Here is a 72,089-nt window from a genome sequence, read left to right on the forward strand (position 1 = left end):
AAACTAGCTAGGTTAGCTCACAATTCTCTTTGGTTCAGGATCAACACTGTACATACTTTGGTATGTGGCAGAAGACCTTCAAGGGTACACAGAATATTGATATACAGAATATTAGAAAGACAAAGTCAGGGGTTGAAATTTAATAAAATGAACAATTTTACTTCTTTATCAAAGGCCTTCCAAAGCGAACCTGACATTTATGGCAACGAAAATACAATAACTGCAAAGCTAGTTTGGTGCTACTGCCTTGATCATGCTAGGGCACTGTTCCTTTTGTATCATTAGGCTAATGACTGTCTTAGAATTACTATGAAAATAGCTTTGGCCTTGCAGCTCTCCCCTGAAAAGAATCCCTAGAAGTCTGTGGACCATACTACTGCCTCAGGATAGACTTGAACTAGGATTTATCCTAAATAGAATTAAGCTGCACTCATAATTTCATAATTGTTTTGGACTTTTTTCAAATTGACTGAATATTTATGAATTGCATAATGTAAAAATCAATTCACATATGAAAAAGTATCTGACAAACACTCAAATATGTTATACTATCCCAATCCTCACAAAACACTTGTAAATCAGCTATAATTTGCTCCATTTTTATATTTGAGAAAAAGACACTGAGTCTCAGAAAGATTTTTTCCTATAGCAAATAATCGTCAGAGTCTAGAATTAAATAGAAGTCTGGCTAAATAATGCATGTTCTATCTAATATGGCACATTGCCCAAGTTTCTCAAAATGCATTGGAGATGCTTACACATAAAAATATCAATATACTTCAAAGGAATTCATGAAAAATGGAATTCAAAGATAAGTATTTTGGTGCAAAAAATTAAAATTCATAGTTTTTAAAAATGATTTATTTTATTTATTTGAAAGACGGTTACAAAGAGAAGTAGAGACACACATAGAGAGAGGTCTTCTATCCACTGGTTCACTCCCCAAATGGCTGGAGCTGAGCTGATCCAAAGCCAGGAGCCAAGAGCTTCCTTTGGGTCTCCCATGTAGGTACAGAGGCCCAAGGACTTGGGCCATCCTCCGCTGCTTTCCCAGGCACATTAGGGGGATCTGGATTAGAAGAAGGACAGCTGGTACACAAACCGGTGCCCACAGGGATGCCAGAGTGCAGACCGGAAATTTAGCCCACTGCGCTACAGTTCCAGGCTCATTTTGTTTTTTAATGTGCTTTTTCCATGATCTTTTTGAAGAACCCCTGTATATGCACACTTCAGAATATTTTTTGCACCAAAATAAACTTATTTTGAATTCTATTTTCATGAACTTTTGAAGCAACCTCATATCTATATCTATATATACCCTAATATACTTAGTGCCACAACAGCTTGATTTTTTTGAGAAGACAGGGCATATTTATATTTGTAAATCCTAATGTCCAAAGCACAAATACTTTTAGGAATTTTTCATTAAATTTTATTTCATTAAATATATCCCACATGCTTCTGACACAACTTTTCCCATAGATTCAGGTTTGTCACTAGTTGGTTGAATTAACAAAAAGTCACTTTAATATCTTTAACAGTCAGTTTCTTCCTGATGGGAACTTCTTTCTTATTTTTCTTAATAGCAGATTTAATGTTCTATGTATTTATGAACATATGTTTATATTTAAGAAGCAGACAGACAGAGGAGAGAGAGTCCAAGACAGGAAGAGTCAGACAGACAAGGAGAGCTCTCAAACACTAGTTCACTCCCCAAATGCCTGTAAGGATAGAGCTGAGACAGGTCAAAATCAAGAACCAGCAACCCAAGCCAGGCCTCCCATATGGGTGGCAGGGACTCAGCTACCTGAGTCATCATCTGCTGCCTCCCAAGGGGTGCACTAGCAGGAAGCTGGAAGCAAACTGAGGGAAAACTGGAACCAAGGTGGTCCAGTATGAGATGCAGGTGTCCAGCCAGTGTCTTAACCACTAGGCCAAATGCCTGCCTCCCCTTAATTGCGACTTTAAATCAATCGCTCAATCACCAGCTCATTGAAATCCCCATAAACACTATGGGATTCATAAGGCAGACACTATTGTCCCGTTATATCGAGAAGGGAACTGACCCTCAAAGAATTTAATAGACCTCTCTGCCCCATCATCAGCCTTCTCCTCTCTGCTTCCTCTCTCTTCTACATCGAGCAGCTCAATCCATGAGCTCAGGTCTCATTATCCCACCCTATTTCCCTGCTACTGTGTGGATCCTTCACACACTCACAACACAAACTACGATCACTGATATCCAGATCACGGAGAAGTTCTGTAAAGAGGAGCAATTACCTTGCAAACTTGTTCTCTGTCTGTCCCATTCTATCCTGGTCCCCAGCCCTGTTCTCACGGTGGCTACAACCACTCTGCTCCATCCTTGGTCTCCTCTGTTCTCTCTGCTACTCAGCTCTTCCCCCTACAGGCTGCTCTTTCTCTGCTCGTGCCTAGAGCATGGGTGCTTGCCACGTTCCCTCTTAAGTCTTCTGCTCTCCCCCCCCCCCCCTTCTTGCTTTGTGGAGCAGCTGAGTGCTGATGGCTTCTGAAGTCTCCTCCCAGCTTGCGTCTTCTCCACTAGGTCTCCTGCTGGCTGCCTATCACACTCCGATGTCACACAGACACCTCCAGCTGAAGAAGTTTCAAACACAACTCATTACATTCTTCCCGAAGCCGCTGTTCCCAGAGTGTTGTTTCTCTTGGCCCATGGCACGATCACTTGCCTTGTTGCCCTTGCCAGAAAACTGGGAGTCAGTCTAGACTTCTCCTTCTCGCCATTCCCCTCCATAGCCAATCAATCACTAGGTCCTGTCTTTCCTGTTCTCTATCTCTAGAGCTGCCCCAACCTTCCAAATGGCTCTTCTGCTGCCTTAGTTCAGACCTGATTTTTTTTCTTCTCGAACGACCTCCTTGCTGCTTCTTTTACAGGGATGCCAGAGGCACCTCCATAGCACGGATCTGGTGGCCCTTAAAACCCTCCCATTCTACCTGTGCTGAAAACTGTTGCTTTCCCAAGCACCCACCACCTCCAGGGAAGTTCTGGCTCTTTAGGTCCCAAGAGCTGGTGTGATTTGGCCTTGCTTATGTCATCTGCAACCAGCCACAGCTACCTGCTCCCAACTCCCAGGACGTCCAGTGTACTTTGACACTTTACTAACCTCTCACTGCTCTGTTTGCAGACAGTTCCCTCCTCCCCACCCCATCCTCCTTTGCTTCTTGCTTAGCATTCTCTTCCTTGTCCTTTGGAGTTCTACACTATAATCTCTGCCCAAAGCACTTTTAAAGAGGTGTAAGCTGCGTCCATTCTCATGCTCTCATGGGCCCAGCACAAACATCCTTGTGCAGTACCAATCCTACATTCATTTGTGTCTCCTGCATCCTGGTAGGCTGTAAGCTCCTGACCCCATGTCTTCCCCTTAAATCTAAGACACAGTTAGCTCCCAGTAGGACATCAGTAAGTGCTTGATAGTGAATGTCCCAGTGACCTGCTCTGCCTCCTATCTTCTAAGTTGCTTCTTCAGTTCTTCTGAGTGGAGATCTTCCACTTCCTGTCTCCCACCTCATCCGTCATCTGCAAAAAATAAGATTCCACAGTGATCTCAGAGCTCCCTTATTGTATCTAAAAATCCAATGGCTTTTACAAAAACGGTTTTGTGGCTTATAAACGGTTTCATAAATCCACCTACTGCAGTATTCTTATGAAGGAGCCACAAAACTTTAGGAGCTGCTGCATAGGACTGCCCTCTGTGACCAGGCATCTAAAACACAAAGATCATAGTTCTCAATTTGATATTGGTAAGGCTGGTGTCCTTCTTACTTGCCTTCATTTGGCTGTCACAGTGAGGGAGGGCAAGTGTTTCCCATGGTTTCTATATTGACACTTCCACCTCTATATGGTATATTCTTAGAACTTAAAAATCAAAGTCTTAAAACCCAGTTTTGCCGGAAACTAGGTTCACAGTTGTGAAAAATGAACTCACTGAATCACTGTACTTTTTTTTTTTCCTTCCGTTTTCCTATGCCCAGTCCAGGTTGCTAATTAGGTAACTTATTATCATAATTACCTAGTCAACCTTAATGGTTTCACACACTCCCCTCGGCCTCTCTGGTCCTGTAGGGTAGCTTTTCAATTCTTCAGTCTGGGAGTTTCTGAGCCGGAGAGGCTCAGTCCGCGCCCAGGGGATGCACTACCCAGCAAAGGCTATGCTGGGCGGCGTTCGGGTGAAACTGGACCAGCAATACACAGTTTGCACACTCTGCCTCCGTTCCCAACCTCCCTCCTTCGGGATTTAACATCGGCTCCCCCGGCCATCCCGCCCCCAAGGCAACCGCAGAGTTCACATCTATTGTGCTCCCACGTCTCCCTGACAGTGCGAGGGTCCCGCGTGCCTGTCTCTGGGTGGGGTCAGGGGGCAGCTGCAGATTTGCCGGGGTCTTAGTGGGCCTCGCTGTCCTTGTCCCCGGGTGGCGGGAGGTAAGGACAGCGGCGTGCAGCCCGCGATGCCGGGTCGCTGGGCAGGGCGCGCGTGTCTGTGTGAGAAGAGACTGTGGTGTGTGTGTGTGTGTGTGTGAGAGAGAGAGAGAGAGAGAGAGAGAGAGAGAGAGAGAGAGCGCTCGCTGGCGCGCAGCAGGAGGGAGGGAAGGAGGAACGGAGGGGGAGGCAGCGGGCAGAGAGCGGAGGGAGGGGCGGGCGGGCAGCGGCGGGGTGGGAGGCGTAGAGGCTCTAGGCTTTAGCAGTGACACTCGGGCGAAAACACACTCCCCTCTCCGAGCCGCGAGAGAGTGGAGCGGACTGAGCCGCGTGCCTGCCGCCGCCACCCGGTGCGCCCCGCTCTGCCGGCGCAGCTCTTCCAGCCCCGAGCCGGTGCAGCGAGCCGCTGCCCGCGGAGCCAGCGCCACCGCGGCAGAGCGCTGCAGCATCCTCCCGCCATCTAGCCCCGCACGCTCCGCGCCTTTTAAAAGGACCTCCCGCCGCCTCCCAGCCCTGCCCCGGGACCCCCCAGCCCCGCGCTGCGCTCCGCTCCAGTTCGCTGCAACTTCGGCGGCCGCGCGCCACCCGCTCTCCGTCCGCCTTTGAAGTTTGCAGTGCAGACCGCAAAGTTGGGACACTTGAGCCGACTGAATTTTTCTGTTATCTGTCTCCGCCCCTGCCTCCAGCCCTCTCGGTGCCTGGATACTGGTGCTCAGCATCTTGGCCAGAGAGGGGGACGTGGACTCTTTGGCATCCCACTCCACGGGCAGGGATTTCTCCGCTTTCCCCCTAGGAAAAACTGAGTTTTCGAGGTAAGTGGAAGCAGGAAAGCAATCCCGAGGCTCTCAGATGCCATAGCTCGCCACCCCGAGACCCGGTGCACCGAGCGTTCACGCCGGAGCGCTTGTCCGGGGTGGGAGACTGGGGCGCGCGTCCTCCAACTGGACAGGGCCCGGCCAGGTTCTCGAGCGCGCCCGATTTGGAGGAGCTGAAGCCGAGAGGGGCGTGGAGCGGGTCTCCCTTGGTGATTTAGGCTGCTGTGGAGCGGGATTGGGAGGTGGAAAGACATCGCACCGGTGTGGGAGACGGAAGCCCCGGAACCTGGGGCGCTGCGGGGTCGGGGAGCTGCAGAGTCTATATCCTTGCCTTGGCCGGAACACACTTACTTTCCCCGCCTGCCGAGAGGGCGGTTGCCTCTTTCCCCGGGTTCATGCCCTCTGGCCACCCTAGAGAAAGTCCGCAGGACTGGGGTCTTGCGGAGTGCAAACTCTGGCTTGGGGCTAGAAGCTGGGGGTCGCAGCGGAGCGCAGAGGTCGCTGGAAGAGCGGGCTGGCGCGGGCATCTCGGTCTTCTCTCTCGGCGGTCCGTGACCCCCCTCCCCCCGGTAGTTCAGCTCCTCAATGGTCCCCTGCTGGGTAAGGCAGGCGCCGCTAGGGAAACTTCCCTGGGCTGAGCAGAGTGGCCCGGGACTGGCTCCTGCCTTTGCCTGGTGAGCAGAGCAGCCGGAGGGGACGCCCCGTACCCCTCCCCCCGACACACACTGACCCAGGACGGGGGGACCCCCCCCCCCCGCTCTTCGAGCAGCAGGGGTTGGCTCAGTTCCTCGTCCCTTTTACTCCCGAGTTGAGGGTCACAGTGGGCTCGGGGTTCTGGATTCAGAGCAAGGGGTCTCAGATCCCAGCAGTTCTCCTGGGGGCTCTTCGCAAACTGCTGACTTTGGGGTGCGGTTTCGTTTCATTGTGCGCCCCTGGTTCCCACTCCCTCCCGTAGGCCTGCGCTTGGGCGCCGCGGGGCTCGCCGGGGCCGTGGGAGTTTGCCGGGCCCCGGTACGCGGGCGCGGAGCTGTGCTCGCGGCTGGCCGGGTGGCGGTCCCCCACCTGGCCCCCTTCGGGGCGCTGTCCATCGCCTGTTCTGGGTGCGGGTGACTCCCTCTGACACCGAGACCTTGAGCGGGAAATGAACCTGAGCAAGCGTCTCTGTGTGCTTTGTTTGTACGGAGTTCTTTCCCAGTAACTTAGTTGGGTTGGCAAATTTGTTTACGTCTCGTCTTTCAATCCCGCTAAGTCACAAGAAAGAAGCAATTTTTTCATGTAGTTACTGACCTCGCCAAACACTGCCCGCTCTCTCCGCGTCCACCCCTCCTCCTGCAGCCTCGCTTCCTGAACCCTCTTTCTTTTCCGACAAGGGAATCTCCGCTCCTCCTCCTCCTCCCGCCCGGTCCCTGAGCGCCTGTGAGAACCCTGGGAGTCATCAATGGAAATAAATAGGACCCCGCTCCGTTCTCCGCCCCCTTGAAACAAGTAAAATCCTCCCTGGGCTCGCCGAAGTAGAGATAAACCCCCCCTCCCGAGGGAGCGGCTGCTGAGGATTTGATGGGGTTGAATTGTTTTATTATCCTGAAAGAAGTGATGGATGGAGGCGACAGGGAATATGCGTGCGAGCAGAGTGTACTGAGGGCGGTCGGTATTTATTATTGTTCATCAGTGTTTATTAAGAGTGATAATAAGGCCGTAACCCTATCTGAGGGCTGTGTTTATACTCGCTTGGATTTTTATGTCAGTCTCTTATTTCATTGGTTTCAGAAAGTGAAAACACCGAAACCGTATTAATTCCTCACACTCGTTCTGCATATGGGATTAATCAAACGTCAGAAAGATACTGTCATTTCAACAAAGTTCTAATCCATGAACTTTTTAGAAGGTTGCAGTCTTAGGAAATGTCATTTGCCTCAGTCTGTCTTCTTAAAGTTAAAAAAAAAAAACTTGACAACAAAATTATGATCCCAATTCCCATTTTCAATCTAAACCTATATTCAGGATTATATTAAAATGCTCTGTCATTTATTCTTCAAGAGCAATTCTTATGAGTTCACATTCAGAGAGAAGGTAGCTACAGAGAATGAGGGGCTAGGTTAGCGAACTCAGTACTACTTCAAATTTCTCTCAAAATCCCTTTGCTTCTTTCTTTAAAGAAGGGAATTCCAAGTTCCTTCTCTGCACAATTCTTAACTTAATCTTTACCACACACTTGCAACCTAACAGCTTGCAGTCTTGTCTCTATTATTGTTTTCATTTTTGTGTCAGGACGTTTTATTCATTAAACCTTTATGTCAAAGACTACAGCTCAGCATGGCAGCGACACTCTGTTTTAATTAGTAACTATCATTTAAAAAAAAGGAACTAGTATTCTGTAATAGGCCTAAATTGCTGTGAATTATGTGTGGTTTAAATTACGCATTTATTTCAGCAGAAATGAAACCATGACTATAAAACATCTTTTAATCACTTGCAGATACAGCTTTTATCTCCTAAGATGTAACACAATATATAATTGAAAAATATCCTTCGGAGACCGAGGGAAGCCTCTGCCCTCAGTTTATTTGTCCTGGGTCTATTGACTATTCATGTGGTAAAGTACGAATGCTAAAGAGTAAGGGCTGATGTCATAACCCTGCAAAGCCATGCTGCCTCAGAGTAGCCGCAGTAGGTCCGTCTTCCAATACCAGAGACTTTTTCCATTCACTTCATGAACCTGGCAATTCAGATTTCAGTTCCCTCGCTTGGATTTACCAGTCAGATTCTGTGTGTGGTAAGGGTGAAAAAAATGCATTTTAAAACTCCAACAAATTGCATGGGAGGGAGTGGGAGGGAGTGAGGGAAGGAGGGAGGTTAGGATGGGAAGTATCATTATGCTCTTAAAATTGTGTATATGAGATACATGACATTTTTCCTTTATATAAATAAAAATAAATAAGAGCAATTAGAAAAAACACTCCAACAGGCTATCTGAAGTGAAGAGGAGAAAGGTGAAAATAAAGTGTATCTGTGATCTTTCTTTGTTTATTTCTACAGCAGGTCAATTTATCCTGTCTAGAGGTGAGAATTTTTATTTTATAACTGCATTTGTTGTTGTTGTTAGAAAAAAAACTCATTTTTTCATGTTCACATGATGCAGTGAGCAGAATTGGAAAGCAATGGTGGTTTCTGAATTAACAGAGAGCATAGGAACAGTGTGTGAACTCCACCTTGTTCATGCTACTTAGAATTATGTTAATCTCTTGTCCTTGGTTTGTCAGCAATAATGTGGTGATTCTTGTGGCCCAGTAGTGCTTGCTCTCACTGTTGGTGCTCCCTGTGTTCTTGTCAGTTCTTGCTTTGGGGAGCCATGCATCCCTGGTAGCAACTGGTTAATGATTGAACCTTGCTAGACCAGTTGCTAATCACTATGAAGACAGTGTATCCCAGAGTGATCTGTGTTGGGCCAAAGGCAAGCATAACCCACCAAAGTCATTCATGTAATCTATTTGACCTTGAAATAAAATCTAGAAACTCCAAATGTTTATTTTGGAATGAATATTCTGAAGAATATAATTTATTCTTCCCCTGTTGGTTCACAGTCATTTGATAGAAGCCACAGTGTTGTTGAGTATTAAAAGCAAACCACACCGAATTTTTGCTTTATGAACTGATTTCAAAACCAAATCCTCCAGTATTTAAATACTGCACTTAAAAATACTTTGTATTTTATGCCACGAAACTCTTTTAAAACTACATCACAAATGCAAATTGAAATGACACCCAGGATGCATGCAGTCATGTGCCTTGTTAATTTCCACCTAGGAAAAAGCTATGTAAATATCTTGCTGTTGCTCTTAAAAAATAACTACATAAGATGACATGGAAAAACAAGAAGCCTAATACTTTATCGTATCATACATTGATATGTTGACTGTGTATTCAGACCTGTTTCTGACAGAAACCTCACGAGTTCAGTGTGAGTATGTGTTTGCTTGGATGCATGTCCAGATTCAAGGATCCTTGCCACTCTGCTGTTCCATAGCCCACCAGTGCCCAAGCCAGTGAAAGCATGTGTATTTGTGGCTGTTTGCTTCCTAAACACAGAACTCAAAAATGTGATATCCATACTGTCCCTCTTCCTTTTGATATTTTACTAAACATTGCAAAGCAACAAATCCATTAATTTTAGTCTTTTGAAATATATTGAAAATGTGATATAAATAAATACTGTAATATGAATCCCCCCAATTTTGAAAGAATAAATAATTGTTTGTTTTATATTCAAAAAAATAAGGGTAATGAACTTCATGATTGTGGAATAAAAACAAATAAGCAGTGTTTTTGTAAGCTTTTCCCTTTGGGATGAAGAGACAGATTTGACCACAGACCAGCTGGATGTAGGGTCCTATTACAATGTCTGTTTTCTTCAAGAAACTCACTGAAATAGAATTGATGTAAATTTTACTTTAAAGTACACAGTTAATAAGAAATTTTCAAGATTACATGTTCCTTGAATAATTTCTGGATCCTTTAGAGAGTGATTTATTCTAGTAAATTGGTGAATAGTTCTTGGTTATCATTTATTAATTTGATCCATGGCAAATTTGAACTTGACACATATTTGATGTTTCATATATTTCTCTGAAGTATTTTAGTTTCACTTGTGAAAACTCTGAAATGGATCTTTTCTTTAAAACCAAAAAATATGGCTGATTGCAGAGTATAGATGTATAGTTAACAAATGTATCTTTTAATTCTTCTTTCAAAATAATTTTCTGCCTCTTTATAGTAAAGAAAAACATTTTTAGAAATAATTTTTAGAAAGAATTCAATAAAAACATGATTACAATGACTATAAATCAGCTCATTTAAGAGTAAATCTTTTAGACACTGCTTCTTCAGTATGCAGACTTTTAAATAAAATAATCGAATCACAAAAATTTAAGTTAACCATGTGCATGCATGTCTTTTTTAAAATTGGAATGATTTCAGCTAATATCACAAATAGTAGCGTCTGGCTGAAGTAAGTGGGAGACTGTACAACTTTCTGTCCGCATTTCTTGTAAGAGGAAATTGAGGTAAACACTCTCCTGTTCCAGCTGTGTGCTCAGAGAACATATATCCACAATCTAAAGACATCGCCAAGAATATGGCCTATATTCAAATGTGTGTTTTATCAACCACTAAAAATCCACAACTATATCTTGTTTTCTGAGGAAATGTCTTCATGTACAAAGATATAGTAAATTATAAGACTGAAATAAGCAGTAAAATCTGAACTCAGAAATACTTGTAATACTTTTTTTTTAAGTATAGAAACTATGAACACATCATTAAATGCAAAGACAGACAATGACATACCCAAACAGCAAATAAAATAAGGAGCCATCATGGTGGTACTTCCTGAAAAATCTTTTGCTTGAAAGGAAAAAGCTAATGTGAAAGGGTCTGGTTTGCTTAGGATTGATTTCTCCAATTCAGATGCTCCAACTCTCAGCTGCCTCCTGCAGTGTTGATGGTTACAATTTACAGCACGTTTTATGGTGAAAAGTAAACCACAGCCATCCACACACACCTCAGAGTTGGTGTGATGACTCTCTGAAGTTCAAGTCACAGGTACACCAAGCACACAGGCAAGGGGAAGTGGACACGATGCATTATTCCAGGAATAAAATGTGTTTCTTACTGAATTGTCAGGCACACAAGCATATGAACATAAATGTATTTAATCCATTTGATTATTTTGTTGAAAACTACATTTAAAAACACTGATAAATTTGTTTTAACCCATAAGGATATACTAGCATGTGTGTGTGTGCATACTCACTTACATTGATGGCCCTCAAGACATAGTTTAATTCCATATTGAATTATAGCATTCACCAAAATTCACTGACATTTTCAAAAACTTCAAATTTGGGTTATTTGGAAGTCACTGGATTCTGAAGATACACTTGTTACCATGGTAGTGAGAAGGACCAGAAACAGTAGTGCTAGTTAAAACACCTGGCAAGAGACAGCCATCTCCTTGTCTCCCTGAGTCTCCAAGATGTCAGTTCTATGGGTGACCTTTTGAAATTTGGGAAAATGGACTGTAAAAGCATGTTCCTTTTTTATGGAAACATAAATCTGCCCCTTAAATGGAACATAAAATGTAACACTCTTAACACTGCAGTAGCAGGATTCACCACACTAGTAGATGAACTGAGAAGTGAGTTACGTGATAGATAGCCTGAGAGGGCCTGAGGAAGCCACCTGGATGATAACAAGGCTCTCAGAGTACTAAGGTATAACTTGAAAACTAGGTGTGCTTTTAAATGTTCAAAGCAATCCTATCAGTGTCCCCTATAAATATGAAAATATCCCTGCTTTGAGAAATAGACTAAATAGCTAACCGCTAACAACTTAGAAAGATATGTTCATAGCTACATAAAACAATGTAGGAGTGAGACTAGCTTAAGGCAGGATTTTAGAGAAGGGTGTTGTCTGTCTGTCTATCTATCTATCTACCTACCTACCTACCTACCTACCTAGATATATCTTTAGCTCCCTTGGCCTCTCCTTTTTTGGAAGCCTACCCCTCTTTAGTATATGCCTGTTCTTAAACCTCTTCCTCTGATAATTCTCAGTTTCATATATTCTACTATAAGCTATTCTCAGGACCATTTTCATGGACTGCTCTTAAAGGGTCTCCTACTTGGCTGAATGATCTGCTGTCATCATCTTGAGATTCCTAACTTATGAACAAGGCATCTTGCCCTTGACCCCACAAATTTTTGTTTCATACTGGACCCCATGGATATTGTAACTTGTCCTTATTATGTCTTTGTGTGAATTCAAGGCATACAGTTTTGACATCCAGAAATTAGAAAGGAAATTTGAGATCATCTGTATAAGGTTAGGCCCAGTGAATATTTGCATTTACAAACAACCTGACTTTGAAGCAAAATGAAAAATGTGGGATACTCCTTTAACAACAATTAAGATGGATCTTTCTTATTGCCTCTACAATCATACTGACCAAGTGTCTGATTTCTGTTGGTCTCTACCTGTAGAGCAGAGGTCTCTGAAAGGGAATATCCTCTGTGCTACATTGCAGAACATAATATATTGCATTATGGTACAAGAAGGAAATGTCAGAAAACCTAACTATGTTTACTTTTCTTTGTTTTTGTTTTTTTTTTAAGATTTATTTATTTATTTGAAAGTCAGAGTTACACAGAGAGAAGGAGAGGCAGAGAGGTCTTCCATCCACCAGTTCACTCCCCAATTGGTCGAAACGTCCGGAGCTAGGAGCCAGGTGCTTCCTACAGGTCTCCCATGTGAGTGCAGGGGCCCAAGGACTTGGGCCATCTTCTACTGCTTTCCTAGGCCACAGCAGAGAGCTGGATAGGAAGTGGAATAGCTGGGTCTCCAACTGGAGCCTATATGAGATGCCAGCACTGGAGGGTGGGGCTTTAACCCACTACGCCACAGCCCCAGTCCCATTACATTTACTTTTAGGTGTAAAAAAGATATTAGGTTTTATGACTATTAGTTAATATACAAATTAGTAAGGGCACTCTTACTAAGATTATCCAATGGACAGGGAACAACAGAAGGTGATAGGTGACAGCTTTGACAGCTTCTGTGAAGTAAAATCAATTAATAAATATAATACAAGATAAAAATAATGACACCTTTATTAGCCCTACCCACAAAATGCTCCTAATAATAAACTGGAAAAAATTTGAAATGTACAGCTTTATCCATTGTAATTAACTATAATACTCATCTCAGTATAAAGGCCTTTAAGTATTTTTATGCTGTACACACACATGCATAAATATTTTATTGGCAGTTATAACAGCTATAGGGACCACAGTGTACACAACAAGTTACGAGTGAAAAATCTTGAAAGAAGGTGAACAGGACACTGAAAAACCCCCAAGAAAACTAGTCACCCTTATCCAAAGTATTCCTGGTGATACGTGTAAGCGTTTCACACTTCCTTTGATATAAATAGATATTGTACCCTATTATGTCCTGAAAATTTCAGAATTATGAGAGTTAAAAAATGCTAGCCATGGGACCGGTGCTGTGGCACAGCGGATTAACGCCCTGGCTTGAAGCACCGGCATCCCATGTGGGACCCGGCTGCTCCACTTCCAATCCAGCTCTCTGCTTTGGCCTGGGAAAGCAGTAGAGGATGACCCAAGTTCCTGCACCCCTGCACTCCATGTGGGAGACCCAGAGGAAGCTCCTGTCTTCGGATCTGCGTAGCTCTGGCCCTTGTGGGGAGTGAACCATCGGATGGAAGACCTCTCTCTCTCTCTCTGCCTCTCCTCTCTCTGTGTAACTCTGACTTTCAAATGAGTAAATTAAAAAAAATAAATGCTATCCAACTTTTTTCATATATGTTGTGTTATATTTTGTATTTTTTCTTTGAAATGCCATTGTTTTCAGTAAAATTGTCAGTTATTAACTACTGTTGAAGTTGTTTCTTTGCGTTGAATTTCACAATGGAAATCAAAGTGGAGATGACTCTATGTGGTAAAATGTTAACTTGTATGGTCTTTGTTTCCCAGGTATTTCCACATCCATCATTTTTGTTGCCCCACAGAAAGAGCCAGTGGAGCACACACATCATATCCCCCTACTCTTCAAAAAGTGAGACTCAATTACAGTGAAAAGATTTAACTTAAACTCCCAGAAACCTTTTAAATAAAGTGGCAACTCTGGTTTCAGAAGAAAGCTTGATGAAAACTTCTAAAAATATTATGTTGAGCATAACTGTCAAGTTAACTTATATGGTCACAATTTGCTTAGACTTATTTATAATTTGAAGATTCAGAAATATCATTTATTTAGCACACATCCACAAGACTTTCATTGTAGGCTGCTTATGCACTAAATGTTTGCCTGTTTGTTTGTTTGTTTGTTTGTTTTGGGTAGTAGTTAACTTATTAGGGAATGTTTTTAGGGGAAGCTGATTACCACTGTCACTGTGAAGTGCATTATTGAAGGTAACACAGACAAACCTATCAGAGTGAAAACACTCTGGTTCTGAATGGCACAAAGGAATAGCAGTGAAAAATAGAAATGAGGGCACATCAAAACATTTGCAGAAAAAAATTAAATGATGAGTTTATTTTGATGCAAAAAAAAAAAAGAGAGATTCATGCAGTTGATCATGCACATTTTCGATGAACTTTTTGAAGATCCTTTGTAAACTAGTACTTCGCATCTGTCCTTCCAAGTTAGTCTTTTGTAACAGGTGAAATGGAGCACCAATTTCTGAACACACGGAGGTTGTGCTGTAAATCTCCCTGGGCCTCCCTGCCCCTCTCTTCCTTCCCTCTACCATTTGCACAAATTCTGTTCCAATCATAAAAGGCAAACAAGGTCATCAGTTTGCCTTTGTAAGCCTACTTATAGCCATGAAATCTCCTCTTGAAAGCAAATCCCTTTTCCCCTCTTTAGTCCTTCTCTTAATTAGTCTAACTGGCCATCCACTCAAGTCTGGGTATTAAAACCCTCTATGATACATTGTTGAGTACTCAGATCTTTCTCTCTCCATCTCCCTCTCTCTCTCTCTCTCTCTTCCCCCCTCCCTCTTTCCCTCCCTCTCCCTCCCCCTCTTCTTCTCCCTCCTGACCTGATCCGATGCTCTTCCTGTGTGTGTGTGGGTGTGTGTGTATAACAGACAAATCTGTTAACATACCTTGGAGACTAGCTATCTGCAAAAGGAATTAATATAACGTTTTCTTTAGTAAGTAGAGCATAATACAACAATTGAAAATTAGAGCAATGCGTTATAAGTTTATTGAAGACACATAACCAGTGATGTTGAAACTTATTCCAATTCTGAAGGATAACTGCAACAGTGAAAAGCCAATGAGTTGAAAATTAGTCGTAGTTAGCAGTAATTCAGCTATGTGGTTGTTCCATTCATTATATGGCATTCTCGAGAGGTAAGAGTTGAGTTAGATCAGTTTTAAGTGTTTTAAAATACGCAATTTTTTAAATATATAATTTTAAGAAATTATGTAAAATCATACTTGCAATGAAAAAATGAGTTCTATTTAGGCTTATATGAAAGGATATTTCAAACGCTCTAAGTATTTTAAGTCCTTTAAAATATACAGCCATGAAATGTAGTTTATAATTAAAAAAAAAAATCTGTACTTAAAGTTTACTAACTCCTACCAAACAATGACAACCAGGAGACAGCTTCGAGACCTCTTTTTTCTTGGCAAGCTCTGCCTCGTGCAGTGATCACTGAACGTCTTTGACCCCCAGTGCTCCCTTCCCAGCTGCAGCCTGTTCCTAAGTGCTTCCCTTAAAAACAGAGAGAAACCACACCTAAGTATAGCCATTACTTCTTTGGGAGAAAGGATGACATAATGGCGGGTCTATATTCCCATATTGGGTCACTATTTGTGGCTTGTCATCTCTCTCACTGTTGTAGGTTTACGTGCTAGAAACTCTTCATTAAAAACGACTGTGGGATCTGCCAGCGTCATCTGCCTCTTGAAAGTGTCCTTTTCTTTAATCATCTCTTAAGCCAGAGATAATAATGCAGAACATCCCGGGAACTGATCCTGATCCGCAGCGCTCTAATCTCGACACGTGTGTCTTAAATCCTTTGCTAGATCTGGCTCCTTAAAAGCCTGAGCGTGCTCACCTTTGAGCTGGTCTGATCCATCTTTGTGCATGAAGCAGTTCTGATGTCCTCGGATATGTCGTATCAAGGATAACAAAGGGAATATTATGTCTTGACTGTTTCTGTGATTATTATTTTTTTAAATCCAACATCTTGGACTTTCCTAGTCAGTCTCTCCTTGCATAAGGCCCTAACCTTTATCTGATAGGTTTGGTAAATAAAGGCAGAGTAATCTGATGCTGAAACTCCCTCTTATATTCCTGCTTTAACAGTGAATCAAAACATGTCCTTTTTTGCTGTTGAATAAAACTTTGCAACTAGTTTGAGAAACTGGTCTACATTATTTGTAGATAAGTAGCAACTTAATTTTTTTTAAAAGATTCATTTATTTATTTGAAAGTCAGAGTTACACAGAGAGAGGAGAGGCAGACAGAGAGTGAGGTCTTCCATCCACTGGTTCACTTCCCTGATGGCCGCAATGGTTGGAGCTGGGTTGATCCAAAGCTAGGAGCCAGGAGTTTCTTCTAGGTCTCTCATGTGGGTGCAGAGACCCAAGAATTTGGGCCATCTTCCATTGCTTTCCAGGCCATAGCAGGGAGCTGGATCAGAAGTGGAGCAGCCAGGACTTGAACCAGTGCCATATGGATGCTGGCACTGCAGGAGGCTGCTTTACCCGCTACGCCACAGCGCTGGTCCTGCAACTTTTTAATTTTAAAAGAACAATCATATCCATTGTTTGGTTTGCTCTCATAACCATCCTGGGAATAATTGTCTCCATATTTGTAGACAAGCAAACAGACTGGAAGAGTTTAAGAGAATCATGCAAAGGAAAAAAAAAAAGACAATAATGATTGAGTCATGGTTTTTCAACGCAGAGCTTCTAAGCTGAGTGACCTTTTTTTCTATTTTGCTTTGACAGCCTTTTTACATTTATTTTTATTTATTTGACGGGCAGAGAGACAGAGAGAGAAAGACAAGTAGATTGACAGAGCTCTTATATAGATTCTCTCCCCAAATATCTGCAATGGCCAATGCTGGGTAAGACCTAAACTGGGAGCTGGACTTTCGATCTGAGTCTCCCATGTGGGTGGCAGAGGTTCATCATCTTCTGCCTGTCAGGGTGCACATAAATAGGAAGCTGGAATTGGGAGCTGAGTTGGAACTCAAACTCAGGCACTCGGATATGGGGTGGAGGCATCTTACCCTACATCTTAACTACCTGCCCCTGACAGCCTTGTAACTATCCCAAAACAGGAATGAATGAGTATAAAAACAGAAATAGGAATAAATTTAAAGTTACAAGATAGTAGGAGAAAACAGTAAAAGAGACTCAAAATTTAAGTACATGAGTTTGTAAGAAGATTCGATCCTGCAGTAAAAATGGGAAACCAAGATGTAAGAAGAGCTCACCTGTGACATGAGACAGGAGCTAGAAGGGAGAGTGAGACAGAGAAGAGGGAAGTGATTTGGTAATCCTACTTTTCTGCTGGGTTCTACAGATTGTCAGGAACCGGTGTCCTTGGAGAATATTATCTGGTCTTTCCAAAGATGTGTGTATGTTTGCTTTCGGTGGGGGCGGGGGGCGGGGAGGGAGAGGGCTTGAATTTATAAAAGGCCTATATATTTAAAGGCTTTTTTTTTTATGAAAACAAGGCAGTTATATATTTGTGTGCCTCCCCCTTTATTCTTTTTTCTGTAAATAAAAATAATTTAGGATTTAACCATTTTAACTATGTTAGGTCCCTGGTACATCTACTTACTTATCTATCTATTTATGGGTCATAGTGTCTTTATGATAGTTATTTTATTTACTCTTTGGTTATGTCATGTGCTTTGATACTGAAGGCACCCACAAATCCTCTGATACTAGACAGGCCATAGTTCTGACAGGTCAGACAAACTGCTGGGGCCAAGGGGCAGGGAAGGTTCACGCCATTAGCTATTTGGGCATATGAGCTTCAGAAAGTCCATGGAAGGGACAGCTGTTTATCATGGTGGTTAAGATGTTATTTGTGACACCCAGATTCCATATCAGAGTACCTGAGTCTGAGTCCCAGCTCTGATCTGATTCCAACTTCCTGCTAACAGGACTCTTGGGAGGCAGCAAGTGATCGTTCAAGAAGTTGAGCTCCTGCCACCCATCTGGGAGACCCACATGGAGTTATTAGCTCCTGGTTTCAGCCTGATAAAGCACTATCTGTTTCAGGCATTTGGGGAGTGAGCCTGAGGATGGGAGAGTTGTGCTTGTCTATCTGTTCATCTCTCTCTCTGTTTGTCCCAGCACCTTTAAAATAAATTAAATAAGTAAATGAGAATTTTTTAAAGTCCATGGAAAAAAATAGAATTAAAAGAAAAATATGGGGGCTGGCATTGTGGTGTGGCAGGTTTTAAGCCACCATTTGCAATGCCGCCATCCAATATCTTGAGTGCCAGTTGGAGTCTCAGCTGCTCCACTTCTAATACAGCTGCCTACTAATATGCCTGGGAAGGCAGCAGAAGATGGTTCACTTGCTTGGCCACTGACACTCTTGTGACAGATGAGGATGGAGTTCCTGGCTTCAGCATGGCCCAGCTTTGACCATCATGGCCATCTGGGGAGGGAAGCAGCAGATGCAAGATTTTCTCTCTCTCTCTCTCTCTCTCTCTCTCTCTCTCTCTCTCTCTTTCTCTGCTTTCCAAATAAATAAAAATAAATCTGGAAAAAAAACCCTAGAGTGTAGATTTTCCATAAGATTTTTGAAGTGCCATCATATGCAGAATTAGGCCTATGGAATAAAGGGTTACTTTTTTATTACATGGTACTTATTATTCTATGGCAGAAAAAAAATCTGTTTGTTCTTGATAGCATTTTCTTTCTTAATAGTGTATTTGCAAATGCTATAAAGTATACGAATAAGCTAAAAACATTGCTGTAACCCCAAGTCTTGCTACAATCTAACATATGGCCCACTAATCTATATTGTGCTTGAAAATAATTTATTCAAAGGGAATAGACTTTTTCTTTATGTAAAGGAGACAGAGAAAGAGAATGCTGTGAATTTACATGGATATGGTTATTTAAAAAAGGGGGTAGGAGGGTATGTAGAATATCTATTTAATCCATGCTTCTCCCTGAACAGATCTTTAAAATATTAAACCTTATTAATGAATGAAAATCACAGATTAAAAAGCCAGAAAAAAAATCAAAATCCTGAAGATTAAAATCCTGATGCTGCTGTTTCCAGATGATGGGTCTCACTATTTGAGAAGTTTCCACATAAATGTATATGAAGACCACAGGATTGGAAGGGACACAGCCACCTATAACTTGGCTAATAAAAGTGGTCTGCATCTCCTAGGAGCTTGTTAGAAGGACCTAGCCCATACCTTGCAAACCAGAATCTGTATCTTAATGGGGAAATTGGATACTCTGTACAATAAAGATTTGAGATGCCCTGATTTATAAAACATTCCTGTTTTAAGATCAGAATTTTCCCAACTGAAAAAATGAAGTGTTATTTTTAGAGGAAAAAGAACATCTTGAGTAAGGCCATGCTTCTTACTAGGACATTTTTGTATGCTTGAGGGCAGAGAGGAAGCATCCTCATCCACAGACCACCCACCATACATCATTTATCCATGTGGCCATGCCATGGGTGTCCATGATGACCACCTCCAAAGAGTAAAAATATTCTTCCAAATGGTTGAAGTTTCACATGGTAATCTATTGTGAGCACCCAGAAAATTGTCAAAAGTTACTACACCTTGTTTTCTATTTATCATATCTCTTGGTGAAAGCAATTCCATACATCAGCAAAAATATTCACCTTTAATATTATTTTAATTTTAATTTATTCATTATGCATTCACAAAATGACACAAGCATCAGCTTGAGGTTGCGTTCTGTGCTCAGCATTCTAACTGTTGGGAACATAAATTGAATTATCTTTCTATCTGTGGGGATCTCAGGAATCTGTAGACAGATAATTTAAGGTGTTCTGCAATAGAAGTATTAGGATGGAAGAGTGCACAGCTTAATTTTTCTGTTGTCATAGTTTCTTGGGTCTTAAAGAATGAATAGAAGTGACAAAGACATCAGAGCAGAGGGAGTGGCTTGCGCTGAGGTCTGGAGAAGCAGAGTGTGAGCAGGATGTAGTGCATGAGTTTGATGGAGTGAGAGGCTGTAGAGGGTAAAGGATCTGGGATGCCAGGGACTTCATGCTCTGATCCATGGGAAGTCACCTGCAGTTTTTATGTTTGTGGGTTTTTTTTTTAAACAAAATAGTAGAATAGATTTTTGTTGAGAAAAGTGGCAATGCCAGCGCAACAGAAAACAGATGAGGAGAGAAGTTAGAAACAGGTGTGAGAGCAGGAAGATGAGATACAAAACGTGAATTGGAGGCAATGGCAGCTTGGATAGAGAAGGGAGACCAAATCAGAAAGATGGTGTAGCCAAGGGATTGGCAGGGGTTGATGGCTAAAAGAACAATGGAGATCACATCACAGTCCCTGAGTTAGTAACCAGGAAGACTGTGTGTGCTGTGTGTGGCTGTGGTAAATCATAGCACAACCTTATTCTCATCTACCACTCAATCCTTCAGCAGCCTTGTCAGGAACTATAGTTAACATTTCAGCCAATGACAAGGAAACCAAGGCTCTGGGTTGGAGTTCCCTAAGCTGCCCTCAGTCACAGTGGTACAGAGGTATTCCTGGCAGAGGAAGGACTAGGGCCCAGGTTCCACCCAAATCAAGCCTTTCTTCTAAGTGGGGTCTGCAGGAGCCACCAGAGGGCCGTTTTTACACCATGGAGGGCTTGGTGCCAGAGCATCAGAAAGGAAATAGGGTGCCAGTGCTATGGAGTAATGGGTCAAACCTCTGCCCGCAGTACCAGCATCCCATATGGGCACTGGTTCCAGTCCGAGCTGCTCTACTTCCCATCCAGCTCCATGCTAATGCACCTGGCTCCTGGTTTTGGCCTGGCACAGCCATTAGGGGAGTGAATCAGTGGGTGAAGGATCTCTCTCTCTCTCTCTCTCTCTCTCTCTCTCTCTCTTTCTCTCTCTCTTTCCTTCTCTCTATTCTATAACTCTGTCTCTCAAATAAATAAATCTCCAAAAAAAAAAAAAAAAAAAAGAGAGAGAAAGAGAGAGACAAGAAGGTAAATGGATGTAGAATGAAGACTGAGACTTGAGGGTTTGGCAAAAAACCTGCTCCAATTTCCTTGCACAATTCAGGAGTTTTCAGGATTTTTCTGATGGAAAGGATTTCAGATTGCCTGGCTTTCTTCTGGTTAGCCCCTTTAAAGCAGTCTAACTCAGTAAACATTTATTTAGTGCCAACTTTGTGCAAGAAAACTAGAAACAGCTACATGGGGCATACAAAACTGGGTAAAAAGTAATTTCTGTTTCTAAACTTATTTCATTTAGCCTCATGAAGAGCTGTTCCACAGGGAGGAGAAAAAAGATATAAAAATAATAATCAGAGTGAGATAAGAAAGAACTGCAAGAAACAATGTCTCCGGTTTGACTGAAGGGCTATGATCCTGCCTTATCAGCATTTGGGGTCCCTAGGAGACTTGCAATGGGCACTAGTTGACTTATTGACATTGTACAGAGAGCTCAGATAACAAACCATCTAAGTAAACTCTGTACCGCAGCAATCCTATGAGGAGTCTCCCCGGGGTTCTCATAGCACACTATGTGTTGGTAACTCCTTCTGGAAAGTCAGGAAGCATCCTTCCTCTTTTGGGGCCCCTTTTTCTTCTAAAACTCCTCTGTTCCATGGGAGCGCTTTAGCAGATAAACTCTTTATGTTTCTGAGCTGCTGTCTCCTCTGTAATGCCCTTCTGGTCCAGCTAGAGTACCTCTAATCCAGCTTTCATCTGCTCATGGGCCTGCTGGCAAGCTGGCCCCCTGTGTTTAACAGTGGCCAGTCCGTCCTTCCTCACCCTGCAGGGCTGCTGTGGCCTCGGTGAGCCAGCACCTTCCTGCTGGCCCCATGGGTGCCGGGTATCCACTCAGTGGCTGATGTTGTATCACTCACAGGTGAGGCAGGTTGCCAGGCGTGAAGCTTGGGAGACCATTGTCTGGCCAGTGTCCCCGTGTGTCACATTCCCTTCTAGTTGCAACCTTGGGGGGCTCTGGAAGACTAACTTTTCATTGAAGATCCTGCTGACATGTTAGTTCCTCACAGAGGCCATCTTTGACCACTGGACCTGGATAGATCTCCTTTCTGTCAGCCTGTTACATTTTCTTCATGATACACCTGGTTTTCTGGAGTCATTGGTTACACTGAGTTGTTTACTTCATCACTGTCTCTCTCACCCACCTAGGGGATGCCCCACAAGCACAAGAGCGTCACACATCTTGGGCCCTGCTGCATTCTCAGGAGCACAGGCAGTGCCCAACACAGAGCAGACGCCTTACCTTGCCATAGTCACCACATCTATACATCTCCCATGCTTGCTCTTTACGAGAGTTCTGTTTGTCACTGCCTTGTTGGATCTCGCTTTTTATTGTATCACCAGCAGCTGGGTCATAAACAAGTCTTTGATCCCAAGTTTATGGAAGATCAGGCCCTATGCCTGGCATATGTCACTGGAGGAGTCACCAGTGCAGGTTTTCAGACTAGGTTTGGTAGAAGAACAGGAGAATCTTTGATCCTGAATAATGTAGGTACTTTGTTTTGTTAATGTGATGTGGAACTAGAAAGGTCTTTTCAATTTTTAAAAATCCTTGTTGGGGTAAAATGTACTACATGAAATAGATGAAAAATATATATATATATATGTTCAAGGACTGGCATAGTGGCACAGTAGGTTAAACCACCACCTACAATGCCAGCATCCTATTTTGGAGTGCAGATTAAAGTCCCAGATGCTCAACTTCCTATCCAGCTTCTGGTTAATGCACCCAGGAAAGCAGCAGAAGATGACCCAAATACTTAGGCTCCTGATACCCATAAGGGAGACCCAATGGAGTTCCTGGCTCCTGGCTTCAGCCTAGCCAGACTGTTGCAGGCAACTGGAGAGTGAGTCAATCGATGGAAGATCTTTCTCTCAGTCTCTCGCTTCCTCCATTGTTCTGCCTTTCAAATAAAATAAATAAATAAATACTTTTTTTAAAAATAAGTAAGCAATAAAAACAATTTAGGGTTGTTGCTTATGAGGATTGAATAAGATGGGAGTTTCTAAGACATTTTCCTGCTGAAGTGTTCTTTTATTTGTTTGTTTGTTTTATTTGAAAGCCAGGGGCACAGAGAAAGATGGAATCAGAGTGGTCCCATCCACTGGTTCACACCCAAAATGCCCACAACACCTGAATCTGGGCCAGGATAAAGTCAGGAGCCAGGAGCGCAATCCAGGTCTCTCATGTGGGTGGCAGGGCCCCAAGTGCTAAATTTCAGTGAAGAATGAGGTGTACAATTTGCAAACTGCTTTGGGGGACATTGCACAGGAAATGATTTTCATCTTTTTTTTAGCAGAACAACAGGATACAAGGCTTAGTCTTACAAAAGTAAGAAAAGCAACTAAGCATAATATTCCTCCTTTAGGAACTATCATTCCAGGAAGTATTAGCATCTCCCACGATAAGGGAAGTAATCTCTGCTATCAGAGATGTACCTAAGTAAGACATTATGATAAGAAGATGATATTTCATGTTTTGTTCCAGTTTTACTTGACAATATTTTATACATTGCTTTTGAAATTGATCATACCTGCTAATCACCATTCAGATGCATAGAGAATGTACTCTTTCTTTAGTAGAATGCATCTGACTCCCTGGGTCAAAAACTGTTTTTATCTGTGGCACTTGTAATTATTTTGGCCATTTCTCTTGTCCCCTTTTCTTTTCATTGACATTAATGATGGTAGAAATACAGGATTATTTACTTTAAAATCCAATCTTTTCTCAAATAATTCTTACTCTGTAGACTTGGCCACTTATAAAATTAGAATACCCCGGCTTTGACCCTGCAGGAACTATGCACCATGAGGATCAGAGAGGGCGGGTGACAGAATGGAAACTTTACTTGAATTCTTGGCATATTGCAATTCTACATTGCTTTTCTATATTAATTTAATTTCCTTTCAGAATGAAAGTTGGCAGTCATCGAGGGAAGTGTTAGTGGAGGTTGGAATCAGTGCAGTTGAAATGTATATGAAGGTCCCTAATCCATAGATTATTGACAAAATGAACTCTAAAACCTTTCGTAATCCGGCCACTATGTAATGACAGCCTGCATTTAGAGAGCTTTAGCACACAGGTCCTGTATGTAATGTCAGCTCCACTTTATTGTAGGTAGGAGCTCGAATGTTTCAGCTGCATTCCACTGTTACTGCAGAATGAGCGTTCACCTGGCACATGCCAGCGACCACTCATTATAGCAGAACATGAACCCTTCATTTCTACATGCTTTATTTCTCCCTTTACAAATAGGATCTACCAAACCACAATATGCTGCATTTTCCTCCAATTTTCCACCATGGTAGAAGATATTGTATGATTTCTAAGAACAATAAAGTAACTTGAGTCAACATTTCATTGTTCACAAATGACAACAAAATAAAATTGTTGCTGGGAATTTTTTGTTGCTGCATTTCTGCCTTCAGGGAAATTGAATATCCCAGCTGGCAAGTGGGGACATTCTAACACTTTTCTCTTAAGAATTTATTTTTTAACATTTATTTTTATTTTATTTTCATCCACCTGAAAGGAAGGGCAAGAGTAAGAGAAGAGAGGGACAGACAGACAGACACACATACACACACAGAGAGAGAGAGAGAGAGAGAGAGAGAGAGAGAGAGCCTCCATCTGCTAGTTCACTCCCCAGCTGACTGTAATTACCAGGGTTTGGCCAGGTCAAAGCCAGGAGCCCTTGCCAGAAGCCAGGAACTCCAACCAGGTCTCCCATGTAGGTGGCAGGAGCCTGGTCCTGTGAGCCATCATCCACTGCCTCCTAGGATGCATTAGCAAGAAACTGGATTGGAAGAAGTGAAGCCAGGATTCAAACCAACACTCCAATATGGGAATATGGATGTTCCAAGCAGTGGTTTAACCCTGTGTACCACAACACCTGCCCTATATTTTTTTAAAGATGCAATTTGTTTTTATTTTTTTGTAATTCTCATTCTAGTATTCTGGGATATTACTTTGAAGATGATGATGATGTCATTAATTTGGTTAATCTTTTATCTTTTTAAAAGATTTATTTATTTATTTGAAAGTCAGAGTTACACAGAGAGAGGAGAGGCAGAGAGAGAGAGACAGAGAGGTCCCCTGTTTGCTGGTTCACTCCCCAAATGGCCACAATGGCTGGAGCCATGCCGATCCGAAGCCAAGAGTCAGGAGCCTCCTCCAGGTCTCCCACGTGGGTGCAGGGGCCCAAGGACTTAGGCCATCCTCCACTGCTTTCCCAGGCCACAGCAGAGATCTCGAACTGGCGCCCATATGGGATGCTGGCACTTCAGGCCAGGGTGTTAACCCACTGGGCCACAGCACTGGCCCTTGCTCTCTATGTTAATGCTGAAATGCACAGAGGCTTCGGTGCCGGCTGGGTAGCAGCAAAGCGGACACAGAGGGCCTGTCCCGACCAAGGCTACATTTCTTTCCAGTTAGATCAAAAGTTTCATATTTATTATCAGATGTGACATGGATGATCCAAATGAAAACAAATGCCCTTGAGTTTAAAAATAGAAGTTAAAAAAGACTAAATATTTGCACTTGAAAAGGAAAAGAAAATAACAGAAATCTCTGCAGCAGACCATTCCTTGAAATTATCCTCAGTAAATTGTAATCATACACTTTCCACTCTATAATTAAACATTGGGTTTCATCTGTTCCAGATGCATTTGTTTTAAGTTAGTCTGAATGTCCATCCTTATTTTTGGTCATTATAAATTTATTTCAAGTTTGTGGCTTACACATGATTGGACTTATTTATGAGTTTTTAAGTGAATCTTAATGATACCATTTTTTAATAGTATAGTTTCCAAGGCATATTTACATGAATAAATAATATCTTAAATTTTATAACATGTAATGAATATAAGAGCTTGATTATGCTTTTTACCAATATGTTCATGTGTTTCTGCCAGAATTTGTAGGGCCTTGGTTGTTGGTGATAGAGAGGTGGGGAAGTTTGCATTGAGCATATTATCACAAGTAGGTAGAATGGCTGACTGCTGTTCTGAGGAATCTACAGTGTTGAGAAATGTTACAGTGCCCTCATTAGTGCCATGCTTTGCTTTCAGAGAGTCTTGGACAGTTACATAAAAACTCAAAAGAACTTTTTATTTACAAGATTAGAAAATTCCTTGCATTGGTGAGATGCCATAATGAAATAGCTGTCTATAAGTATTAAAGGTGTGGGTGACCATAGGGTGCCAAAGTTAAGTCACCACTTGGGATGCCTTTATCCCTTATCAGAGTACCTGGGTTTGACTCCTGTCTCTCTCCCCACTTCAGCTTACTGCTACAGCACACCTTGTGTGGCAGCCTATGATGGTCTGGTAGCTGAATCCCTGACACCCATGTGCAAGACCTAAATTGAGATCCAGGCTCCTGGCTTTCTCCTGGCGCAGCTCCAGCTCTTCTGGGCATTTGAGGAGCAACCAGTGAATGGGAGCTCCCTCTCTCGGTTTCTCTGCCTTTCAAATTAAAAAGTAAATTATATTAAAGGCAAACTTTCTAGTGGTTTGAAATATTTCCATACACTTAAGGCAAGATTCTCATTTAGGCTTTGTAGTTGAATACATTTAAAAACTTCTTATAAGTAGTAAAAAAAAACCCAGATTTATTTACTTATTACTCATGTTTCTGGAATTTCAAATAATACACTTTTATGTTCACCAGGTTGACCAATACTTTAACCAAGACTGGTGCATGGACTAGTTGGCCTTATGTAATTGCTCATAAATTTTTCAAAATGACAGTCATGGAGCTGCTGCAGACCCCTGGGGCAGGTGTCATGGGCTCTGAGGCCTGCTGTGCTTTGTGTGGTGTTGGAGGTCAGCCTGGATGTCTCCTTGATACAATGATAAATTATTCAAGCTTCCTTCCATTTTTTACTTTGCTTTTGACTTGACCATTTTACAATCACAAGTGTTTCCAGAAGGATATCCCAAGTCATTTGGCCCTTTATTTTAACTATATTGAAGCCTCCACAGAATAAAAAAAGAGTTCAAATTAATGCTGAAAATTATATCTCAGAACTACTTGTATGTTTCCAGTTACCTATCATTTGCTGTATCCTTATTCCATGTGGAACAATAAAAAATACTTCATATCTATCCACTGGCATTATTTAGAGATTGGTCTACAATTCAGCCTCTGCAGTCCATACCTCCCACTTTCTCTGGATCATGAGGAGACTAGATCGGAGAGGCTGAGGGCTGGAGTGGTGGAATTAGCAAAGAAAGCAAAGGAGACCAGTGGAAGAAGCAGCTTCCACCATCAAGTCCTAAAATAGGAAAAAGAAATCCCTTGTGTACATCTCTTGGGCTATTGTGTTTACCTGCTTACTAGAAAGTGGGCAGCAAATGTTCCAATCTAATATTTTTTAGAAAAAAATTCTTTATTAATTTATAAGAGATATTACATATAGTCTAGATGTGAGTTCCTTGTGGGCTTTAAATATGTCAAATATCTTTTCCCACTTTGCATCTTGCTTTTTTATTCTTTTTTATTTTTGTTTTTTTTTTCAACTTTTATTTAATAAATATAAATTACCAAAGTACAACTTTTGAATTGTAGTGGTTTTTCCCCCCATAACCTCCCTCCCACCCACAACCATCCCATCTCCTACTCCCTCTCCCATCCCATTCTTCATCAAGATTCATTTTCAATTATCTTTATGTACAGAAGTATATACTTAGTATATACTAAGCAAAGATTTCAATAGTTTGCACCCACACAGACACACTAAGTATAGAGTACTGTTTGAGTAGTAGTTTCACCATTAATTCTCATAGTACAACACATTAAGGACAGAGGTCCTACATGGGGAGCAGGTGCACAGTGACTCCCATTGTTGATTTAACAATTGACACTCTTATTTATGACGTCAGTAATCACCCGAGGCTCTTGTCATGGCCTGCCAAGGCTATGGAAGCCTCTTGAGTTAGTCAACTTCGATCTTCATTAGAAAAGGCCATATTCAAAGCGGAAGTTCTCTCCTCCCTTCAGAGAAAGGTACCTCCTTCTCTGATGGCCTGTAGTTTCCACTGGGATCTCACTCACAGAGATCTTTCATTTAGGTCATTTTTTTTTTTTTTTTTTTTTTTTGCCAAAGTGTCTTGGCTTTCCATGCCTGCAAAACTCTCACAGGCCTTTTATCTTCCACTCTAATATCTAAAAGATTCTTCTTTTAGGGCCACTACTCATTTACCTTTACTCCCACACCAACTCATTGAAGTGTAGTATTTCTACGTAGTTTGACACAGAATGCGTGTGTGTGTGTGCACATTCATATGATGCGAACTAATTACATTAAAGTTATTTACTTCCCCGTACCCAAGCCCTTCCCCACCTTTGTTAATCATGGAGCACAGGTTTCATCTTTAGACAATTATACTTCAAGAATAGGTTCCCTTTTAACCTGGGACACAGTGGTATTCCAGCAAAGAGTTAGGTCACATCACCAATAATGTATTTTCCAAAGATTGGGGAATATGAAATCATTGGGTCACTTTTTTCTCACTTCAGTCTTGGCAGGATATGAAAGTGTGTGCTGAATGTGAAGAAGGCCTTTGACAGCATGAATGATATCAGAATTTGAGCTCAGCATCTATATGCTTGATTTCATTAGAACCTTGCAATCGGAACAGTCAGTCAATCTTCTCAGTAATCGGTATGACACCATTGAGTTTTTCTGGGTTGTTACTAATTGTGCAGCCATATTGACTGACCAGTCTAGCAAAATAAAAATATTTGGAATCATCCTAGCAGCTTTCTACTTGTGTTTGAATTAGAGCTTCGGTTGGAGAAAAACAGCAAGGCTTCTTGCTATACAGACACATTTCCTACATTATCCACCAGATGGCCAGGAGAAAAGGAGCTGCTAAAAGTACAATTCGGCTGCATGCTATTTCATTTAAACTTCAGATTTAGATAAGCTCTCGAAACTTAGAAGTAACATGAAGAAATGAGAGGAAAAGTTATGCCATTAGAGGGCACTTTTGTAATCTTAGAAGTCTGTTCTTAGAGACTGAGTTACCCAAGACTTAAGAAGGAATTTCCAGTTGTTTATTTAGAGGGAGCAATTCTGAAATTGAGTGTCTAAGAGCAAATATTTTATTTATAAGGGGGAAAATCTGAAATATTAAAACCATCATTGAAGCAGTATCTAAATGCAGCTTCAAGTTTTTGATCAGTGAATGTAAGTTGTAAAAATATGCAGAGTGTATCTGTGAAGTAGTTTTTTTCATTGGTTACATTTAATGCTTCTTTTAAATACATTCCTCCAATACCTGGTCATTGTGGCCAATTGAGAAGTAAAATAGAGAACAGGATCTCTCTCTCTCTCTCTCTTTCTCTTGTCACCTTTCAAAATAAATAAAATAAATGTTAAATATTTTCTGCTAAAAATTCTGTCTACAACCAGATCAAGTTCAGCAAATGATTAATATTCTGTAATATCTGAATAAGCTTTTCCTCAACAATAATTGAATGTTGTTAGATAACTTTTTTTTAAAAAAGATTTATCTTATTTATTTGAAAGACAGAGTTACAGAGCGAGGTGGAGACACAGAGAGAGGTCTTCCATCCACTGGTACGCTCTCTAGATAGCTGCAATGGCCGGAGCTGAGCCAATCCGAAGTCAGGAGCCAGGAACTTTTTCTGGATTTCCCACATGGGTGCAGGGGCCCAAGGACATGGGCCATCTTCTACTACTTTCCCAGGCCATAACAGAGAACTGGATTGGAAGAGGAGGAGCCAGGTCTTGAACTGGCGTCCATATGGGATGCCAACACTTCAGGTCAGGGCTTTAACCTGCTGCACCACAGCACCGGCCCCTAGATAATGTTTTGGAAACCATAACCTGACAGAATTTAAATTTATGGGATTTAGAGTCAAATTAATTTTAAACACCTTTCTAAAAAATATCTGCTTTGCCTTAATTGAACAAGTAAAATAATATGTAAAGCTTAGTTTCAAGAACTGTAGGGGTTTTGAAATTTTCTCCTACCTGCAAGTGAGTGAAGAAGCCTACAACAAGGCAAAAGGCTCCTAGGTCAGAGACAAAGGCCTTTATTACTCAAAAAAAAAAAAAAAAAAAAAAAAAAGTGGTGGGCACAGAATCAGTGCTTTCTTCCACTGGCTCCTTGACTAATGATGGTGCAAAGAGGGCCAGATGGAGCCAGCCTGTGGAAGTAGGTTCTATAATAGGAGAGGAGCCTCAAATCTAGGGAACCCAAACCTTTTCTATTGGGTAGGAACCAGGACTGCTCTTTGCTGTATCCAGAGGCTTTATCTTCCAAGGCTATTTGCTGAACAAACAACCTTGAAAAGATGATGTAGAACAAACAGAGTCAGTGCTTTTACCCACAAAACAAGCAAAAACAGAGACCTAGGGAGAACTGCCTCCTAGCACCCCACTCTACATAACTCTTAAAATCTGAAATTGTTTACTGATGTTAAATTGCTAAGAAGCTAATATGGAAATATACATTAATCTGATTTATGATATTTATATACTGTTAAATTATATTTGTTAAATATTTAAAAGGCAGAGAGAGAGAGAATCCAGAGTTCCATCTGCTGCTCCACTCTTAAATGCCTACCATAGATGTGCCTGGGCCATGGCAAGAGCCAACTGTAATGCATGCAAGCCAGGTCTCCCAAGTAGGAGGAGACAGGAACCTAATTACTTGAGCCATCACCACTGCCCCAAAGGATCAGCATTGGCTGGAAGATGGTGTCAGGAGCAGGAAATAGTTATAGAACCCTGACACTTCAATGTGGGATGCAGGCATCTTAACCTTTAGGCTAAACACCTGCTCCCTCATTTGCCATGCTTTAAGTCACCCATATGAATAGCTCATATTTTTCTCAATAGTATTTATTTTGTGACTTACCTGTCTAAGCCTACTGGCTCACCTTTAAAATGAGAAAAATAGGAGCAGGCATTGTGGCACAGCAGGTTATGTTGCTGTTTCCTATACCTGCAACCCATATCAGAATGCTTAGGATCAAGTCCCACTTCTGCTTCTGATACAGTATCCAACTAATGCACCTGGGAGACAGCAGATGGTTCAAGTACTTAGGTTCCTGCTACCCAAGTGGGAGACCCAGATGGAGTTCCAGGCTTATGGCTTCAGACTAGCTTGGCATCTGCTGTTGTGAACATTTAGGGAACGAACCATCTGAGAAAAGTTTCTCTCTCTCTCTCTCTCTCTCTTTCTCTGTCTCTCCCCTCCCCCCATCTCTCTCCCTCTGTTTCTATCAGACTCTTTCTGTCACACACAGTGCATTTCTAATAAATACATGAAAACACTGCCTACCTCACAGGTTGCTGCTAGCATTAGATGAGATAACATATAAAAAGCACCCAGAAGAAGGCCTGGCATGCAGCAAGTCTACAAAAGATTTATTAATATTGACATTCTCTCAAAATTCAGCTCTTGCAATTATCTGATTTCATAATGAGAGAGCTCTTCAACGGGCAGTTGAGGACACTGGGAAAATTCCTGGTAATAGTGACTAGCTGCTTCTCTGACTCTGGGGCTGACCTAAATATCCCAAGAACCCTGGGGCGCCAGGAGCTCATCCTGCGGAGCTGTGCAGTGGCACTGTGAAGTTGACAGCTGTATGGGCACACTTGGAGCCTAACGAGGGAAGGCTGCACTTGACTGACACCAGGGCAAACACGCCTGACTTCCTCACACGCAGGTGCTCCCACAGCATGTTTGCTCCAAGTTCCTACTAGGTATGAAAAGAACTTTTTTTTTTTTTTAATTGTGTGTCCTCTTTTGCTCTCAGGAGACAATGTTTGGGGAATGGTACTACAAGGGAAGTAAATGGACTATGTTTTCTTGTGGGGTAATAGCAGTATTTCTGATCAGGCAGAAGAGGAAGAAAGAGGATGGCAAGTGGAGACCTCATCTACTTCAGTCCCCCACGTCCCTGTGTGTTTAGGATAATTGAGTTTTGATTTTGTGGACACAGCCTTATCTCCTCTTTGTAAAACTCATATGAGCTTCTACTTAACTCCCCAACTCTCTTTGGCTTCCTCCTTGATAGTTGTCTGCATTTTGGAGGGGGAGATTGTTTTGTGAAACGTAAGGAGGCCTGGTCTTATTCCTAAATGGCCAGCTTGTTTGGAAGAGGAGGTTAATATTCAGTGACAGAATCATTGCTCATTTTTAGAGTGTAGAGACCATCTGTCCAAATCCTTCAGAAACCAAGGTCTACAAACAGCAAGGGAATTGCCTAAGATCTTCTAGTTAGAAGCTGAAACTAAATCTCAAGTTTCTGAGTACTGGGTCAAGTTCAATTACAATAACTAAGACATAAAGATGGAGACTAGGAGCCTCTTGTAAGAAATTATTATGGCTTTCTTAAGAGATATAACTTGGGCTCTGCAGTGAGTCCCACCTGGATTTGTGTCCTTTCTCTAAGTATATGATGGAAGTTTGTTTTCATCTAAGAGCACTGCCTACTTTATAGGATTATTGTGAGGACAAATGTGGCAACGCAGTTCGTGAACTTAGTGCAGAGCTTTGCACTGTAACTCTGAACACTTCAGACACTTTGTATGGAAAACTGCAGAACACGGGGCAAAGATATTTGGAAAAAGGAAATTAAATGAACTTTTTGAGCAAACTCACTGAAAAAAATAACTATTTCTAACACTCTCATTAAAATTGAGAAAAAAATCCAGGCAGGCATTTGGTATATGGTTAGGACATTGTTGGTTCGAGTCCCAGCTCCACTCCCGATTCCAACTTCCTGTTGATGTGTGCCCTGAGAAGCAGTAGGTGATGGCTCAAGTCATTGAGTCCCTGTCACTCATGTGGGAGACCCATATTGAGTTCCATGCTCCTCATCCAGTGAACAGACAAGAGGTGTTTCTCTCTCTCTCTCTCTTTTCTCTCTCTCCTCCATCCCTACCTGTCAAACAAATAAAAATAAAGTTTATAATTTTGTTCCTCTTAAAAGGTATTTTTAGTTATCTTATTCACTTTTGATGTCATTTCAGATAAAAATGGAATTAAAGACAACTGCTGTTTTAAGTAGAGGTTAATTACTCATTCTATAATAATGACTATTTAAAAATAAAACAAGTATTCACCTCATCTCAAATTATTATAGGATCTTTGATGGAAGTCAGTGATCAATGCTGAATCATAACTCATGAAAATACTAGGCTGGAGTGTGAGACCAACATTCTAAACATATAACTTTTCAGAGGTCTGGCTTGATATGAGAGTGGAAACCCAAGCCTACTTTCTAACATGGAGAAGTTTAGGTTTAAATGTAAATGTAACATTAAACAGTCAGGTAGTCTATGACCACTATAGACCAACAAATAACTCAACTTTGTGATTTGGAGTGACTTGTTTAACCTATGAGAAAATGAATTCTATAATCTCTAGCCATCTCTGGTTTAGGAAAATTTGATGTTGGATTAAGCATAGTACTGTATAATGAAATCCTTGATCAAATTTTAGGCAAAATATTGGACCTTCTGTTAAATGTTTTATTAAGTTGTTATCTAATGGTTGAAACTGTTTGCTAAGTATTCATGTGATATTGCTATTGTCAGCAAGCGATCTAGGACTTGCTCCCTCATTTCTCTATTCTAAGCCCAACTTGTTCTTTCATTTCTCTATTCTCTTCAAGGTAGGAAACTAATTCTATTTTGAAGGAATCTGTAGGACGCACAATTTAATCTTTAGACCTTATAAAAGAGATGGCTAACATTTTTCTGTAATAGCACAGCCAAAATAAGAGCTTAAATTATAATCTCATAGCTAGATTTACTTCGCCATCAGTGAAGTAAACAGTAAGTAGAAAAAACCTCCCTTTCAGACCAAAGGGAAAGAAAGTTTTTAAGTGAAAATATAATTTTCCTCATGGGCATTGTCTACCTTAGAAAAACTACTACAGAACATGCCTGTGACTATAGACTTGTAGTTCAGGCCACCGAAGATTAGAGATGGGATACGGGCACTCCCTTGACTTGCATCCTCTGGTCTGCTTTAACACAAACCAGGAGGAAAAGAAAGCTAGGCATCAGAAGCAATGGGTGGCAGGCCTATTAATGGCTGATCTGTACAGTGATCTGCCCTCAAGAAGACCCAACAGGCCAGTCCACTGCAGTGGCTTTCAATGTGGTAAGCCTGGGCTTCAGCAGAAGTCAGCTTGTGAAGAGCCCTGGCAGCTCTGCCAAGAGTTGGATCACTGGAAATGGACCTGCCCTGGAGTCGAAGGATGCCCAGGTCAGAGCCACAGATCTTATTGGCTCTAAGCTGAAAAGCCCTTCACTCAGCCCAACTTCCAAAGTGACCACTGCAGCTGAGGGGATGGCCAAGTAGGGTCAGCAACATTGCAGGCAGAACTGTAAATTTCTTGTTAGAGATGCCACCTGCCTTTACCTGGCCAGCTCTCCTCCCAGGCCAGCCAAGTAATGCAATTCAACAGAGTGCCTTCCCCTAGGAGGTTCACACCTCCCTTAGGATATACCCCATGTGAAGAGATAGATAGGTCTGGGCCTCTGAACTTACAAGGCCTAAAGCCCAACAGATTATTATCAAGCCCCTTCTATCAGGTTCTATTTGCCTCTCAATCAGAAAACTTAATTGTAGCTTAGAGAGCACCTTTCTTAGCTCCTCTAATAATGACTCTGTCCTTTGTTCTAGACCCTGTCTAGCGCACTTGGGCCTCATTCCTTTGTAATCATAACCTCTACTCTACCACCAATGGCTCTACTCCCAATCTGTGTGTACTGATGGTCCTCTTCCCCACTTAATGCTGTATAATTGTTCAAAATTTCTCTACAGACAAACCCCTCTACCTACAAAAGATGAGTGACTTTTCTCCCAGTCTTGGCTGGAATCAGCTTTCTGGTCTGTTGGGTGTTCCCCAATAAACCCTTTCCCTTAAAAAAAAAAAAAAAAGAGGGAGGTGCCTTTCTCTGAAGGGAGGAGAGAACTTCCACTTTGACTATGACCTTGATCAGAGTCGGTGAACTCGGAAGGCTTCCATAGCCTTGGCAACGCATGACAGGAGCCTAGGGTGGTCACTGGTGCCATAAACTAGAGTGTCAATTTGTTGGGTCAACAAGAGGAGTCATTGTGCACTTGCTCCTCATGTGGGAGCTCTGTCCTTAATGTGTTATACATTGTGATTTAATGCTATAACTAGTACTCAAACAGTATGTTTCACTTTGTGTTTCTGTGTGGGTGCAAACTGTTGAAATCTTTACTTAATATATACTAAATTGATCTTCTGTATATAAAGAGAATTTAAAATGAATTTTGATGTGAATGGAAGGGGAGAGGGAGCAGGAAAGGGGAGAGTTGCAGGTGGGAGGGAAGTTATGGGGGGGGGGGAGCCATTGTAATCCATAAGCTGTACACTGGAAATTTATATTCATTAAATAAAAGTTTAAAAAAAATTTAGGCAAAATAATTGAACACTGGTAACACTTGGGCTGTCAGTTGGCCCCTGCAATTTGTGTCGAATGCAATAAATTGACTGTATCAGCAATTAGAGACTCGACTGCATGAGCAATTCCAACCAAACACTGGCATAACTTTTATAACAGGTGGAAGATCTGACCTTAACTGATCATTTCAGTACAAGTTTTGCGACACTGATGTGACATTCTCTGTAATGACTGTATTGGCTTCTGTCACATTGAAATGAGGATAGTCTTTCTTAAGACCCAAGAAAGTTGACGTTTCAAGAGTCCTTTTGTTTCCAAATCATTTTAATGTCTGAAATTTTAGTGAATTCATTTTCAACTTCATGAAATTGTTTGAAGAATAAAAACAAAGGAGAATTGTATCAAGATCATGTGCCTGTTTTTAAAACATCACACGTGTCTAAGCTTGTGTGTTAAAAGTACTATAATGTTAATGTTTCAGAAATTTGCAACCTGCCCAAGGTCTGCCTGCAGAACTAACAAGAGCAATCATTTTTGTTGGCCCAGGATGGTGCTGCTCCACTGCTGTCTGTTGTGGCTGCTCTTACCACTCAGCTCGAGGACTCAGAAGTTACCCACTCGAGATGAGGAGCTGTTTCAGATGCAGATCCGGGACAAGGCATTCTTTCATGATTCATCAGTAATTCCAGATGGGGCTGAAATCAGCAGTTATCTCTTTAGAGATACACCTAAAAGGTATTCACATCATAGTTTTGTTTTGTTTTGCTTTTCTGCATCAATAAGCTTACAGAAGATGCCACCAACAAAGAAAATAGAAGGTGGATGTCTGGCACAGTGATTAAGACACTCCTTTGGATACCACATTTTTTCAGAGACCCTGGGTTTGAGTCCCAGCTCCATTTCTGATTTCAGCTTCCTGCCAATGCACATCCTGTGAGGAAGCAGGTAATGGTTCAAGTAGTTGGAAACTGTCACTCACATCGGAGATGCAGATTGAATTCTAGGCTTCTGCCTGGCCCAGCCTCAGCTGTTGCCTACATTTGGGAAGTGAATCAAAACATCTCCCCCCCTTCTGCCCCCCTTTCCCTCTCCCTCTCCTTCTCTCTCTCTTTCAAAAATGAGAATAACATTAAAATGTTTTTTTTAATATCAAAAAAGAAAATAACTTTTTAGACTTAGTTTAGAATATTTGCAAATCAACCTATGAATAGCATTAACTATTTTCTCTAAGTAAGGAAAAATAGGTAATGAAACTTGTAACCCTTAAATACAAACTAATTTTTGCTCATTGTAATCTCCTTTTAGATAGAGGAAGCAATTCTTTCGTTGTTTCCATTTTGTAATGATTATCTTCTTAATTTCGGTAGAGAAGGAGATTTCTAAGAAGGACTTCATGGGGTCAAAATGAAAATAATTAAATACACATGATTTTTAAAGGTTTTGCACTTAGTTGTAGAAGGTAATATTTCTTTAACAAATATGATTAGATCTTGAAAGAATCAAACAAAGCAATATAAAACTAACATCTTTCATTTCCTTTATTCCAACTTCAAAAAATTGGGCTCACAGAATATTTCAAAATATCTTGATCTTTAAAAAGGTTTATGTCATATAAATAATGCATATTTTAAAGCTAATTATATTTAAAGTTACTTTGCAATGCTCAGATTCCTCTCTACTTTTATAAATTCAGAGTGCATGGCTAATTTTTGGATAATTAAACTTCAAAGGCAATTTATCCTTTTAACCTGAAGCAAGTTGGCATTACAAATGGCAAATCTGGTTCCCATATCATCATACCCAGGTTTGATATCCAGCTCTATCCCCTAACTCTAGCTTCCTGCCAATGTAGATTCTGGGGACAGTGAAGATGGCTCAGGTAATTGAGTTCCTGACACCCAAGTGACAGTCCTGGATTGAATTCATGGCTCCTGACTCCTGGCCCCCACCCCAGCTCAGCCCCATCTATTGTGGGTGTTATGGACATAAGTCAGTGAACAGTGGGGCTCTCTGTCTCTCTGGCTTTGTGTCTGCCTCTATTTCCATCTCTGTCTATCTCTCTCACTTGCTGTTGGTCTGCCTCTCAAATAATTTTTTTTTACATTTTTATTCTGTCATATCATCAATAATCTATTTTCCAATGATTGAGGTGTGTCTGATCAGTGATCATTGGGTTATCTTTTCTGTTTGGTGGACAATAATGGAAGGTGGGGCTCTAAACCTCTTCCACTGAGTGGCCCAGCCATTCCACCATCTGGTCAGTCTAAATGATGGTTGGAGATCGGATTTCTTATTTTGTGAAGTGAACTATTGTCTCACTGTCATTTCAGCACTTCCAGAGTGAATTTTTTTGTTTGAATGAAAGCAATAGACTGGAACCTGGCTGATCATTAACTTATATGATAACTGAATCTTTCAACAACATTCATGAGAGTGAAAACAAGGATGATTGCATTGAGGGAACTTGCTGTCCTAGTCCTTACTTCTATGCAGCCTATGAAAACAGGAAATGACACATAAGACAGTCTTAATACTTCAAATTAATCTTAAATGTTACCTGAATTCTTGTGTCACACTGTTTGCTTTTCATATTATTTTGCCCCTTGAAAAGTTTGAATGAGTCAGATAAAATCAAAGCTTTTCTTTATGAATACTTTCATTTCCTAAATGCATTTGTGCATTGCTTTGCTTGCAGTATTCATTAAATACAATATCCTACATTGTGTAATCATATCACTTAATCAAAAAATTGCTTATCCTCTTTGGTCCTCCAGTCTCTTCAAAATTAAGCAAGTTTTGGCTCTAAGAATGCTCTTAAAAATGACAATTTTTCCTTTAAAACAGTATGTTTTATTATGGGATGTTACAAAGTAGGCCATGTTTTCTCCTTCCTCTCTTCCTCTTTCTTTCTTTCATTTGCCCACTCTTTATTTTTCTCTTTGTTCTACGAATAATTTCAAGGGCCCACGGATGAAATGCTAGCTACTGGCTATCACACAAGTTAAATAAAGAATCTCAACACAAGAAGGAACAGCATTTCTGAGGGTGAGATGCTGTGGTAAGCACACGTGGCCAGCGTTGATGCTCCAGCTAAAGATGAAACTCCAGATAGACCCGAGCAGTTGTAAATAGAAAAAGACAACACAGTCATTCATTATTCTGATGTTTATACATAAATCCTAAAGTCTACATGATTGGTGGTGTGTTTACCCCTCAGCTTTGGCATTGTCATTTGGCTCCATGTTTCCTTAATTTTTCCTTTCATCTCTGTCTCCCTTACCAGCCAGTAAATCCCTGAACACATAGATCATGCCCTGTTATTTTTGATGGCCATTCTCTTCTCAAGTGCCTATGCATGGTAGACAATAAATGTTTGTCAAACTGCTACATCTATTCAAATTATTGTTTATCCCTAATCATAAGTGCTTCCATATGAAAATGTTGACCTAGAAAGACTCCCTACTGCTTTATATGTGCAGTGATTACCTTGTGCAATGCAAACATTGCTTTATTTGCTATTAGTATGGCCTGTGTTTAAGTTACCAAGACACAGTTGCTTCCTTTGGGAAGTAAACTACTTACATATATGAAATGAGAACAGAAGGAAATAGGAAAACTTGCATGTTGTTTTTTGCTTTGACATTGGTTAGTAATACTACCCACATAAAACTCAAAAATAAAAAAGAAGTTATGAGTGATGCCAAATAAATTAGTTTGTTGAACCTATGTCTTTGTAGCATAGAAAGCTTCTATTGTGTTTATGTGGTTAATATCTCCCACATTACCTGTCCAAATGAACAAAATTCTACTATCCAGAAAGTAGGCTAAGGGCCTAGGTAAAGTCATTGCTTGTGATGCCAGCATCCCATAGTAGCATGCCAGTCTGAGCGCTGCCTGCTCTGCTTCCAATCAGCTCCATGCTAATGCGCCTGGGAAGGCAAAGGAAGATAATCCAGGTGTTTGGGCTCTGCCACCCATGTAGGAGACCAGGATGGTCTAGCCCAGACCTAGCTGTTGTGATCATTTGAGAAGTGAACCAACTGATGGTAGATTCTCTCTCTGTCTCTCTGCCTTTCAAAAAATAATCTTTTTTTTTTTAATAAAAAGGATAGGTTGAATTGAGAAATAAACCTTTTGATACCTGTGATTAGGGATGCCTGTTATATATAAAACTTTAAATGTAGTGAACAATTTAATCATCTGGTTATCTTCTCTAGATGAATGTTTTACTTTACTTTTTGATGAACAAGTTGTGTTGGGTTTTATAGTATCTTTACTTTATTGATCCTCCCACTATCCTATCTCCACCCTTCATTTCCAAATTTATCTTTGAATGGAAAGGGGAGAGAAGTACTTATATTATTTCCATTCAGATTCTGTATCTGCAGAAGGAAAGAGACTCTAAGTGTACTGCTTCTTAGGCTATCGTAAGATATGCATTAACATTCTTGGGTTCTATTGATTAACTTAGAATTCATGCCGCGGCTCACTAGGCTAATCCTCCGCCTTGCGGCACTGGCACACCGGGTTCTGGTCCCAGTCGGGGCACCAATCCTGTCCCGGTTGCCCCTCTTCCAGGCCAGCTCTCTGCTGTGGCCAGGGAGTGCAGTGGAGGATGGCCCAAGTGCTTGGGTCCTGCACCCCATGGGAGACCAGGAGAAGCACCTGGCTCCTGCCATTGGATCGGCGCGGTGCGCCGGCCGCAGCACGCCTACCGCGGCAGCCATTGGAGGGTGAACCAACGGCAAAAAGGAAGACCTTTCTCTCTGTCTCTCTCTCACTGTCCACTCTGCCTGTCAAAAAAAAAAAAAAAAAAGAATTCATTCACCCACAAATATTTATCCGAGTGCTACCTGTTACCTGCAGAAATCTGTGTTATGTCCTGAGAATACAGTGACTTGGAACATGAATAAGTGGCCCTTTTGTGAGAAAATGGCATTGATTAAATAATACTAATCTATTACCACAAATTGCAGATAAGTGTGTGAAGTGAAAAATATAGGACAAAGAGTTTTTAACAGAACCTGATCCAAAAAGAGTCAGAAAAGTCATTACTGAAGAAGTGACATTTCAATATGAGTAGGGGCAAAGTGTTGAATTTCAGACCCGGAGAATCATCCCAAATGTTCCAATATGGGTGAAGTTTGGGAAGATAAGGAAGTCCTATATAATTTGAGTGCAGAAACCTAAAAGGGTAGAGACCTGAGGAGAGACTGATGAGGTAGATGGGGCCCCACTGCTATGCAACCTTTGGACTATATGAACAGTTTAAGGACTTTTCCTGTAAGAAAAGATAAAAAGAAGACACTCTAAGCTGGAAAACACATAATACATTTACTTTTTAAAGAGATTGCTCTCGATGCAATGTAAAGGATGACTTGAAAGTGGTAAAAGTAGATGTGTAGCCAACACTTATTCATTAGTTCATCACTATTGAGGACTGTTTTAATCTCTGAGTCTCATCAATGAACCAAATGCTCTACTCCTTGTAGCTTTCATACTAGTTGGGGGGAGATGGAAAAATAAAAAATGTGATGCAATAAATATATAAGATGTCTGGTAGAAATAAGTACCTTGAAAACCAAAATACTTTTACTTTGTAAAAGACAGTGTCACAGGCAGGGAGGTGATATTTTACATTTGGAGTCAGAATAGGTCTATAGAAAGGTGGTACTCGAGTAGAGACTGAGCAAGCAAGATCAACGCTGGTAGGAAGAGTACCTCAGATGGAGTAATAGCAAGGACAGCTGCCCTGAGGCAGGAGTGTGCCACGCACGTCCCAGAGCAAGGAGCTGAGGGAAGGAGTGGAGACCAGAGGACGAGAAAAGTTTTGAGAGTTGTTTGGGGCTGAATATGAAGGAACTCAGAAGACACTGCTCTGAAGGAACAGGGATATCTTGGAGGGTTTTTGAGCAGTGGGGTGTGGCATGTTTTGACTTAGGCTTCCAAGAATCACCCTGCCTGGATGAGGGGTGAAGGAACTAAGGGGGTAATAGGTGGAAGCAATGAGACCACACAAGAGATTGTCATAGTGTTCAAGCATGGGAGACGTGGGACATGGAGCAGGTGGTAACAGGTAAAGTGGGACAAAGCAGCAGATTCTGGATCTATTTTGAAAGTAGAGCTGGAAGTGTCTGCTGACCCTTGTATGAGGGAGAGAAAGAAAGTCAAGAATGACTCTAAACTGTCCTGAGAAACAGACTTACTAGGAAGGGATCCATTGCAGGAGAAGTTGATTGGGGGGAGAGAATCAGAAGCTTGGATTGGATAATGAAATCTGAAATTCCCTTAATATCATTGTGAATACGGCAAGAAGGCAGTGTATCTATAATTAAGGCAAGAGGTCAGGCTGATAACTTAAATTTCAAAGTTGTTAACATACATAACGGTAAAGGCATGAGCATAGGTAAGTCATACAAGGTGTTGGCCCAGCTAGAAAAAAGATGTCAAAGAAGGTAGGTGTACGGCCTAGCTGTTAAGGTACCACATGAGATGCCTGCATCCATATTGGAATGCCTAGGTTCAAGTTCCAGCTCCACTTGTTATTCCAGCTTCCTGAAAATGTGCACCATGGGAGGCAGCTGAGATGCCTCAGGAAATTGACTTCCTCCATCAGTACAGGAGACCTGGATTGAGTTTCCAGCTCCTGGTTTTGACCTTATCCAACCCCAACCATTGTAGGCATTTGGGAAGTGAATCAGCAGATAGAAGCTCTATCTCTTTCTGACTCTTTGTCTCTCTGACTTTCAAATAAATAAACAAAAATTATTTTTTAAAAATTAAATGAGGTGTCCAAGCAGAGGTCTATGGCTCACTCGAGAGGTTAGAGGTTACAGACGTGAGAAGGAAATAGCAATGGGGCCAACAAGTGGAAGGCTATGGTGGTCAGGTCAGGTTGGGTACTGTGTTGCAGGTGGATATGGAGGGGGTGGGGAGCAAGAGACAAGCAGGTGCAGTGTACAAGAGGTAAAACCTGCTTTTCTTTGCCATGGAACCAGTAAGCAACTCTGGCCTGGCCACAGCAGAAACTACTGTTCTTCCTCATTTGTAGGTTAAAGGCTTGGAGTGCTAATTCAATGAAATCATTTATGTTTTTGGAGTAAGAATATACAGCATTTTTAGAGTTAAGCAATATTTTCCTCTTCCTCATAGAATCTTTTGGAGGCATCACCAAAATGTCTGAGGGAAAACACAGAGCAGAATGTTTGCACTCTTTAATATTGCTTTAAAATCACTCACTTTTAATCCAACAGAAACTCATAAAAAAGAGACAAGTCTATCTTTCCACACAGTGGTCGTTGTTTTTTAAAATTTCCTCCCAGATGGTAACTTGATACTTCCACCCAAAAACATATGGACATGTAAAGCCAAGAACAGAAGTTCCTGGTGTAAAAATGTGAATGGATTGTTTACTTACCAGAGATCGACACACATTTTAGACGAGGTTGCTGAGAAAATGTTTTGAAATAGTTGGTGACTCTGGTAACATGCCAATTGACCACCAAATTTATTAAAAAAAAAACAAACAGCATCTGTAGGATGTTGTTGGAACATTTTCCTGGTTGTGACTTACCTTACAATGCCAGGGCCTGTGTTAAATATTACCCAGACAGCCAGGTAAGTGTTGATTTTTAACTCACAGTAATTGTGACTCTATGTATTTTTATTATGTCACACCATGCTCAGTGATGGTAAACCTGTTTGCAGAATGTTAAGGCTTTTGAACTTCCATAGTCAATGCTGTATTTTGGTTAATAGCCAGTGGTAGTCTCTGTTAAATGAATAAAAGTGAAACTATGTGACTTGAACACTAAGTCTCGGTTGTCAGGGTTAGAAGCATGGTCTTGGTGTGAATTCATCTACTTTCCCACAGGTATTTCTTTGTGGTTGAAGAAGACAACACTCCGTTATCAGTTACGGTGACTCCCTGTGATGCCCCTTTGGAGTGGAAGCTCAGACTCCAGGAGCTGCCTGAGGAGGCCAGCGGGGAGGGCTCAGGTAAGCCGAAGCAGATCCAGCCCTGACTTCTGTAAGGATGGTTGTAAAACATTCAATCTTCAGTTAGCAGGAAAAACAGCATAGACATGAGGGTTAGCAGGAGCTTTAGTGGTGGAGAGGGTGGAAATACTGGAGACGGCATCAGATGACATTGATCTTGGTGAGCTAAAGTGTTAGGAGACACAGTTGGGAGGACTGAAGGAGAAAAATTTGGACTGGCCTCTATGGCCTAGTTGGCAGTTATGCCTGGACATTAATCCCTTGGGGAGCTTTAAAAACCATGATGGCTGGACTCTGCCTTTGGACATTCTGTTTTTGTGGCTGTCGGATGTGGTCTGGATATCATGATGTTTCACAGCTCTCCCAGGACATGCAGCCAAGATCAAAAACCCTGGATCTCAGGGGAATAAAAGGCAGCAATGACTCAAGGTAGCAGTTAAAGGCCAAGATGGAAGTTAGTAGGAGTGAGATGGAAACTTAAGGAACATGCAGATGGAGGCTAGGGTTGTGGCACAGCAAGCTAAGATATCACCTGCGACACTGGCATCCTAATCTGAGCACCGTTCCAGTCTCAGTGGCTCTGCTTGCCATCCAGCTCTGTGCTAAGGTATTTGGGAAGGCAGCAGAAGATGGGCCTCTGCCACCCACCTGGGAGGCATGAATGGAGTTCCAGGCTCCTGGCTTCATTCTGGCCAAGCCCTCGCTATTGTGGCCATTTGAGGAGTGAACCAGTGGATAGAAAATCTTTCTCTCTCAATTTCTCTCTCTCTCTCTCTCTCTCTCTCTCTCTGTGTGTGTGTAAGCATGTCTGTGTGTATCTTCCTGTCTTTGTGTCACTCTGCCTTTCAAATTAATAAAATAAATTTGAAAAGAAAAACAGAGATGCAGATTACAGACCACAAATAGCAAGATTCATGAGAAATGAGAATGTGTATGGTGTTATGGAAGTGATGTTCCCCTGTTTAAGGGCATCACAGCTTAAAGGTGAAGTTGTGACTGCCGGGAGTTGTGCAGATGATGTTAACAAGCTGTCATACTTACAGTGAGGAGGGTATTGGAAGTGCCTGTCTGGGATGTGAGGAGACTTGAGACTTAAGGAAGAGGAATTCTGTTGTCAACATAGTTGTGATTGTCTTCACTCCCTTGATGTGGGAATCTGACACTGAATACCACTCACTTCCTACCTGCAGTGATAAATGCCTATTCTGCCTGTCCAGTCCATCAGTTCCTGAAAATCCATCTATACACTGGTATCTAATATCAACAGTAAAAAAAAGAAATAATCAGCTTGGATGCAGTACTTCTCTTTTATTATTCCTGAGCATGTAACTATTTGATGCTGGAAGGCTAGGTACTTTTACTGGTGCTTTTATTCCTTATTTGAATCATGCTGTCCAATATACTAATTAGTGAGCTATCTGGCCATCAAAATAAAAACTGATAGAGCACTTTTGATAGACAGATTGACAGTGAGGATTAGCAATCTCTAAAATTTAAAGTCAATGACAGAAAAATTTTGCTAATTGGATTTTGTCTTGAAGAAATATTTAAATCAGGAAAGCTTCACACATACATAAAAGCATTATTTATAAAGACCCCAAATTGGCCAGCAGTATTATTTTTATAATATTAAGGGAGAAAAACAAGATTCAAAAAGTGAAAACTTACCAAGGTCCATATATGCATGAGAGTAAGTGTTATTAAATTACAGGAAAAAAAAAAAAAAGAAAGAAAATCACCTGAATTGTGTACAGGAAAAGACTGGATGGAAAGAAACCAAAGATTTCATAAAGAAGTGTCTCTGGAATTACTAGATTATAATGAATAGATGATTTTTATTTATTTTGTCATTTTTCTTTGCTGCCCAATGACTATGTCTTATTTTTGTAATGCAGAAAAAGATAAGATAAACTTCAAAACACAAGGTAAGTTTGGCAAGCTAGGCTGCACCCTGACATTGAGCCTGTGCTGCTCTCCTGTCTTCTAGGTGACCCGGAACCTCTGGAACAGCAGAAGCAGCAGATCACGAGTGAGGAAGGCACTGAGCTGTTTTCCTACAAAGGCAATGATGTTGAGTATTTTATATCTTCCAGTTCTCCAGCCGGTTTGTATCAGCTGGAACTTCTTTCAACAGAGAAAGACACCCATTTCAAAGTCTATGCTACCACAACTCCAGAGTCTGATCAGCCATACCCAGAACTACCCTATGATCCCAGGGTAGACGTGACCTCCCTGGGACGCACCACAATCACTTTGGCCTGGAAGCCAAGTCCCACAGCTTCCCTGCTGAAACAGCCCATCCAGTACTGTGTGGTCATCAACAAGGAGCACAATTTCAAGAGTCTCTGTGCCGTGGAGGAAAAGCTGAGTGAGGATGACGCTTTCATGATTGCACCAAAACCTGGTCTGGACTTCAACCCCTTTGACTTTGCCCACTTTGGATTTCACTCAGATCATTTGGGAAAAGAACGCAGCTTCCTCACCAAAGCTTCCCCCAAGCTGGGGCGTCATGTCTACTCGAGGCCCAAGCCTGACATTCAGAAAATCTGTATAGGCAACAAGAACATCTTCACCGTGTCTGATCTGAAACCCAACACACAGTACTACTTTGACATTTTTATGGTCAACAGCAATAGCAATACAAGCACAGCTTATGTAGGTACCTTTGCCAGGACCAAAGAAGAAGCTAAACAGAAGACAGTGGAGCTAAAAGATGGGAAAGTTACAGATGTGTTTGTTAAAAGGAAGGGAACAAAGTTTCTGAGGTTTGCACCAGTTTCTTCTCACCAAAAAGTCACCTTCTTCATTCACTCCTGTCTGGGCGCTATTCAAATCCAAGTGAGAAGAGACGGGAAGCTGTTTCTGTCACAGAATGTGGAAGGCATTCGGCAGTTTCAGCTGAGAGGAAAACCCAAAGCAAAATACCTCATTCGACTGAAAGGAAACAAGAAGGGTGCATCTGTGTTGAAAATACTAGCTAGCACAAGGCCTAGCAAGCACGCATTTCCCTCTCTCCCGGAAGACACAAGAATCAAAGCTTTTGACAAGCTCCGCACCTGTTCCTCAGCCACGGTGGCTTGGTTAGGCACCCAGGAAAGAAACAAGTTTTGCATCTACAAAAAAGAGGTGGATGATAACTACAATGATGACCAGAAGAAAAGAGAGCAAAACCAGTGCCTAGGACCAGACACAAGGAAGAAATCAGAAAAGGTCCTCTGTAAATATTTCCAGGGTCAAAACCTGAAGAAGGCGGTGACCACAGAGACAATCACTGGGCTCCAGCCTGGCAAGTCTTACCTGCTGGATGTTTATGTCATAGGACATGGGGGGCACTCAGTGAGGTACCAGAGCAAAGTTGTGAAGACCAGGAAGTTCTGTTAGTTACCCCACATGGAGGCATGGGATGTAGGATGCCAAGAGGGACGTGACGTCACTTTAAGCATAAACTGACTACTCCCACAGCTGAGAAAAGGGGTGCCCTTGCCACAGAAGGGAGGCTGTCAGTGTGTGTTTATTGATGTTTCTAAGAGTAACTGTTGGAGGGGACTTGTTCTGGTGTGCCTCCATGGCACCTGGTGTGTGTCTGATGCTGGCTGATGTCAAAGATAGAGGACATCTCGGAGGACCTGACATTCCTTGCTTTGACCACTGCATGAACTGCTTCTAAATTATTTTATTACCTGAAAATGTAAAAGATGCCATACATTGCACACATCCACAAATGCAAATCATTCCTCTCTATAGATGCTAGGAGATATATATTATATATATATAAATTATTTTATAAAGTCTTGTTTTAAATGTCAGTGTTTCTATGATTGTAAACTATTAAATTCTTTTTCTGTTAAAGTACAGATCTAATCTAAGTATTATTGAGTGGACAGCCCTCTAGTCAGTTATATTGCTATTGTAAATTCTTATTTGTTGAGTAAATGTTTAAATGCTGTATGTATCTCATGTACAAAGTTGACATACATTATATTCATGTACATAAAATTAAAGATATTAGATTATATACTGTTCATTTTCCTAAGCAATTACTTTGGTGTGTTGCATTTCTAATCTCCCTCTCAAATGGTGCCTTTCTTTAATTTGGCGCCAAAATTTATGATTTTTTAATAGTTCAAAGGAGATGATGCATCCCTCTAAAGTTACTACAGTATTAGAAACAGTAAAATTTGTATTTTGACATTGAATAGTACCCAGCTGTTCTGAGAATTGAGAGACTTCAAGGCTAGGGCAAGTCAAACACTGTTAACTCAATAAGTAGTCAAGAAATCATCCCTAACAGTCTAAAATATGTCATACTTTAAGTGTTTATTTTAAGTGCAAAAGTATTTTCCATCTGTTTGAATATTAGCAAAATAATTATTTTAATCTTGTCCTGAAGCTATTCGACAAACATCCTTGAGGACTTTGGTTGGTAACAAGAAAACTACAAGAGCTGCTGTTTTATAACATTAACAAACAACCTGCTGCTTTTAACTTTGAATTCTCATGATTCTTTCTCAAAAGCAATTTGAGTAGATATCAATTTAGGCAAAAAAAAATCAACCATTTGTAAGAGACCACACAGTATAGTTTCATTCTCCACAGGTTTTATACATTCATCATAATCAGTCACAAGAACACTGGACTGGGATTCAGAAAAGTCTGGAAGGTACAATCACCTAAAATAAAGTGGGTAAAGGAAAAATCTGTGACCTCTCATCAGCTCCCTTTCCCATTTATAAACTGAGGTGGTGATAGATTTGGATAAGATACCTTCTAACATCAGAGGTTGTCTTTTGTAGAAGTCTGTGATTCTAAACTATCAAGTATCCTGATGACAGTGGGGACAGATATAATTTCTTAACTGTTTCCTTGTCCCCTGCATGTTGACCACTTTCCTATAGCAGGCAGTCATAAGTAGCATTCCTATACAGTACAGAATCACTATAGTTAAGGTAGCAGAAGTTGTGCCCCTTATGAAATGCACTGTTCTCACCTTAGGAGAAGACATCCCTCTTAAAAGCATATCATCCAACTCCTCGGTGCTAAGACATCCAAACAAATTGAACACATCTGTATAAACAGAATGGACCACGCCTTGTCTGAAAGAATTTTTTAAAGATAAAGAATGTGTACCCAGTGGTCATGTAACCAATCTCTTCAGAAGAAGACATTCTAAAATTGACAGTGTCCCAGGGTGCCTTTGAATCAGTTGAATTAGTTTTCTCCTGTGACTCACATATATCCAAGTGTATTATACTGAGCAATGTGTTAAATGGGACTAGATTTAATCAAAGAGTTACTGCAGCTCCTGAAGTGGACAGACTTAACTCTCAGATACCTCTTAATGTCTGCAAAGCCCTGGGAACCAGGCCAAGTCAATTTAATGAAGCTTTGACTCTGCAGCCAGCTGTGATGGTGGTTTCTCTATAATCTGGGTAAATCTGAGTATTTTTTGTGGCCCCAGTGAAATTTGCCTGTTTTTAGGTTATAGGAAAATGAAACACATATCATGAAACTTCTATTGCTCATAAAGGAAGGGGAAAACCATTTAAAGATAAAGCTCTCATACATAGTGATGTGTTTTGATTTTTGGAGCATTCAGATAAACTTGGAACAATAAAGAAAAATGTGTTCTTAATTTGCAAAAAACACAGAATGTAGCTAATATGAAGCACAAACTTGACTACATTAAGCTCCAGGATTGCTATATTGAGAGCAGAGAATTTTGAATCCCAATATAGTCATATATCACTGAGGAAGGAGGATTATTTGAAGACATTTATTTCACTATCTTTGTATTTTAAAGGACAATAAAGAACATTTAAGACCAGAGAAAAAATGAACCAATAAAAATTTCTCATAGTTGAAACAGCTAAGTAGTGGCATTGCCCAGGCTCCAAAGTCCTGACCAGATTACAAATAACCAATTCTTAGTATGAAGAAATCACTTATGGATCATTTTCTAAGCAGAAATAAATTTATTATTTCTTTCTTTTTTCTTTTTTTTTTTTAGATTTTATTTATTTATTTGAGAGGTAGAGTTAAAGACAGTGAGAAGGAGAGACAGAGAGAAAGGTCTTCCTTCCATTGGTTCACTCTCCAAATGGCCGCAACTGCTGGAGCTGCTCCAATCTGAAGCCAGGAGCCAGGTGCTTCTTCCTGGTCTCCCAGGCACGTGCAGGGGCCCAAGCATTTGGGCCATCTTCCACTGCTTTCCCAGGCCACCGCAGAGAGCTGGGTTGGAAGAGGAGCAGTCGGGGCTAGAACCAGCCCCCATAAGGGATGCCAGCACTGCAGGTGGAGGATTAACCATAGCACCAGCCCGCTATTTATTATTTCTGAGTGACTTATTCTTCAAGGCCACTTTAGATTTCCTTAAGAATGTTTGTGCTACCTGTAACTAACCACTTCAAACCTGTATGAAAAATGTTCATAGGTCACCATGTCATTTTTAGAGAAATAGATATTTCTCATCTAGGTTTGCACACACACAAGCTTGAATCTTGGATATCATTAGTCTTTAATGATAAGCTCTTCTCTTAAGTTAAAATTATTCTGAGTCTATAAACAATCATATCAGATTATTTTCTTGATTAAATTATAACCAATGTCTGGATTGATTTTTTTAAAAATATGGATTAAAAGATTAGTGCCGAAAAGACATATGTGTTCCTTATTTTTTTACTCAGCATATATTTGAAAATATTAAAATTTTGGTATCCTGAAGAGCCAAGTGAAGAGACTTCAATTTAAGAAATCATATAAATGAGGTTGACATTGAGCACTCAATGATTTTTAGTAGTTTGACAAAGGGGCCTAGGCTTCTTCAAGGAAATCCACACACACACACACACACACACAGACTTGTGTGGACTTCAAGGACTTGGTCTACCTGAAACCAATCTAGAATCCCTTCCAATACTTGACCAACCCTTTTTAGAGATCATCTAGATACACTGTCTCATTTTACAGATGAGAACATTGAGGCACAAATAAGAACAGAATGCAGATTCCTCTTCTCCCAACCTAAGTTTCACTCAGACTTCCCTTTAAGCATCACTCTAGAAGGCATGCAGCAGCTGGCCCTGAGGATACGTCCCTGTCTCTATCTCTGGCTAGCTTCACAGCAAAACAAAACAAAGCAAAACAAAAAACACTAGAACAAGGGCATTTGGAGCACCTCCAGCCACCTCCTGCCCCACTGTGACATGGTGTGGCAGAGATGAAATCAGCTGGGAATCTACCTTTGGTTCTCTTCGTAGGCCCAGGCAGAGTGACGGCTGTCAGACATCAGCTGTCCTCCCTTTGTAGTTGTCTGAAGGACCTGGGAGAAATCAGTGCACATTCATCACTGTGTTTTCCACAGAGATTTTTGGCCAGAAAACCATGGAATTGGAGCCTTTGTTGTTGTTTTGAAAGTGGGAAGTGAGAGAGAGGAAGTGGGGTGTGCAGTGTAGTTTTATTTAAGTTCTTTCTCTCACAGACCTTTGAGATCAAGAGCCCCAGGACAAAGAGCTTTGATATAGTCTGATTTCATTAAGGTTGTGCATTCTGACCTACAGGCAACCTTGCACTGGAAAATTTATCCTGGATCCCAATCCCCTCTATTAAAACTATATCCCCTTGGTAGACGTTTTCATTTGCTGGGTGTGGTTGAGCATGGATCTGGGCAAGATTTCCTTCACTTCTCTTTACATTCTTCCTTCTCAACCTTTGAGAAACAAAGGAGTCACTTAGAATGGCTTTCCAGGCCCACCCTTACACCTCTTGGAAAGGTATTTTTAAATTTTTTTTCAAAGCGTAAAAGAAATAAGACCTGTTGGTTCCCATCACAGAAAGGAAATTGGTTGAAGAGTTCAGTCTTTGGCATAGTTCCATTGTTATATTGTCATCATTTAGATCCTGATAGAGACAGGGTGGGATTAGCCTTCCCACCATGCTGAGGAAGGGACTTTGAGTCCTGGTTAAAGATCATTAAAAACCAGAAATAAGAATGAAGTACCTGAATGTAACTTACCATCCATTGGTGCCACAGGGAACTTTCATGGAACTGCAAGGTTTTCTTGAAACTTGTTAAAAATATAATTTACAGACTTTCAGCTAGAGATACATCTACAATATAAAGTTCTTACAATATAACTCTGCCCCCGGGACTCATCAGAATTTGAAATAAATATTTAAATTAAAACAAATGTCTAAAACAGAGAGATCAGAACAAATCACCTCTGGTTATGGATGATAAGATCCAGACAGCACGATCTAAAAAAATTAATCCTCTCACAACAAAGCAATGTTATAAACAAGTTGTTTAGGTTTTGAATCTGGTATTATCATCTAAAAATGGTCATTTTTAAATGATCATTGCAAATGTTGGCATATCTCTCTCTTTTCCTGTAAATATCTGACAAAATTAACGTCCCATCAAATTGCCATGATATAGAAATAAGCAAGTACCCAATTATTGTCTTGTCAAGTTCTCTATATAGCTTAGCACAGAATAACATAAACAGTTGTCTTATTATATATGAAGACCCAAAATGTCCATATTTAATGATAAATCTGCCAGGATTTTGATTTTGAGAAAAATTATTTACAATAAACACAACCAAGTACATTAATAAGTACACAGCAGGCATCAAGGTGTGTTCAGTTCCATCACTTTCCATAAAATGAAGTCAGAGCTATAAAATGAGGAATACATTAGCTACTTTCTTTAGTACCTGAGCAGCAAACAGTTTTTAGAAGCAGCACCTGTACACAGATCACAGGCCTCTGCATTTGTCCGTACCTCTCTTTGCCCCTCTGCAGGTCCATGTGGCTGAAAAAATGAGATGGTGATTTAAACAGCTTACAGTTATAACAATAGATATGGATTGCTATATGAGAGGCTTGATAAGAACAACTGATACAGTCACAAACATGGCCAGGTTCCAGGAGCTGAGTTTCCATGTATTACAGTAGCTACAAGTAGCCTTAGCAACATTTATGGTTTCTTGTTTTTTCTGGATGTAGTAAGAACTTTGAGAGAGACAAACAAGCAGTCATATAATTTCTTAAATAATCAAATGAAATCCAACCGGCTTAATTATGGCAAATGACATTTTAAAAACATACTTTAAAGTTATAACACAGTCTCTTGGCTGTTTTAAATGGTAGATGTGAGTGTGTCCTCCCTGCTGAATACCACTTACCATGCTTCCTCGGATAAAGAGGCCAAGCTGTAAATTACAGGCTGCTGAATTTTACCTCCTTCAATCATGCTCATGACCATGGGTTATCTTTGGCTATCCCTGGGTGGTCTGCAGGTATGGAAAAAGATGACAGAGAGATGAAAGCAGGGGAAGAATCACAACATCTACATGTAAATTGCATTTTGTGCAAGGACTATTGGCAGAGAGCTGTACTTCAGATGCAGCTGTGTGCTGAGCAAACCTGACTGTTCTAAAAACCCCAATGCCAGTTCCTTTGGCAATTCCATGGGCAAGCATTCTGGGAGGCCCGAGTGGAAACGTGCCGATGAATACTCAGCTCAGGAGTTTCTGGTGCCAAAGCATACAGAACACTTACGTTCTGCTATGGAAATCTTGGAAGAACAGAACTTCTGTTTTTAATATCTCTCTGGATTTAAAACAGTTCTTAGACTACTTATTACCTTTCGTAAAGCTCACTCCTACTTTAAAAGCCTCCTGATGGCTTACATATATTAAAAAGAGGAAAAGAATTCTTTTTCATTACAGTGAATTTTCTCTTCTCTGTTGAAATTAATCAAGCTACTAAGAGAAAGGAAAGGGGCCTGCGCTGTGGCTCAGTAAGTTAATCCTCCGCCTGCAGCACGGCATCCCATATGGGTGCCAGTTCTAATCCCAGCTGCTCTGCTTCTGATCCAGCTCTCTGCTATGGCCTGGGAAAGCAGTGGAAGATGGTAAAAGTGCTTGGGCCCCTGCACCTGCATGGGAGACACTATAGGAAGCTCCTGGCTCCTGGCTTCGAATCGGCCCAGCTCTGGCTGTTGTGGCCATTTGAGGAGTGAACCAGCAGATGGAAGATCTCTCTCTCTCTCTCTCTCTCTCTCTCTCTCTCTCTCTGTCTCTCCCTCTCACTATCTGTACCTCTATCTCTCAAATAAATAAATAAGAGAGAGAGAGAGAGGACAGCAGCAGAAATGATGTAGAAGTGGGACTTTTTTTTAAAACTTCTGTGGACTTGAGCATTCTTGTTTGTAAAAGAAAAGTAGTGGTAATCTCTAAGATTCCTTTTGGGGAAAGTAGGGAAACCAACAACATTTAAGCACATGAATGCCAAATATTTGAAATAAGTTATTTAATCCTCTTTAGAACTCTGAAATGAAGACTTTGTTGTATTCTCATTGAATAGAAGAAGGCAAAGAACAATGAAATTACATACTGTACTCAAAGTTAATACAAGGTGAGGCTGGAAGTCAAGCACGGATATATATGACCACAAATGTATGTACCTTTCTGTATCCATCAGTATGGGCCTGAGCTTTATTGCTTTTTAGTGAAGCAATATTTCACCAGGGTAGAATACATGAGGAGTAGATTGAAAAAAAAGGGAGAAAGTTGAAGTATAGTCAAGGTTGGCTTGGACATTTATAAGCAAATTGTCTTTAGCATAGATAAATATGAAGAGCTAGAGACATAAAAGAAATAATGGACAAATTCTTGCTAAGTTCCTCTTGCTGTATAGAATTTTCTCATCTAATGGTGACTTATGCCACCACAACCAACTGGTTTGATGTTTGCTTAGATATCTTACTATACAGAATTTGCTGTAATGCTTATATATGATATAATGTGTCTATAACATGATGTTAATAAACCTCCATTTAATGTTTTCTATGTTTTAACATATAAAGAGTTGTCTGTGGTTGCCTTTATTTTTGTTTCCATTTTTCCTCTGCACTTCTTTGTTTCATTTGTAACTGTTTTTCTAATAGCAGATATTCACTGAGTCTTTATTGTATGCCAAGCCCTGAGCTAGAAGTTATGTTCTGAGGAGAGCCATTAAGTCTTTTATGTACATGGCAATATTATGAGACAGATACTGCTATTTGCCACAATTTACCAATTAAGAACCAAGAGTTAGAGGAGTTAAGTAACTTTCCCAATTTCTTGCATGTCATAGGGATGCAACTCTGAGTCAAATCCAAAGTTATAGATAAAGCCAATGCTAGAAGAGAGGATTCTCATTCACTACTTTTGGGAAAACTCCTCTAACTGCTTTTCATGGAATTTGCTGTCAAAAATCTACTTTTAGAGTTAGATTTCTGCTCATTCAACAGAGGGTTTGCTTTGAGGGCCCATCAAGTGTTATAGATATTCTACGATGCACTCCAGTACACTTTTATTCTCTTGTAAGTTCTTTCAAGTGGCATTTACGAAACTCACACAGTCACTACTGAAGTTCCAGGCTGGAAGCTAGTGATCTTTGTGTCCCATGTAGGAAAGAAGTGAGCTGGTAACAGTATCTGGGACTGTCATTGGAGTCTAGGAATTAGTCAATGTGACTTCTTTGCTTAAATTTTCCTAGGCAATGCTAAGAAAGGATGAGGGTCTTGCCCCTCCCCAATTAATTTTTTCTCTAATTGTCTATGTTTTTTAATTTTCTAATTGTATATGCTTTATATATATATATATATATGGATGGATTTATACACACATCTATGTTAGGGGCTTCAGAAAGTTTATGAAAATAGAGTTAAGTAAATATATGTTGCAAAAAATTTTTGAAATCTATGCAATTTTGTCATAATGTCTATTTTCCATGAACTTTTTGAAGATTCTTTATATGAGTGGATTTAAAGATTTTTGCAGCAAAATAAAGTCATCTTTAATTCCATTTACATGAAATTTTTAAAAATTTGTTTATTTTTTATTTAAAAGAAAGATAGACAGCAAGAGATTTTTCAATCTGCTGGTTTACTTCCCAAATGTCCATCACAGCCAGCATTGGGCCAAGCTGAAGCCCAGAGACCAGAACTCAATCCTGGTCTCCTACAGGGGTGGCAGGAACCCAAGTACTTGAGCCATCACCTGCTGTTTCCCAAGGTGTGCAGCAGCAGGAACCTGGACTCAGAAGCCAAGTACTTGAGTATGGTATGCAGCTATCCCAAGCAGCATCTTAACCACTGTGCCACACGCCTACCCCTCCGTGGGCTTTTTAAAGCACCTTCATATGTAAATTTCATTTCTGAAACACTCACCATGAAACTGGAATCTTCACCCAAATTCTTTTCTCCAAAGAAAATTAGTTATTTTTACAGGAAAACTTTTATTTAAAGAGTTATAATTTCTCGCGGGGGCTGGAGTAATAAGGGATGATCACCTGGCTCCTGGCTTTGGATCAGCATGGTGCGCCGGCCACAGCGGCCATTGCAGGGTGAACCAACGGAAAAGGAAGACCTTTCTCTCTGTCTCTCTCTCTCTCACTATCCACTCTGCCTGTCCAAAAAAAAAAAAAAAAAGAAGTAAAATGAAGTAAAAGAGAACTCTAAAAGAATATAGGATTAGCAGATTTAAGGAGCAGCCCATACCTCCAGGGCTGAGAGAACATCCAAGGAAGAGTCCAGACCACTTACATTCCAATACTTTTACCTTTCTTGTACATAAAATGTATTTCATTTTTATCAAATATGGAATTACACAGTTTTGCACCTGACTTTTTTCCCTGAACTTGGTATTTTGGCCCACATTCTATGCCAGCTTGATCTCATTTTTTCCAAAAACATCAATTCTTCCCAGACATTCGCCCCAGATGTGTGAAGCTGTGTTGCCTCTCATTATACAGTAAGGGCCTGTATCAGTTACATGAGGAACCATCTTCAATTTCAGTGCTGAACCACCACCTACCTCTCCCATGTTCACTGTTGCATATGAACCTCCTCTGCCAACAAGGAGTATACTTGTAGAAAGGGTAGAAATTGTCTTTATCTTTAGCCTCCTACAAATCTTGTGTGTGTGAGGGGGGAGTGTTCCCCGGACAATATAGAATGTTGCTTAGGGGTTAATGCACATATAACTTTATGAATCAAACAAATATATTTAAATGTAAGTTCAAAGAAAATGTTTCTAAAGCCCAGCCCAAGTGGTTTTTATATTGGCATTTATATTGAGCATTTCAAAAGGTGATCTTGTGCTTCTGGTCCACAACAATCATGTTGAGATTATGCAAGCACAATTAATTGACATTCTAGGTAGGAATCTCCGCTCAGTGCATTTGTGACATAGAGGTCAGGTAAAAAGCAGGTAACCCCCTGGCTTCTCTTTTGCAATCCTCTCACAAACCTCTGCTTCTCAAACGCTCTAATAAGAGCAAGAAACCAAGAATTTTCTATTTTACATCATAATGATATAGGGATAAACATATAAATGAGATCTATGGTCTTAGCAAAAGTTTAAGAACACAATACATTAATATTATTGTTAACTATAGGTACAATGTTGTACAACAGGTATCTGAAACTTACCCCTTATTAATTCAAGCTCCACATTCATTGCTGAACAACTCTCCACTTCCTCCCCCAACAAGTATCATTCTACTCTATTATTCAGTGAATCTGACCATTTCAGATACCTCATGTAAGTAGAATCCTACAGTGTTTGTCTTTCTGAAACTGAATTATTTCACTTAGCGTAATGTCCTCCAAACTTATCCATCTTGTTGCATATTACAAAATGTGCTTCTTTTTTAAGGTTGAACAGTCTTCCATTGAAAACACAGGGGCACTTCAGAAACATCATGGAAAATGGAATTAAAGATATGAGTTCGCTTAATAGCAAAAAAGTTTTCAAATCCATGCATGTTTCTTCGTAATAAACATTTTATGTAATACACATACTTTTACATAATTCACATTTATGAAGCAAACTTTCACTAAGATGAACTCATACTTTTAATTTGATCTTCCATGAACTCTTTGAAGTACCTTCTTATATTCCACATTTTATTGGTCCAATCATATGTTGATGGATATTTAAGTTGTTTCCATATCTTAGTTTTTGTGTGCTAATATCTTCAACATCCTGAATTCTGTTCTTTGGATAAATACCCAAAAGTGGGATTTCTGGGTCATATGGTAGTTCCAGTTTTTATTTTTTTTGTTGATTGTGCCCATACCCTAGAACATTTTATTAACATGTTATTGGTTATATAGTTAAAGAAACTTTGATTTGCGTTATAGAAGTTTCCTGTTCTAGTCCAAGGTCACTATGCAGAGTTTTCCCAGATTGTTGAAAGCTGAGACACTGCCAGGCTAGGGCAGGACCCAGAGTGGGAAGCATGGACCCTCCCAGGAACTTCAGAGGTAGTAATAGGCTTCAAGAGGTCCCTTTAGGTGAGTGGAGAGGTCAGGAGTGTGGGCTTAACCCAGGGCCCAAGGTCAACATTCCCTGAGATAAGTCAAGCCCAGTCCTCTCTGGGGTTTCCAGAACAAAGGCTGGGTGTTGGGAACAGCACTGCAGAGGGATCAAGGGTCAAGGAAAGTTGCCTGTCACCCACACCCTTATCTGAGCAACTGTGTTCTCCAGGATGAGGCAGAGTGCTTGCCTCCCTCCTCAGGAACAGGGCCATTTCTCAGATCTGGATATTGATGAATTTGTGGGGGAGGAGTAAGAATCTCTTTAACCAAACCCACTGTTTGCATCTTCCAGGGATATCTCTTTATCCACCCATCTCCCAGACACCAACCTGGCTGCTCTCACTTCCACAGCTTTTCTCACAAGTCACTTGTTACAGGGCTACTGAGGTGAAGGAGCTGGAGGCTCTGAAGGTGGCGCCCAATCTGTATAGGGTCTAGGGTCAGGGTGGAGGTGGTCAGGGGCTAGTGGCTACCATAGTACAGGAACACAGTCAGGTTGTTGAGGAGTGTGGCCAGGAGGAAGGAAGCTGCAAGCTGCAGCCAGGGGGGTTGCTGAGAGTACAGTGTTGACCACCAGCGAGCAGGACACAGTGCAGAGGCATGTACTGCTGCTGCCATGTTTCATGACAGCTGATAGGAACAGTCCATGGAGCACCGGGTTCAGGCCCATGAGCAGTGCCCGTCCTGAGAAACCCTCCAGGAAGCCTGGACTGGGACCACCACCTACATGCAGACCTAGGTTAAGGAGCACACCAAAAACACACAGGAAAAATGTTATGAAGTGCTGAGGGCAGCCACTGTCACTTCTTGAGCAGCTCTTTGTACACAGATCATAAGCCTGAGAAGAGGCAATACAGGATGAGGGGCAGCAGTCCCAGTGGAATGAAATGCAGGGTATGGGGCTGGCAGCAGCTGCTGGAGGAGGCTTGGGAAGACTGTTCCCAGGATCTCAAAGGCCACCTGCTGCATAGCAGGCCCCCACTGCCAGCAGCAGCAGCAGTGCTAACCCTCAGTGTGCAGAGAGGTGGTGCCAGAGGCACAGGCAGTGTAACAGGGCTGTGCTTCCAGTCTTGAGATTGCTCAACACTTGGTAGTTGCTTGGATTCATGTAATACTGAAGCTATATCACCAGGTTGTTGTTAGCACCATACGGCAGAGCTGATAGGGCAAAGGAAGCAGCCTGGTGCCAGAGTGGAGCTCTTTGGGGCTATGTTTGCCAACACACCAGGGGGGCGAAGCATACAACAGCAGCTTGGCAATTCTGTCAGCAGCATAGCTGAGGAGGGCCAGAAAGACACTTGGCTATCTATGTGACACAACAATGCAATGGGGCATGGGTGCCATGCATGGCAGTGGACAGGAGTAGCATCAGGGTCCTGAGCGCCTGTGTAGAACTGCCCAGGCCTGGCATACCCTGTCCTCTACACTCATCACCACACCAGACCCTGAATGACCTGTGTAGCAAGCAAGCCACAGCAGGGGTTGTGATGTGTTTGAGGGGAATCAGGTTATAGAGCCAACTCCCAGGAGGGAGGAGCCAAAGCACATTGCCAGGGAGAATACTGAGGATCAAAGTCAGCTGCAGACTTCACACTTAGGGCTGGGACAGGAAGGGGCTGATGGCCCTTGAAGCCACATTCTTGGAGACGGTCACATGGAGTTAAGGAGGAAAAAGAAGTCCAGGGTGTAGGCTGACAAGCCATTGCAAATTCTCTGCTGGAAGAGAAGTAAGGATCAAGGTGGTAAGGAAGTTGGAAAAAGCAAAAGGTGACCTCCAGGGAAGCCAGACAAAGTGTCTATGAAAAGTTTCCACCTGCAGGCCTTAGCTGCTCATCCAGCCTCCCCCTTGGGACCCAGAAATAGTTCACCCACTTGTACAGTAACCAAAAATAGTCCCTCAATGTCTGAACTGTGTGAATGCCAGTGTAGGTGCCCACAACGAAGCCCAATACTTCTGAGGTCGTCAGTTTGGCCACCACTTAACCATCTAGGAAATCCTTCAGAATGGGGAAGACAAGAGTGAGTCATCCTGGCTCATGCCACTGTTGACCTCCATGCATCACTGTAGGTTTTCCAGCTGGTTCTTGAGGAATGTTGAGGAATGGCACATCCTTTAGCTTGGGTAGAGAATCCTTGCCATCCACCATTTTGTCTTCCTATCTTCATTTTTACTTCTTTTGAGGAACTCCTATACTGTTTAATGGCTTCACCATTATATGCTCCTACCAACAGTGTGCATGAGTTTCAATTTTGCCATATCCTCAATAATATTTGTCTTTGGTTTTCTCCTCCTCCTCCTTCCCCTCCCCTCCCCCTCCCCTTCTCCTTCTTCATTTTTTATAATAGCTAACCTGACTAATGTGAAGTAATGATATATCATTGTGGTTTTAGTTTGTATTACCCAAATAATTAATGGTATTGATCATCTTTTGATATCCTCATTAGCCTTTTACTATGTCTTCTTTGAGAGAAATGTCTGTTCAAGTCCTTAACTCACTTTTAAATTTGGTAACTAGGTGTTTTTGCCATTGAGTTATGGTAGTTTCTTATGTGTTTTGGAAATTAATTCATCATCAGATGTATATTTTGCAAGTATTTTTCCCATAGATTTTTTTTTTTTGATAGGCAGAGTGGACAGTGAGAGAGAGAGACAGAGAGAAAGGTCTTCCCTTTCCGTTGGTTCACCCTCCAATGGCCGCCGCGGCTGGCGCGCTGCGACTGGCATGCTGCGACCGGCACACCGTGCCAATCCGAAGCCAGGAGCCAGGTGCTTCTCCTGGTCTCCCATGCGGGTGCAGGGCCCAAGGACTTGGGCCATCCTCCACTGCATTCCCGGGCCATAGCAGAGAGCTGGCCTGGAAGAGGGGCAACTGGGACAGAATCCGGTGCCCCAACCGGGACTAGAACCCAGTGTGCCGGCGCCGCAGGCAGAGGATTAGCCTGTAGAGCCGCGGCGCCGGCATCCCATAGATTTTTTTAAGACTTTATGTGAGAGGCAGAGTTACAGACAGAGAAAGGGAAAATAAGAGAGAGATCTTTCATCAACTGGTTCACTCCCCAAATGGCCACAATGGCCAGAGCTGAGTCAATCTGAAGCCAGGAGCCAGAAGCTTCTTCCTGGTCTCCCACATAGGTGCAGGGGCCCAAGCACCTGGGCCATCTTTTGCTTTCCCAGGTCATTAGCAGGGAGCTGAATCAGAATTGGAGCAGCTGGGACACAAACTGGTGCCAATATGAGATGCTGGTACAACAGGAGAGCACCGGCTCCTCTCCCATAGAGTTTGTAAAAACAGAGTAAAAAGCTGTCTTTTAACTCTGTTGATTAATTCCTTTGTTAAACAGAAACTTCTCAGTTTATTGTGATCTCACTGTTTGATTTTTGGTTTTGTTGTCTGTGCTTTTGCTGTCATATCTACAGCCTTTAAAAGTAAGGATTCTTTTTGGAAAGATTTATTTATTTATTTATTTATTTATTTGAAAGAGTTACACAGAGAGAGGAGAGGCAGAGAGAGAGAGAGAGAGAGAGGGGTCTTCCATCCGATGGTTCACTTCCTAATTGCCTGCAGCAGCCAGAGCTGTGCTGATCTGAAGCCAGGAGCCAGGAGCCTCCTCCGGGTCTCCCATGCAAGTGCATGGTCCCAAGGACTTGGACCAATCCTCCACTGCTTTCCCAGGCCATAGCAGAGAGCTGGATCAGAAGAGGAGCAGTCGGGACTAGAACTGGCGCCCATATGGGATGTGCCACAGTGCTGGCCCATCAAAGTAAGTTCTTACATACACTTTGAAACACAGTCAGAAATCCTGAGGGTTTGATAGCTTCCTGTTTCAGTTGCATGTAGTGGGAAAGGAAAGACTTACATTTTCGTCGTTACAGCCAGACAATTCTGTCACAGGTGAAAACAACAAACATTTTAAAGTCACCTGGAATCCTTCTCCTGTGCTTGCTGCTCTTTAGAATCTTTAGACAGGGGACTTATGATGTGGCAGAAAACGAGTAGCAACACGGGTTTAATGTCTCAGCCATCTGAGTGGTAAATGCCATAACATTTATGGCTGTCAATAACATGAGTGATGACATATAAATGAGACTACAACATTAGTAATAAGCTGATTTAAAGGCTAATTAATGATCCAAGTTGAATTTCAAATTCTGAACTTTTTCCCATGGCCAGAGTTCAAAGGGGAGATATGGCCAGTTACAGAGATCTCATTTATTCATACCTTCCCTACTTGTACAAGAATCAATCATATTATGTCTAGCAATTTTCCCAAGCAAGGAAAATTTCTTTGAAAGGATTATATAAATTATTATATTCTTTGAACTGAATCTCCAAAATGCTCTTTCTTTTTGGAATTGGCAAATTCTGTTTATTAAAATAGTATATAGCTGTATCATCATTTTAAAACATGCCATTTCCCGAGGGTTACAGATGGGATTTAGGGCTGTGAAAAGCAATAGCTCATTGGTTATGATAGGTGTTCTTTCAATGAAAACTTTTCTCCAGATAGATCTCTAATGCATTAGTATAAGAAAATTGTTGGCTTTTTTTTTACGTTTTTGTTAAATGTTGTTACCAATGTTATGCTTATTTCATAAAAATAATTGAAGTGATACTTCCATTCCTATTTGCTGAAAAAGTTTGCATGTGTGGCTCTTTTTCTTCCTCTGTATTTTGGAAATCTGCATATATGAAGCCATGTAGGCCTAAGATTTTCTTTGCAGGGAGGCTTTAAATTAAAGACGAATTTTCTTGGTGCGGCAGGCAAGACACAAGCAGGCATGCCCACATCCTATGTCAGAGTATTGCATTCGAGTTGCAGCTCTGCTTCTGATTCCAGCTTGCTGCCTGTGCACGCCCTGGGAGGCAGCAGGTCAGAGCTCAAGTATGTGGATCCCTGGCACCCACACAGGACACCCAGATTGAGTTTCAGGGTTCCAGCTTTAACCTGGCCCAGCCCTTGCTGTTGGGTATATTTGGAGAGTAAGCCAGCAGATGGAATCTCTTTCTCTCTCTCTATCTCAAAATAATTTTTAAAAGACTCACTTTTAAAATATGCTCATATAAAATCATTCACATTTTCTGTTCATAGTTCTTTCTCTAATGATTTTCCAAGTTATCTTTTTTCTGTTAATTGTTCCATTCACCTAACTATGCAGTTTGTTATTTTTATTACATTTTTATTTATTATAATATATTGAGTACAGATTTCATAAATTCCATAGATAAAATTCCAAGAATACAGTACTAATTTCCTCCCTCCCTCTCTTTTTCTTCCTTCCTTTCCCTTTTTTTTTTAAAAAAAAATATGGAACACTTCACAAATTTGCATGTCATCCTTGTGCAGCAATGATGCTAATCTTCTCTGTGTCATTCCAGTTTTAATACATGTGCTGCCACAGTGAGCACCAAAATGCTCTTTCAAAAAATCATTTGTTGGGGCAGGCATTTATCCTAGTGGTTAAGACACTGGTTGGGAAGTCCACATCCCATATCAAAGTGCCTGAGTTCAAGCCTGGGTTCCACTTACAGCTCCAGATTCCTATTAAGATGCACCCCGGAAGGCTCAAGTAGATTGAGCTCTACCACTCACATGAGAAATGTGGGTTGAGTTCTTGGCTCCTAGTTTCAGCTTGGCCCAACCTAAGTCATGGTGGGCATTTGGGGAGTCAATCAGCAGATAGGAACTCTCTGTCATTCTCACTGTCTTTCTTTATCTCTGCCCCTCAAGTAAATAAATAAATTTTTAAACTAAAAAGTCTCCAGTTTCACCTTGAAATTCTTATTGAAGGGTTCAGAGGTGGAGATGATGTTACATAATGGGAAATGTCTTCAACAGCCTCCAGTAGTGAGCACAGCGAGGGATTTAATATGGCTGTTTCATCTAATCCCTTAATAAAAACTCAGAGACTTGACCTCAAAACACAAGGTTCATATGGTAATCTTGGTCAGGGACTAAGACAACTGCCACCTGCATGTACTTCATTGTCTGGCCTAACAGAACTCTAGAATATTTCATCAAAGGAGTCAGTATTCCACTAAAAATAATCTTTATCTTGTCTGATCAGAAATGTTATTTTCCTAAGCTGAGCTTCTGATAAAAGTAGTATAGCATAATCATTTGAGATTGGACTCTCATGTGAGGATTTAAAGCAGTGTTGAGTTTTGATGGAAATGGACTGCATATACCTAGATATGAGACATGTTATGCCATCTTTTCATGGCATTGAAGAATGTAAGCAAGAATGCATACAAGATGGGGGATCATCTCACCTGCATACAGAGTAGTAAACCATAAAAAGCATGATTTTAAGAGGTTGTCCATTGCACACAAATTAAAAGTTTGCTTAGAAAAAAAATTTCTTTTTTTTTTTTTATTTATTTGACAGAGTTAGTGAGAGAGAGACAGAGAGAAAGGTCTTCCTTCTGTTGGTTCACCCCCCAAATGGCCGCCATGGCTGCAGCTACACCATTCCGAAGCCAGGAACCAGGTGCTTCCTCCTGGTCTCCCATGCGGGTGCAGGCGCCCAAGCACTTGGGCCATCCTCCACTGCCCTCCTCGGCCACAGCAGAGAGCTAGACTGGAAGAGGAGCAACTGGGACGAGAACCCCATGCCCATATGGGATGCTGGTGCCACTGGCAGAGGATTAACCAAGTGAGCCATGATGTCGGTCCCAGAAAAAATATCTCTAAGATGTGTGCACTATGCATTTTTTAAGCTTTACTTATTTATTCAGGAGCGGGAAACTCCTCTCAACCAGTTCACTCTCCAGATGTCCGCAATGGAAGCATGGAGCTGGGAATCCAGGTTTCCCACATGAGGGGAAGAGACCCAAGCACTTGGGGCATCACCACTGGTAGTCAGGATCTGCATTAGCAAGAAGCTGGAGTCAGAAGCCAAAGCTGCATATCAATTCTTGGTACTCCAAAAAGGAATACAGGCATCTTAACTGCTAGGCCAAAAGGCAGGCCCTCATTTTTATTTTATTTTATTTTATTTTATTTTTTTAGAAAACTCTTATTTACTAAATATAAATTTTGAAAGTAGAAGTTTTGGATTATAGCGGTTTTTCCCCCCATAACCACCCTTCCACCCACAAAACATCCCATCTCCTACTCCCCCTCCCATCCCATTCTGCATTAAGATTCATTTTTCATTATCTTTATATACAGAAGATCAACTTAGTATATACTAAATAAAGATTTCAACAGTTTGCACCCACACAGATACACAAAGTATAAAGTACTGTTTGAAGACTAGTTTTACCGTTAATTCTCATAGTACAACACATTAAGGACAGAGATCCTACATGGGGAGTAAGTGCACAGTCACTCTGTTGTTGATTTAACAATTGACACTCTTATTTATGATGTCAGTAATCACCCGAGGCTCTTGTCATGAGTTGCCAAGGCTATGGAAGCCTCTTGAGTTCACAAACTCCGATCATATTTAGACAAGGCAAGAATCAAAGTGGAAGTTGGCCTTCATTTTTAAAAAACCGTTAAACTTTACAAAACCCTAAATATGTGTAGCTTAATTGTGCAATTTGTAAAAAAAAATTAGGAGATTCCAGAATGGAATACAGATTTGACCACAGAATCTAACTACATTGGAAATGTATGAAGCACCCTCACTGAAGTTGCTGACCTAAACAATTCTTGTAAGACATGAGCACTTATAAGGTACATGAGCACTATAGTCTGCTTAATGAAATTGTTTCCTATGGGGCAAGGGTTAACAATTCTAAGGCTTCTATGTATGTATAATAAAAGTGCACAATTAGGTAAATAGGTTTCAGGTGGTAGAAGACAAGTCTCTCACTGTTGAAGTGGGAGTTGACAGATAAACAAGGGGAGGAGATTAGAATGATCCATGTGGTAATGGATTGGAGTCAGAGATGCCAGTGTGAACTCAAGTTTAGATTAATATATATCCAGGTGGTCACATATAGAAAAGTTTATCAGTACAGATACATACAAAGGTCAGTGCATAGTGTATAAACAGGTCCAGACATATATTGCTATGGTCTGTCCTCTGAGAAGGCCTTGAAACACCACAACAGCAATTAATATACCCAGGACCCAGGTCTTAGTTTTTAATAATATACTCCGAAAAGAATTCTGGCTTCTGTAAAGAAATGGCTGGTTCTACGACAGGGATAGGAAATGCACAGCATTATCTGATAGTATCTTTTTTTAAAAGATTTATTTATTTATTTATTTGAAAGAGTTACACAGAGAGAAGGAGAGGCAGAGAGAGAGAGAGAGAGAGAGAGAGAGAGAGAGAGAGAGAGAGGTCTTCCATCTGCTGGTTGACTCTTCAGTTTGCCACAACGGCTGGAGCTGCATAGATCCAAAGCCAGGAACCAGGAGCATCTTCCAGGTCTCTCACGTGGGTGTAGGGGCCCAAGCACCTGGGCCATCGTCTACTGCTTTCCCAGACCATAGCAGAGAGCTGGATCAGAAGTGGAGCAGCTGGGTCTCGGACTGGTGCCCATATGGGATGCCACAGTGCTATGCCACATTGCTGGCCCCTATCTGATTGTATCTTGAACTAGCAGAAAGTAAGGAAGTGCTAAAATAAAATTAAAAACATTGTTAAACCCTAAAATGATAGTAATATGCCAGAGGAACACAGGAACCGACTTAAAAAAACAAAATTGGATTATAATTCAAGTTGTAAATATTAATATTTCCACACTGATATGAATAGTTATATACATTGAAAAGTGGAGAAGAGGAGACAAACATTCCAGGAAAAATTTCAATCATGTACATACACCCTACAAATGTTCACTACAAAAGAATGAGTTGTGCATGCTGACTTCCTTCCGTGGAGCACAGTACAGAAGAGGAGGTAAGACTTGCTCTACTGTGAAGAAGCCTAGCAAACCCTGCCTCAGTCAGGTGATGAAGGTCAGTATCAATAGTCCTGAGTCATCTTGCTGGCAGGGACCCTGACCCAGGAGGTAATGGAAAATGGCACTTTATTTCTACTGACTTCCTGGGTTCCAAAAATCATGAAAATTAATATGATAACCTTTGATAGGAGGACCTACACAAAATTGCTGATCAAAATGATCAGACATCAAAAACTAAGAAATTCTGAGACATCATCGCAACCAAGAAGAGTACAAGATATGTGACTACCAAATGTAGCAAGGTGTCCTCGATGGATTCCTGGCACACAGAAAGGATATTAGGGACTAGGCATTTGGCCTAGCAGTTAAGATTCTGTGCCGGATGCCCACATCCCATATTGGAGTACCTAGGTTGAAGACTCAGTTTCCCTCCTGATTCCAGCTTCCTGCTAATGCACACTCTTGTAGGCAGGTGATCACTCAAGTACTTGGGTCTCTGCCACTTACATGGGAGACCTGGATTCTCTCTCTTTCTCTCTTTCTCTCTCTCTCTCTCTTTCTCTCTCTCCCTCTCCCTCTTTCTTTCTTTTTTTCTACTTCATTCTCTTTCTCTTCCTTTCAAATGAATAAAAATTAGATAATTTTTAAAAAAGAAAAAGGACATAAAATAAAAATTAAGGAAATCTCAGTAAGATAAGGACTATGGTTAATAATAATGTATCAGTATTGGCTCACTAACTATAACAAATGTATCATACTAATATATGGTGCCAGTAATAAGAGAAACTAGTTGTGAGGTATACAGGAACCCTCTGTACTGTCATAATTTTTCTGTAATCTAAAGCTGTCCCAAAAAATCAAATTTATTCAAAGAAACTACAGTTTGCCTTATGACCTTACAAAAATCTGAGAAACACTGCAAGCACACGTTTAGTGTTAAAAAACATAGTTTGTTAGTGGGTCCACCAGAATGTTGTAGGTATAAATACACCCTAGGTATCCAGACAATTGTATCCATTGTATGAGGTTACTGGATATGAAACAGATAGTAAGGACTTGTGCAATCAACCTTGACTTTAGTTTTAGAAGAGTTTCTTTACTCATTCATTCAGCAAATATTTACTGGATGCTCTCTATGAACTAAGCAACATGCTCAGTATTGATTACATAATACCAAAAAATCAGATAGGGTCACAGCATTCCCAGAAAATCCAGTCTGGTAAAAAATATTCTATATGATAACTAAGCAGAGGCAAACACCTACTGAGGTGACTCCTGTTTCTAGCAGTGGCAATGTATAGCCCAAAGAGAGAAGCCCAGATATTTTCTGAGAGTTTAGCATGGGAAGGGAAGGCAGAAGAAGAAATCCAAGTGTTTAGAAACAATTGCAATCATTGAGATATAAATTCAACACAAAATGAGGAAAGGGAATAAGAAGAATTGTTAGAATGTAATCCTGTTTTTCCCAGATCTGGAAACCATGACCACTGATGCTGATGCTTGCACACAAGTTAAAATGTACTTGTTTCCTTCAGTGGCTTCCCATCAGCATTCCCAGAGCAGCAGCATCTGGGTCATAGCAACAAATTGGATGCTGGCCACTAAGACACAGTCCCGGGACACTCAGTTGGCATCCAGAGTCAGGGCATTCCAGAACCATGTTGTTATGAAGTGAGCAGCAGCCAGAATTTTGCAAAGCCATTGGGAAGAAGGTAGAGTTTTCTAATGAAATTGTGACCGTTTAATTCTGTCTATGTTGGCTCCAGGTTAGACATGCATCTTTACCAAGAAAATAGAAATTACAATAGCACTTGCTTAAAAGCCAGACAGCCTTTAAGCCTAAACACTAACTCCTGGATCTATCAACAAGACCTTAGATAAGATGCTTGGTTAAGCAAACCAAGGCTCAGAAAGGTTAAGCAAACTTCCTGGGTCATACAGCTCAGCTAAACTTTGAAGTCAAGTTGGACTCCAATGGTCAGTCTCTTTTCACTCCCTAAAGCTGACTTCACAGCAAGGACTGAGCTGTGTCACCGCCCATGGTCACTCATCCACCTGCTTGTCTCCAAGAAAAGAATGCCCAACATAAATGAACAGCACCACATCTTGCCACACTCCTTGTTGTAAAATAAAATCATTTCCTTCCCTCAGCTGGAGAGATTCTCTTTCCTTTTGCAATGTGTAATGGAACGCTCAACTTGTGGGCCTAATGTATCTCAGTATTTGCACAGAAAAGTAAAAGTAATAATTAGTAGAAGTTCTTGGTTACTGTCTAGTCACAAGCCTGAAAATACTTCTTCCTTTTGCTGTGGATGTCGCATTATTTCACTGTTTTTCTTTTTTCTTTCTTTTTCTTTTTTTTGACAGGCAGAACGGACAGTGAGAGAGAGAGAGAGAGACAGAGAGAAAGGTCTTCCTTTTGCCATTGGTTCACCCTCCAATGGCCGCCATAGCCGGCGCGCTGCGGCGAGAGCACCGCGTTGATCCGAAGGCAGGAGCCAGGTGCTTCTCCTGGTCTCCCATGGGGTGCAGGGCCCAAGCACTTGGGCCATCCTCCACTGCACTCTCGGGCCATAGCAGAGAGCTAGCCTGAAAGAGGGGCAACTGGGACAGAATCCGGCGCCCCGACCGGGACTAGAACCTGGTGTGCTGGCGCCGCTAGGCAGAGGATTAGCCTGTTGAACCACGGCACCAGCCTATTTCACTGTTTTGAGCCCATTTGAGATTAGCTCTTGGTTGACTTTCATCAGTTGACGCAATATTTCAGGTATCCATGGGTATATTTAAACTCCTCACCAATGAGCTGATGAATAAGAACTTACTTTAGGTAGCTTAAATACACCTCTAACCTTTACACAGAAAGGATCAAGAAGAGAACAAGATATAAATCCTATTAAAGCGAAAAAGAGTTGTATTCAATATAATCTGCATCAGATGAGCTGTGTAAAAAGGAAACAATAAGGAAAAATATTTTATTCCTAAAGTGAGTCATGGGGTCAAGAGAATATTGACTTTCTTAAGTAGGGAAAGCAAACTGTGGCTTAAGAAGTCCTGGGCTGGACATACTCTTGCTTTCCTAGATCTCATGACTGGCAGTTGAGAGAAGGATTATTTTCCCACTTCATGTGGGATCACAAGTATCTGCAAATTCCTGCAAATTCAGATGCCAGAGAGAAGTTTTGGATCAGCACACTGCACCAAATTAAAGGCTCCATGTTTCCCCTCATGCATTGCTGTTGATTGCTTAGAAAGCCAATATTTCCATCCCATTTACTTCAAATTCACTCCACTCTAAGGTGTTATTTTGCATGGCCAGCCCTCCTGTATTACTCCCGGGATAGCTGTTGAATTCTCTGTAATTAAAATCCTTGTGGGGAGAGCAGAAAGCTGGCCTTTTTCATCATTTTCTCATTAGCTTCGTTTTTCATTTCTATTGGATCATTGTTTAGGCTTGTCAGAGGGAAACTGCCATTAGCCTTTTGGCTGCAGTGTTGTTTTAACAGAGCAAATGGAATTTAGAAACCCAAACATCTCTTGACTATTTTCCATGCATAAAAGAAAGATGTTGCTAAACAAAGCAGTCTTTAAGGGTGTTATTTCAGCTATAATTAATATTTGATCTTCAAGTTTAGGTAAAGACTCTATCATTAAAGAAATTTTCACAAATGTTCAGTCCACATTTTAAGGGACTCAGTTGTATTTTCTATTAGGTGCCAAATCTAAGTGTCAGAAACTCAAGAATTTGGAAATCCACTCTGTGTTGGTGACTTTCTTTTGGTGTGATGACTGTTAGCCTTGATTTCAAATCGAAAGATACAACTGAAAACTGCTATTTGGAAACCATTGAAATCCTTTTGATTTTTAAGTATTTTAATCTCAGCCATCTTGTCCAAAATTTAACTCAAAGGGGCCAAATTTTGAACACTTACTTACATACATATGTGCATGTCTGGAACATACAAATCTATACATCCACCATATATCCACCTCTAAATTTTCCTCTTTTGTACCTGCCCAATTCTAACTCTGGCTGCATGTGTTGTTGCTAAGTCATATCAAGGAGAGTAAAGATAGCTGTTTCCTCTCATAATTCTAATCTGGCCTGACCTTTATCATCATGGTATTTAGGAATGCCTGGTACCAGGCTTTTACACACAACTAGATTGTACCAAGGAGCCATAAATAAACCCAAGGTTGCTGACACCATTGCAGACAGTGGGATCAAAAGAGGAAATTGCACTGAAACTAAACCTGATTTCAGATCAAAGAAAGCTTTATCCTTCAATTTTTTTCTTTTTGTTGACATTGGTTTTTACTCAAGTTTCCTCTTAACAGTGCCTTGCCTACTTATAAACCAGAGCAGTGTCCCTGACAAACACTGCTGTAACAGGGTCTTGGAAAGCACATACATTTTGAAGCTAAAACATTCAATGACTTCCCTTTGACTACATCACAGAATAATTATGGAGCATTTTATCACTTCGATAAAAGAAGAAAAAGTGTGTGTTAATGATAGCCACTGCACCAGGAGCTTGCAAGCCCTGCCTTTCAAATTTTTTATCCAAGCATTGCACTCTATCATGGGCCAATTAAAAACGACTGCTTGCAATACGGTGTAAATGCCCCTCTTCTGGGTCTGCTTAATGTTATGACTTGAGCTCCTGTGATTAGTTTCTTTAACACATGCCTGTACTGAGAATCTGATGTAATGATCCTGCTGTTTCAGTCCTAACTTATTAAAAACATTCTGTGACCCTCCACATTTGCAATATAGATAATGTGGGTGCCTTGAAATGTGGGCTGTAAATCTGCAATGTTATGAAACAGATGGGCTCAAATGATGAGAAATGAACAACATACCTATTAATTTAGGAACAGAATGGAAACTTTCTCACTCCTCCACATCTACAAATTTCTAATCAGTCAAAAAACCGCAGAAATATAGACTATTGGAGATAATTAATACTGGAAGTGCTTTCTCTGATGTCTTCGCTCTGAGGTTAAAGAAGCAGGCTCACAATGATGAATCAGGTAGCTCAGGGTCACATAGCAAGGTGCACAGGCTACTCCTAGATTCCTACCCAAAAGTTTTTTTCTGGCACATTTCCTCTATTTGGCTCTCCCATTCACTGACACAATTTAGAGGTTGGTCAGCAAACTTTAACCTGATGGTCATAATCACCTTCCAAAAGTATTTTCAGTTATCAAAATTCTATTCAAATATAAGATTAAGATTTAAATGGCCTAAGTGATATCAGGAGTAAATATTTCTACTCCCTTACATTTTCCCAGCTTGCAATAATATTGATCATTAAAATTCTTACTTGGAGCTTTACTTTAGAATAATATTTACTGAAAACTTTAAAAATGAGAG

General features: G+C 41.1%; 1 protein-coding gene, 1 non-coding gene and 1 pseudogene across 2 annotated transcripts; 1 reads left to right on the top strand and 2 right to left on the bottom strand.

Moving 5' to 3' along the window:
• The first annotated feature begins 5,025 nt into the window (after positions 1-5,025).
• On the top strand, positions 5,026-47,294 carry NDNF (neuron derived neurotrophic factor). The gene is made up of 4 exons (XM_062199107.1): positions 5,026-5,265; positions 36,032-36,220; positions 43,359-43,483; positions 45,471-47,294. The coding sequence occupies exons 2-4, from the start codon at positions 36,033-36,035 to the stop codon at positions 46,862-46,864; spliced, it is 1,707 nt and encodes a 568-aa protein (XP_062055091.1). The 5' UTR covers positions 5,026-5,265; position 36,032; the 3' UTR covers positions 46,865-47,294.
• Positions 47,295-58,316: 11,022 nt separating this feature from the next.
• Positions 58,317-59,285, bottom strand: LOC133765271 (probable UDP-sugar transporter protein SLC35A4; annotated as a pseudogene).
• Positions 59,286-63,155: 3,870 nt separating this feature from the next.
• On the bottom strand, positions 63,156-63,262 carry LOC133766098 (U6 spliceosomal RNA). The gene has a single exon (XR_009866654.1). It is a non-coding gene; the product is annotated as a U6 spliceosomal RNA (small nuclear RNA).
• Between the last annotated feature and the right edge of the window lie 8,827 nt (positions 63,263-72,089).

The sequence above is a fragment of the Lepus europaeus genome, chromosome 8, assembly GCF_033115175.1.
Source record: "Lepus europaeus isolate LE1 chromosome 8, mLepTim1.pri, whole genome shotgun sequence".
NCBI lineage: Eukaryota > Metazoa > Chordata > Mammalia > Lagomorpha > Leporidae > Lepus > Lepus europaeus.

What these genes read in the sequence shown, in the direction of transcription:
- NDNF (XM_062199107.1), top strand. Translation starts at nt 36,033, where the DNA reads ATGGTGCTGCTCCACTGCTGTCTGTTGTGGCTGCTCTTACCACTCAGC. An exon ending in TTTAGAGATACACCTAAAAG is followed by an intron (nt 36,221 to 43,358) that starts GTATTCACATCA and finishes ACTTTCCCACAG; the next exon opens with GTATTTCTTTGTGGTTGAAG. An exon ending in GGCCAGCGGGGAGGGCTCAG is followed by an intron (nt 43,484 to 45,470) that starts GTAAGCCGAAGC and finishes CCTGTCTTCTAG; the next exon opens with GTGACCCGGAACCTCTGGAA.